Consider the following 72,089-nt stretch of genomic DNA (forward strand, 5'->3'; position numbering starts at 1 on the left):
GGAAGACAGTTTGCCAGGCAGAAACTCAAAGAATGGTGCGAGGGGTATGACATTCAGCAGGCCTTCACCTCCGTAGCATACCCTCAGAGCAACGGACAGGCTGAAGTTGCCAATCGAGAGATCTTGTGGATCCTACGAGTGCGGCTTGACCACATCGTAGGGAACTGGGTGGATGAGCTCCCCGGCGTGCTATGGGCAATCCGCACGACCCCTAAGGAAGGCACGGGGATAACGCCATTCCACTTGGTGTATGGAGGTGAGCGGTCGTCCCCATTGAGATCAGAGTCGAGTCCGACTGGATACAAAATTACAACGAGGACAACACCGAGCGGAACCTATTGGAGCTGGACATGGTGGATAAGGCGCGCGATAAGGCCGTCATTCGACTGATGGCCTACAGGCAAAGAATGCGACAAAACTACAATTGGAGGGTGATTCAAAGGTCGTTCCAGGTCGGGGACCTCGTATGGAAGAAGATAAAGCCAGTCGACGATGTCACCAAACTGGAAGCTCCTTGGGACGGGCCCTTCAAGGTCGTGGAAAAGCTCCGCTCGGGTGCCTACTACCTCGAGGATGAAGATGGGCGGCGACTAGAACGTCCTTGGAGCGCGAACCATCTCCAGCCGTACCAAGCTAGATGAAAGGTGCGCCAATGTAATGGAGGTCATGTATTTTCCATTTTTCCTATTTCCCTTGAGTGCAGGATTGAAATTAAAAATGAAGGGTTACCAAATTTCTCGTCGAGTGGCAACGATAAACCCAAGTCTCCACCGACGGTCGAGCAGCGACCTTAAACCCCTGCCTTAGAAGACCGTCGAGCGGTGATGTTAAACCCAGGTCTCCACCGACGGTCGAGCGGTGACCTTAAACCCCTACCTTTGAAGACCATCGAGCGGCGACATTAAATCCAGGTCTCCACCGATGATCGAGCGGAGACCTTAAACCCCTGCCTTAGAAGACCGTTGAGTGGCAACGTTAAACCCAGGTCTCCACCGACGGTCGAGTGGCGACCTTAAACCCCTGCCTTAGAAGACTGTCGAGCGGTGACGTTAAATCCAGGTCTCCACCGACGGTCGAGCGGCGACCTTAAACCCCTACCTTAGAAGAACGTCGAATGACGACGTTAAATCCTAGAGTCGAGCGGCGACTATAAAACCCAAAGTTAAGTGGTGACTATAATACCCAAGGTCGAGCGACGACCTTAACCCAAGAGATAACTTGCGAAAAGACAAGCAATCATACGAAGAAAACTCACAAAAGGACTTCGTTGATAATAAGTCAAACACGGTCGAGCGGCAGGGATACATTCAAGACTTGCAAAAATTCCCTCTACAAACTCCTCGCTCACTCAATGTAGTCAAAGGCCTTGTTAGGTATGGAGTCGAGGAGCTGGACGCAGTCGACAACGTTGGCAAGCAAGGCTTCAGGGAGATGGTCGTTCTCCTTCAGATGGTTGATCATCACGTTGATGGCCAGTTCAAATGACTGGACGATCTGTGTGGTCACCTTCGTGAGGAACTGGTCTGAGCGGAGGTATCCTTGCTTCATGACCGCGAAACGGCTCGGCTCGGCGTCCTGGTAAGCCTTCAGGGCCACGTGGGAGGCCTCCAAAGAATCCTCTAGGGCCTTCACTTGCCCTTGAAGATCATTCTCCCGAGCTAAACGACTCTCCCACTCGGCAGGCAGAAGGTTCTCCGCCTTCTTGAGCATCTCGGCAAAATTCTAAGCCTCCTGGTTCTTTAGCTCTAGGTCAGTTACGGCTCGGTTCTTCCTGTTGGTGGCTAGCTCAATCTTGTGGTCATAGGTTTTCACCTGAGTCTTGAGCCGACCTAGCATGATGGCCTGATCGGCCGACTTCTTTTGCTCGGCCTCCAGAAGCTTCTTGGTTTTGTCCAGATCAGTCTGCAGCTTGGCAAGCGAAGGCCCTTGGGAGGAGGAAGCTCCATTAGAAATCTTGAGCTTCTTAAGCTCTTCCTCCACCAGTGCCAGACGATTGCACACTGCCACGCTTTCCACTTAATACTGCATCCGAACGGAAGAGTGTTAGTGTCGAACAAAGGTAAATCATAAATAGATAAAAAAAAAAAAACTTACGTCAGTGGCCATTTGCATGTGGTTATTGCCGAGCAGCCCGGGAGGCATCGTCGTAGCACGTCCTCTAGCCTCCTCCCAAACCTTGACGAGCCGTCCGCGAAAGTAGACCTGATGCTCGGGGGTATTAGGTCGGTCGCTTGGCGCGAGCAAGTCATCGGTGGACAAGTGCAGAATGGCGGTGATGGACCGCCGCCCGCTTGGCGTCGATTAAGAAGAAGCCACAGGGCCGGAGGTTTGTGCAGGTGGGACGGGGAGAACCGCGGATCGCATGACGCATCGCCGAGCCAGAGGCAAAGTCGAGAGCGGCTGGGAAGCAATGGGATCCGGCGGGAGATCGTCCAAGGAAGGAGTCCGATCGGAAGAAATAGCTTCCATGGTCTCGGGTGCAGCTAGGAGGGGGATGCCTTCCCACTCAGTGCAGCGCACCACCGAGGCGGCAGAGCGGGAAGGGGAGGTCATGCGGCGCCTCTTAAGCCCGATCAGGGGAACATCGCCGGAAGACCCCGACCTTTCTTCCCGAGCGGCAAACTGGAGCTCAGAAGGAAGTGGATCCCTTGCTGGTTCTGAGTGGGGCATCTGACCGGCAGCACTCCCTCCGGTAGCAGCTTATGGATGTTGAATTTTTGACCGGCTAGTAGGTTGGCCGCATGGAGATAGTCAGAGTGGCTCCTATACTTTGGCAGCTCCGGTTGAGGTGGGACCCCGGCCTGCCACTTGGTACGGAAGCTCGGCCGCTCAAGGAGACGCATATAGAAAAAGTAATATTTCCAATGTTTATTGGAAGATGACATTTTATCAAAGAAGACCAAGTTGACCCGAGACTAGAAGAGATAGGTGTCCAGCTCGGACTGCTTGGGGTAATAAAAGTAATAGAATACTGATAACCATGATTTTGCTACATTATTTTGATTTATAATGCATGTTTTTAATGATCTTTTCATAGATTAAATTCATATATACATCATATTTCATAATTACATCTGATCTTAGACTTAATTGCAAATTAGTCAATTATCATGGTATTTGATGCTAATATTTGATTATTATGTTGTAGGCATCAAAAGGGTCATGGACCCGATCAGATCAGACCACATTTGCAATTAAATCTAGGGCGAAACGAGACGATCAAGCTCCAGAACAATCATAGTCGTTCATTCAAGATTGGAGCATATCTATGCCATCCATTGAAAATCTGGCTCATCCAACCTAAGGAGGAGTAGATTTGGACTGTAGATGAAGATCAGTACCTTTGGATCAGATTTTAGGCGATCTTCTACCGTTGATTGAGATCTGAGCACTCTCAGCCGTTGGATCAGATTGGGAGAGGTTTAAAAGCCGTGAGAAGCTACAGTGCTTCCTGGGCTCGGGCGATCGCGATTTCCACACTGTTCTTCTTCTTCTTCGTAGCGACGGCCAAGGTCCCGTTCTCCATTCCAGATCTGTGAGCTAGCGTTCTTCACCGGCAGTGATCCCTGAGCTCCGGCGTTCATCGTACGAGGATACAGAGAGTGGCAGAGGGAGTTACCCAGTCCACGAGCTTGATTTCTGATTCCAGTTCCGCGATCTAGATTCGAGAGGCGTTCCCCTTATCTGCGATTTTCATTAGCCACCGGAGATCGAGAGGCATTCCTAGTAGCTTCGGATTTCATTCCATCTTCATTCCATCTGCTGCACTCGAGTGATCTGATCAATCGGTTGAGTGAAGCAAATTCCATATTTCAATCTGTTTCTTTGTGCGTTGAGGACTCCACTCGATTGTGAGCCCGAAGGGCATTCTTAGAGGCTATGAATATTCGGATGGACTAGTTGAAAGTTCGAGATTCAAAGCCAATTGCTCGAAGGGCATTCCCAGAGGCAATCCTGTAGTGATAGCAGGGAGGAGAAGCTTGCGGCAAGGATCTGTGATGGTTGGACGTTTCTTAATTTATTTTTCTTGCAATTACTTTGGATTGTTCATCAATTTGCTCAAATCTAAAGATCTGATTTCTTTACCTTACTATTTCTTCTTTGTTTCAATTTTTCGCAAATCCCATTTATGAATTTCTTTTGCAATTTCAATTCTGTTTGAGTTTTTACAATCTAGATTTTGTTCAACTACTGGATTAGTTTGTAAGCCAATTTGTATTTGACAGTAGATGTTTTTATTATCATAAGTTCATTAGTTTGGTTAATTAGTTAGCAAAGTTTTTGTTCGGTTCATTGGATATGTTATGACTATGATCATGCTTAAATGTTGAATGCTTATTTTGATGTATTGATTGCTTCCTCTATTCAATGCTATTTTGACTGAATTTTTAAGCTTGATTGTTAAAGTTGATTGTGATTGAGAATTGGATGTAGTTCGAGTTCTACAAGGGAGTTTGAGTTTTTGAATTTACTTGTTATTGAGAATGGGAATTGAATTAGTTGTTTTAATGATGTTTTGAAATCCAAACTTTACTAATGTTAATTTTATGAAATGAAATTGTTCATGTCTAGATAAGCATATCTTTTCTTCGATTCTATTCTTGACCTTGGTGATGTAAGAATTAGATTTGAATCAATTCTAGAGTGCACACACATCTATTAGTTATCCTTGGAAAAATACAACTTGGGACTCTTTGCTACAACACTTGTCTTAATTTTAATTGAGTATCCAATCTTTACTAATTTGGTGCGCCTAGTGACATGTGAAAAAGGCACACGCCAAATTTTGGCATCGTTGCTGGGGAGCATACTAGTAGTGTGTGTTTATTTTAGATTGAGCATTGATTGATTTTCTTTATTAGTATCTTGATTGATTTGATTGCTATTCTTTTTGTATTTTCATGTTGACTTATTTTTGAATTGTTAAAGTCTTAAATGTTCATATTTTCATGTATTTGAAACTTTATGCTCTTGAGTCTTCTAATTTTGAGTGTTAGTGTTGTAGTGTAAGAATAGGAGATTTCAATAGCATGGATCCATATTTTCAGAATTTTGGACGTGAAATGGAGAGTCAGTATTTTCAGCTTGAGTATCAAATTTACCCAACAATGGATCGGCAAAATAGGTATGAATCATTTTCTAATGCTTATAATGTTAATTGGATGGATAATTCATGTTTCAAGTATGAAAGTGCACAAGGATAATTTATTGAGCCATATCCGACCTACCAGAATTCATATAGGTTTCAAGAGGTTTCAACATCTTTTATGTCAAATCCTTTTCACCAAAATAATCCTCAAATGGATGAGTCAACATGGAAATTACAGAAGATTATGCAATAAATGAGAGAGCATCAAGAGCAACAATTCTCAAGAATTTAAAATATACAGAATCAGTTGGATCAAATTGCATCATCCATCAACCAGTTACAAACACAAAACGCCAGTGAAGAGATGGATTGTGGAGATCTTGTCAGGCCTAACACTGCATCTACTTCTTCACTAGATTTTTTAAGTACTTTTTATTGTTGTGATGATGTAGTTGAACATACTTTTGATTTTACTAATAGTGTTGCTTTAGATGTTGAAAATGATGCAGGTATTGATGTTGAAAATGATTTAAGTGTAGGGGATTGCTTATTGGAAGCATTACCTCAAGAATCACCTGGATTTGATGATGATGATGAAGAGAGTGTAGGGGCTTGTGCTATGGAGCCAAGCATCCAAGAATCACTACCTTTGGTTGTACATTTTCCTGAACCAGAACATGAACCATTACTTGATGAGAAAGAGGTAACAAACACCACTCTAGGTATCTTTCAACATGATAAGGTTAGTATTTCTTGTGATTTTCTGAGAAACTTCTTTAAGGTTCTTATTTTTGACTTTATATCATGTGATACTCATTTTCATCCATTTGGTTTAGACACTAATTACATTTCATTTTCTCCTAATCATGTGAGTGCACAAGAGGTATTTTTCCTTGATCTTGCAGGTAGCCATAGGATTTTGAAATGGTTACTTGATCTGAATCGCCTCCGTCCTCCAGAAAGAATTTGCAATGGAAAAATGAAGAATAAAAATAATTTGAGTGGAACCACAATGACACCTCTACCGGCGTGGATTCTTTTGCTAAATCTTCTTCAACCACCGGGAATTAAAGGGGAGTTGGTTCCAATTTCGTTTTCTTATGCATTTTAATTTATGCTTGTTAATAAATTCTTTGTGGGCAATTTTCTTTAGTTTTATATTTTACATTTGCACTTTGTTTCCATACTTTGAATTTTGTTTAATATATAGCATGTCATTTAGAATAAAAGTCTCCATGGAATTGTTCTAGTAATATTTTTAAGATGGTAAAAGTCTCTTAAATTTGATCATCAATTTTAGGTCATATGACATGATTGGATGCTCTACTTACATGATGTTGGTTAGTTTGGTGGTGGATTCCAATTTTTATTAATTGAGTTAATTGCATATAAAAATTCCTAGAAGGACCACTTTAAGCCTAAACACTATTTTATCTTTGTGTGGCATGCACTCATAGTAAATTAAACGCTAGAACTTACTTTACTTCTTTTTAAAGTTACAATAGCATATGTATGTATGGAAATGAAGGATATTTGTCATTTTTGTTCTCTTATAATTTTCAATTTCTTTCCCCACAATTTTCTTTAAGCATTCTCATCTAGTATTCTAACTCTTGATCACTTTGCTTGTCAATCTTTAATAGAGAGTTTTGGATTAATTGCTTGATGAGTTAGCTTGACCAAGATGAGGACAGAGGATAAAGTGTGGGGGAGGTGTATGAATTCTGTACAATCCAGAAATGGATCAAGGTTTGGAAAATGTTTGAGCAAGGGCTAATTTTAGGAGGTGTTTATGGTGCAAAATTCTGAAAATTTGGTTGTGAATGAATGGCTCTAAATGTTCTGTGCTAAATGTATCCATATCTTGAGTTTTATCATGTCAAGAGTAAGCTCCAATTGCTTAGAATATTAAGACTTAATACTATGTTGATACATTCAAAACTATAAGAGACATATGTGGTAAGGAGGTTTTGGAAATGCTAAAATCTTAACTTACTGTTGGAGTTGCTGATTAGGAGCTTTGCTATAGCTTCTAGAGAATGTGGTTATTAGTAATCCTCAACTGAGATAGGAGAGTTGAAGCAAGGAAGCAGTTGATGTGCTGAATTCTACAGAAATCTATAGATTTTTGTGTCGAAAATCAGGAATAGTTTTAAAAACAATGTGAAACTCAAGTTAAGTTTAGTATTGTGCTAAAACAAATGGTATTCTTGCTTCCATGGCATCTGAAAATAAGAAAGGATGAAATTCAGCACAGAATCTGGACACAAAAATACAGAAAAGGGAGCTTTTGTAGCTACTGAAATTTGATTTAAATAGTCCAGAATTTGAAATTTAATTGGTGGGTGTAATTCCACTAATGAAGCACTTGAACATAGCATCATTTAGTCTGAAAAGTTGAAGAAAAGAGCGGTAATTGGTACTTAAAACAATGAGGTGAAAAGCTGGAAATAGAATTCCATTTTACATGTGTATCAAATGAGTACCAAAATTTTGTAGCAGCACTAAGTCATTGAAAAACTCAAGTTGAACTCTTGTACTTTCAGTAACAAATGGTATGATGTCTTACCGTGACCTCTATGAACTATATATCTGAATTTTTGAATTGCTGAAATAAGGAACAAGTGAAGAGAAAACTCAAAAACTGTGAATTACTAGAAACTGATTGTTATGGATCAACATTCAAAATTCAAGTGATAAGCACCCTTCAATTGATGGAATACTTCAATTCAGAACATTATTTTGTAAGAAATGAAGATAAAGTCAGCAACTAGAGACTCAAAACAGAAACAGAAAAAAAAATGTGTAAGATTGAAAAGTGAGCTGGAAATTTATTTGTTGGTATCAGTTCTGTGGGGATTTCAAATTACAAAGTGAAGGCAACTTTCACTAACCAAAAAATAGGAGTTAAATGCAATGAAGAAACAAGTTTTAGAGTTTGTAATTGGAAGTTAGGTTCATAAATGCAGTGAATTCAGTTTTAGATGTTGTATCAATTTTTTTATCACAAGCTCTCAAAATAGTGAGGAAAAATAGAGGAGCTCTGGCATTCACAGTAACAAATTGAGTTCATTTATTTCCATGTCTTCTACAATTTGGATGGTACTAATTTGTGATTTCTAAAACTCTGATATTGCTGGAATCTGTGACAGCTTCATTCACAAGAAGAATTTCATAAATGAAGGTTTTGATGCATATGTGCCAATTGGTGAAGATACTCGAAAATCAAGGGATGGTGAACTTTATATGTTTTTAATTTTGAAATTTGTCAAAATTGAATCTAATTTCTAGAGAACAAAATTGTGTCAACATAACTTGTCAAAACAGAATCTGTTAGTGCCAAATTAGATTTGTGTTCATGTCAACATAGTGCTATATGAAACCCTCTCCTAAGCTTAACTCTTCAGGATTCAAGGAAAAATTATTTTGAATTCCATTTTCTGAAACTAGAATCTGAGTAACCAGATATCCAGAATTTAGTGTTATTCATGTATTAAGAAATCAGTTCCATACTCAAACTAGGGAATTCTTCATTTAATAATTATCCAGTTGAAATTTTCTGATCAGTAAGAGTTCAAGGGAAGTTCTCTCTCTTTCATAGAAAATTAATTTTCCCTCTCCTTTTAAGATTACCATGATTTAAAGCATGCATGTCCAAAGGATGCAGAATCTGGAATTGGCTAGATGTACTTCAATGCTGCATTCAGTGAGTTGAAATGCTTAGAAAGAGATTCAAATGGATTGTGTTTCGAAGGAAGGATTGAATATGAGTGGATATAAAGAGTATTCTGAAATGCTGGGATTGTTGAAATTGAATTGAAGTGTTGTATTTCCATAATTCTGAATCTAGATTTACCAAAATCTGAACAAGTGCAGAATTTGAGATGTAATCTTTAAAATTGTTTTGTTGAGATACATTGTTGTGGGCCAGGGAATAGCTTCAGATTTTTGAAATCTTTGAATTTCAAGGAACAGAACAGAAGAAATATAGATTGCTGAAATGGCTGCAGCTTTGTGATGTATCAGTTATTATAGGTTGTGTGTCAAGCCCCTTATGCAGTTTCGTGATCAATGAAAAGACTTGGTAAAGTTCACGATTACTCTCTAACAAATGGTGTTTCCAATTTTCCAAGTGTTCTACAGATTGGAATTTGGATCAATTCAAATTCTGTAATCTGGAACCTGGAAACTGAGTTCACAGTTTTAAGAAATCAGTAAATCAGTCTTAATTCTGGAATCTCTTTGCAGCACCTAATGATATTTGTTGTAAGATGAAATCTTTAGAGCTTGAGTTGGTATTATTGTGAGTTTCAATTATGGACTGCAGTAGGAGCAAATCATGAGTGCTGAAACTGCAGTGATGTTTGAAATTTTGAAATTAGATTCCGGTCTGTTGGAATTGTAGTGCAGAATTCAGAATTGTGTTGTAATTTTGACATCAAAATTTTGTTTGCTCCTTTAACCATGTGACATTGTGCTACTGCTAAGGAAGAATACAAGATATTTGAATATCAGTTTTATTCTGAATTGGAATGTAGAGAACAAGAATGGATTGTAATTTCTAAGAATTGATTCTGAAATTGTTTGCTGAGATACATTGTTGATTCAATTTCTGAAATCTATTAGATCATATCTTTATAATGTGTGACCACTAAACACTTGAACTTTGCTGCTACAAAATAAATCTGCAGAATGAAAAGGAAAACAGTGGTTAAAAGAATATCAAGCAATTAGATAGCATGATGTGTTCTATTGTCTGAGACGGTCAATACTTTAAGTGTGGGGGAGGGAGCTCTTCTCCATAAGGGGATTTGAGATTTTTTTTTTATCTCTAAGTGATGGAATTAAAGTGAAAAAAAAAAGTGGCAAAATCAAAAGAATATCAAGAGTGAAGATAGAAGAATTTCGGTTAGCCATCAAATTGAAGGAGAGGTTAGCTTGATCTTTTGAATTGGTAATGGCAAATGGTATTCATCTCTTTTCATATCAAATTGGTCAACTCATCAAGTATATTCCTCCAATACTCTCATCTTGTCATTTTCTTCATTGAATTCTTTTCTTTTGTCTATTTTATCCACTTCACTTGTTCTTTTGCTTCCATTTCGATTCTTGATGATAAAATCCTTTTGATTCATGTATGCTATGTTTTATAGTGGTGGAGAATTAGAAAATAAGCAAGCTTATGGTAGTGAAATATTGTGAGTGATATTGAATGAGCTCCACTTATATGCAATTTTGAGTGTGAGAGTTAAAATAGGTGAATACCTTGTGAAATTGCAACTTGCTTAATTTTTCAATTGGATTGAAACTACCATACCTACTGATTATTGTTTGTATAGTATTCATGATTGTTTGTGATCTTTAGATGGCCTTAGTTAAATTCCTTTTACTATCTTCTAGGTAGCTAGGGAATTTGTGTGGAGATGATTTTTAGTTTTCTTTACTTTCACGGGACGTTCAAGTTTAAGTGTGGGGGATTTGATAACCATGATTTTGCTACATTATTTTGATTCATAATGCATGTTTTTAATGATCATTTCATAGATTGAATTCATATATACATCATATTTCATAATTGCATTTGATCTTGGACTTAATTATAAATTAGCCAATTATCATGGTATTTGATGCTAATATTTGATTATTATATTGTAGGCATCAAAAGGGTCATGGACCCGATCAGATCAGACCACATTTGCAATCAAATCTAGGGTGAAACGAGGCGATCAAGCTCCAGAACAATCATAGTCGTTCATTCAAGATTGGAGCAGATATATGTCATCCATTGAAGATCTGGCTCATCCAACCTAAGGAGGAGTAGATCTAGACCGTAGATGAAGATCAGTACCTTTAGATTAGATTTTAGGTGATCTTCTACCGTTGATTGAGATCCAAGCATTCTCAGTCGTTGGATTAGATTGGGAGAGGTTTTAAAAGCCGTGAGAAGCTATAGTGCTTCCTGGGCTCGGGCGATCGCGATTTCCACACTGTTCTTCTTCTTCTTCGCAGCAACGGCCTAGGTCTCGTTCTCCATTCCAGATCTGTGAGCTAGCGTTCTTCACCGGCGGCGATCCCTGAGCTCTGGCGTTCATCGTACGAGGATACAGAGAGTGCCAGAGGGCATTCCCCAATCCACGAGGTTGATTTATGATTCTAGTTCCGCGATCCAGATTCGAGAGGCGTTCCCTTTATCTACGATTTTCATTAGCCACCGGAGCTCGAGAGGCGTTCCCAGTAGCTTCGGATTTCATTCCATCTTCATTCCATTTGCTGCACTCGAGTGATCTGATCAATCGGTTGAGTGAAGCAAATTCCATATTTCAATCTGTTTCTTTGTGCATTGAGGACTCCACTCGATTGTGAGCCCGAAGGGAGTTCTCAGAGGCTATGAACATTCGGATGGACTAGTTGGAAGTTTGAGATTCAAAGCCAATTGCCCGAAGGGCGTTCCCAAAGGCAATCTTGTAGTGACAGCAGGGAGGAGAAGCTTGCGGCAAGGATCTGTGATGGTTGAACGTTTCTTAATTTGTTTTTCTTGCAATTACTTTGGATTGTTCATCAATTTGCTCAAATCTGAAGATTTGATTTTTTTACCTTACCATTTCTTCTTTGTTTCAATTTTTCACAAATCCCATTTATGAATTTCTTTTGCAATTTCAATTCTGTTTGAGTTTTTACAATCCAGATTTTGTTCAACTACTGGATTAGTTTGTAAGCCAGTTTGTATTTGACAGTAGATGTTTTTATTATCATAAGTTCATTAATTTGGTTAATTAGTTAGCAAAGTTTTTGTTCGGTTCATTGGATATGTTATGACTGTGATCATGCTTAAATGTTGAATGCTTATTTTGATGTATTGATTGCTTCCTCTATTCAATGCTATTTTGACTGAATTTTTGAGCTTGATTGTTAAAGTTGATTGTGATTGAGAATTGGATGTAGTTCGAGTTCTACAAGGGAGTTTGAGTTTTTGAATTTACTTGTTATTGAGAACGGGAATCGAATTAGTTGTTTTAATGATGTTTTGGAATCCAAACTTTACTAATGTTAATTTTATGAAATGAAATTGTTCATGTCTAGATAAGAATATCTTTTCTTCAATTCTATTCTTGACCTTGGTGATGTAAGAATTAGATTTGAATCAATTCTAGAGAACACACACATCTATTAGTTATTCTTGGAAAAATATGATTTGAGACTCTTTACTACAACACTTGTCTTGATTTTAATTGAGTATCCAATCTTTACTAATTTGGTGCGCCTAATGGCATGTGAAAAAGGCACATGCCAAATACCTGAGGTGTGAGGGGAATACCATGTACTTTGAATAGTACAACCACACCACACAGGAGGTGGAAAGAGTTAGGGACGAGCTACGCCAAAGGGACACAGAAATAATTGCAGACTTCGATTATGAAGGGATGGATTAGGAACCGCAGACCAGCCACGAATTGGTCACGGAAAAAATAGACAGTGTCGATCGGCGGGTCATTGGGTCGATCGAGCGGGGAGGCTAAGACTTCTTTATGATCAGAAGGAATGGCAAAGACATTGATGAGGCTCACAGCGTCGTCCGCGTCGAACCGAGTCTCCATGGTGTTGTACCAGAGATCGAGAGCAAGGTTGGACGGCTGCGATGAGCCAACCATCACCGGAAAAACCAGTGAACTAGATCGACGGGGAAAAAGTTTCAACAAGCAAAACAATGCGGAGTAGAAAAGCAATGAAGTGCCGAAAACCCGTTGGACAATGAGGGAAATCGAGAAGGATCGAGGAACGGAAGGGAAAAGGAAAGCTTACAAGGGAAAGGGATCACCGCTGAGAAGCACTGAGTCGCCGGAGCTCTGGTCGCAAGAGAACGTCAACAGCTATCGGAGAAGAGGACGCGAGGAGGGGGTGATGCGGCGCCTATGCTTTATAAAGGCGAGTTCGGCCATCCAGGGCCAGATCCAGGTCGCAGAGTCCAATGCACAGATCCCGCTGTTGAATTCGAATCGACGAATGTCGCATCAACCCTGTCGCTCCGATCGTGCGGTGACGGCGGCACCGCCACGTGGCGATCGTTTACAGGACGACATTTAATGAAGGCCATTACTGGGCTTGGACGCACGCGCGACCTTAATGGAGCTGATTCGCATGGAAGCCGAGGAGATTTGAGTGATGTCAGCCTTGACCATGCGGTTCGTGCCCCTCCAGGAACGCTAAGGGAGAAATCTCCCAAGTACAAATGCTTAAGGAGCCGACCGGTGCATGAAGAGCAGACCTACGCGGTCCGATCGGGACCCAACCAGCATATTGGCCGATCGGCTACCAGACTCCTTGTCCAGTCAGTCGGACTTGCAGCCTCCTTCGACTAGACTTGAGAGGGAGGCACGTGAACCGGTGGTAAGGGTGGGGCCTGCCTGGTAGAGGGTAATCGCCACATGGAGGATCACGGTCAAAGTGGTCAATGTCCTGGCTAGGCGTCTGATCGAGCGAACCACCTTCCCGGTCAGCATGAAGAGTAGCCGATCTGATACTTCGACAACTCGGCGCAGTTGTCACGCCCCCAGAGGAGTCCCTACCGAAAAATTTCGGTAGCATCTCCCCTGTACCGGTGACAATCTGAGACATATATACATACAAAGTACATCAGCCACATACGGCTGGAATATACACACAATAGAAACAAAATAACCACACAATTTAATATACTTAGCCTACCTGGCTGGACAACAATGAAATAAACACACAACCACGCAGTATAATAACAGCCCACATGGATGTAAGTAAACGCAGTGAAAAACACAAAATAATACAAACGTAAGACCAACAACGGCACTAACAAAAATACTTGCAATCACAGACTTGACTCCAAAATTCACATCGACTTAGTGAAAAGCAAAATACACAAAATCGACATACCACCCAAACGATAACAAAACCAAAAAGAAAACTATCCCCAAGTGTGACATGGGACTGGCAGCCGGGATCTCTCCAAGCATCCATGACTCTTCTACCTATTACCTGGCGAAAGAAAACCAATTTGCGAGGTGGTGAGTATTGGAACTCAGCGGGTAAAGGAAAGATAGTACATGAACATAACATATAAATAAAGAGTGAGTCAAAGATATACAATCTCATAAGGGAAATAGCAGATACTAAAATAAAATCATAATAAATGCGCATATCTGAAACCATATCCTAGGCTAGGTAATAGAAGGTCAAGAGTAGTACTAATCTACTACAGTACTGCTCATAACTACATAGGTAACATGTAAGATATATAACCATTTCTAATATATAAACCAATGTCTAAACACCTACAATGAGGGCATATCTCAACATAAGGAAACATATCAGCATAAGTGACAACAGCAGTATAAACTAGCAATAACAGCATAAGGTAATAATAGCAGCATAGATAAGCAACCATAATAGCAGGTAAAACAATAACAGCATATGCACGGATGGTCACTCCCGCCCACCTCTCCGCACCATGACCCTTGTATGGTCGAGAGGCTGGGTCAATGACAGACTGTACACCACTCCAGCTACCACTCTCTCGAGTGATCGAGGGGACAGTTGCATAGTAGCTAACTAGCTACATCTGCGACGGGGGTCTCTGCTGCTCGCAACTCCAACTATCACTACCTATGAGTGACCGAGTGGAAGCACGACAAGACAAGCGACATCAACTCCAGCTACCACTCTCTCGAGTGGCCGAGGATGCGGCCCTGGTCAACGACTCTCTCGACCGTAAGGGATTATTGGTCGTTGACATGCATGCCATAATATGATGCGCCAAATGCAACAGTGATCATACAAATATAAGCAGAAATTAGGTATGGTACATGAAGCCAGCATGCTCAATACGATACATAAATAAACAACAGTCATCATACCAATATAAGTAAAAATTAGGTATGTTACATGAAGCCAACATGCTCAATATAGTACATAAATAAATAACAGATAAAGCATACAACCATGGTATCTAGTATCTGCTACCTATCATGAACAACAACAAGAGACTGTATAGATTTGAAAACGAGTTTCTCAAAGATTGGGTGGAAGTATCAAGTGCAGGAAAATAAGAGTGGAGTCAAGGTAAAAATAATTTCTTATCCAAAATAGTTCATGCACCCAGGGTCAAAGTACTAAAAGAAACAAAACAAGAATTACCTGCCTTTACTCTTCGATCATGCTAGGCTGTCTCCACTTCAGAACACTTGGCTCGTAGCAGTGTCCTGCAACAAATCATATGATTACAACCAAATCCCCTCATACCTCAGCTAGCTACCTAAATCCAATCCAAATAGAAAACCCTAATTGAACCAATCCATTATACCATCTACAACACGCCATGAATCAACCCTACATAATTCATGCAAATGACCACTCATGACTAATCGTGTAACAGAACTAATCAACTACATGGATAACAAATTAATCAAGTAAATCTCCACATAAGTCCTCCATAAATCTACAAATCTATCCAATGAAACAAAGCAAAGCATTGATTCCATTTGATATCAATTCATTTCTACCCATACCTACCCCAATCCAGAATCTGAAAACTTCACCTTTTACATGCCATGTTAATTTACCAACAAAGGAGCAATGATCGGATGCCTATACCTCATCACTGATTTGGTAGAGCTGCTCCTTGTCAACCAAAACACCAAATCAGGCAAGGTCAAGCTCATGGCCAAGACAAAGGTAGGTGGCCGACAGGTATGCGATGGTGAGGTCATTGTTGGAGCTTGACCCTGGGTTGTTAAGGTATGGTGGAAGCTCCCACTGTCACGTCAGGGATATGCTTGGGTTGTTAAGGTATGGTGTCAGGAATTCTTTTCTGACACATCCTTTCCAAGTATGCTCTGAGAAGCGCGCATGCCTTGGGTAACGTGCACGTGCCTCTCGAAAATCCTATATAAGGACCCCCAAACTTCGACGGAGGTAAGTTCACTTCTACTGTGGCTACAGTTACGCTACTGCTCTTTTTCTCTACTTCATTTGCTTGTCGCCGGTGACTAACTTGAGCATCGGAGGGCTATCGCCGGGGAACTCCTCCCCGGCTCGGCACTAACAACTTGTGGTTGCAGGCTTAGCTCGTAGGAAGTCCATGTCATCTTCAGTCTACATCCAGTCAACATGAGCGTCATCTCCCAGCGTCCATCAACTCAACTCTCGGACAGGATCAGTCATAATTATTTTCATGCATTATTTTTAATTCTTTAAAATTAAGGACAATGGCATCAATTGACATCCTAGGTTGGATGATCAAAGTTTAAATGCCTAGTTAGAAATGCATGAGCTCTTAGTTAAGAAAAACCTAACTTACATCTTACAAAATCTATAAGGTTTGACTTGTATGTATTTTGAGGCATTATATACAAGTAAGATATTAGGAGGATGAATAAAACTCAAAATATTAATTTAGTGCATCTTTTTAGAGTTTTAGTATAATTAAAATAAATGATTATGTGAAGTCCAATCATTAGGAAAGCTAATATACAAGTCATGTGCAATTAGCCCAAAGAACATAGTTGAAAATTTAATTTTTAAAAACCCTTTTAAAATCATTTTAAAAAACCTTGGTGATGTCTATCTTTTGATAGGAATCATCATTGATTAGTTGGATACGAAGTACAGTGAAACAGTGAAGTTTTCAATAGTTTCTAATTTTATATCAATCTTTAAAAATGAGAGTTATTTTCATACAACACTATTTTTCCTTAATAGTATATAACATAATGTCTACGTAAAATTTATACTTTTTTGATAATCTTAGAATTATTTATGATTTTATGGAATTGAATATGAAATTACTTTTAGAAATTAGGAAATTCAGATACAGGTAATCGATTGGCCTAATGATTACCACACCCTAATCAATTCCAATGAACTTTGTGAGCATAGAGGCTCACAGAATTGATCAGGTGATTGATTAAGCATGTATAATCGATTAGGACAATTTATTAGCACTACGATAATCGATTAAAACCCAACTTCAATCGATTCAGAGAGACTATAATCGATCGATAGCTGAAACCAATTGATTAAGAATGCTGATTTTGGCTGAAATGCTATGATTTCAGTCCATTAGGTCTCGTTTAGTTGAGTTAACCAGCCTTAACTTTATAAAGTGCTTTGATAAGTATTTAAGGATAATTTTCTTGATGAAAACAAGAAAAGAATGGTTAAAGGAGACTAATTTCGAGTTTAGGAGGAGGTTTAGTTTTAATGTCGAATTTACAATCTCAAAACTTCAATTTTAGGTTTCCTAAAGATTTAGGAAGTTCGAATCATTGTTGGTATATGATAAAAGTTAGTCCATGCTTTGAGAGAGAGTTTCTTCCTTGAAGACATGATTTAAATTTTTTGTTGGAGACAATGGAAGATTGAAAATATTCATTCTAATGGATAAAATACTCTAGGGTGAGCATCTGATACAATGAGAGGTATGGGACTTTCATTGTGTTTCTTTGACCAAATTGAGTCTTAAGGTAAAGAGTCTTTAATGTGTTTCAAAGGGGGAGAAAATGTGGTTTAAGTTAGAAATCAACATTCATACTTTGGCATGAGATGAAGAATAGAGTTGGGCTAATATAGGTTAGACTAACTTAAACATATTGTCAAACATCAAAAAATGGGAGATTGTTGATGCAATCATCCTTAAGTTAAGGTTGACCAATTTGACTAAACTCGAGTAGATTTGAATTTGAGTTTCGATGTTTAGACAATATGTAAGATAATATGAGAGAAAAAGTCAAGTAGGTCATAGAGGACCATATACTTGACTAGGAAAGTCCTAACTAAAGGTTAGGTAAGGCAAGTCCTAACTAAAGGGTTAGGCAAGGTGAATTCTAACTTGAGGGTTAGGCAAAGGGAAGTCCAAGTGGATCAAGGAGGACCGCATATTGGCAAGGGAGAGTCCTAACTGAGGTTAGGCAAAGGAAAGTCCAAGTGGGTTAAGGAGGACCGCACATTGGCAAGGGAAAGTCCTAACTGAGATTAGACAAAGAAAAGTTCAAATGGGTTAAATATGACTGCACGTTAGTAAAGAAAAGTCTAAGTGGGTCAAGGAAGATCGCAGTTGGCAAGTAAAAGTCCTAATTGAGGTTAGACAAAGGAGAATCCAAGTGGGTCAATAAGAACTGCACTTAATGATCGAAAGTCAAAGGGAAGTTGGCACAAGAGAAAGTCTAAGTGGGTCAAAAATTGGTCAGACACTTGGTGAAGAAATCCTAATAGCTCACGATTGACCGGAGGTTAGGTAAGGAAACTCTATACTTGGATTAAGCAAGTTAGGGTTTGGTAATCAATTAAAGTAATCGATTGGGTCGAGCCTAATCGATTGGGCCAAGCCTAATCGATTGGGCTAATCGATTAGGATGGATTCCTAATTGATTAGGAGCTTCATGAAAAGAAATCATGAAAATAATGGCTGAATTGATTAGCCCAATCAATTCAGCCACTGCTAATCGATTGGGTCAATTGATTAGGCAGTGTTGTGTCGCGAGAAGAGAGACTCGATTGAGGCGGCTTAATTGATTGGGATAATTGATTAAGGCCTTTTTGTGAGTGAACAGAGAGTTATAGAATCGATTGTAGGATTCAAAAAAGAGTCATTTTTTAGGTGTGTGAATGGTCGGATGATATGCCAATCGATTAGGGAAAAGCTTAATCGATTGGGAGACGTCGAAGAACTCTAGTAAAGGGTTTTTGTAGACATTTTGAAACTATCTCTCACACACATCTTGGTCGTCGGTTCTTGCGATGTTGAGGAAGAAGTGCTGCTATATTTCCAACTGATCAAGAGGCATCTACAAGCTATAAGATATCAAGAAAGGTGTTTATTGTATTGTGTATTCTTTTCCTTGTTGTACTTTCTTATTGCAAGCTTGTACGAGATTTCTCTACTTTCGAAGTGTTTCCAAGAAGAAGGGTTTTTCATAGTAGAGTGTGTGCACTGTATGGATCCTTAGATTAGTCACCTCAAGGAGGTGAATACTAAGTAAAATCCAAATGTTAATATTGATGAGTTTTCACTTCAAGATATCCACTACAAATCATCATTGACAGAGCGATCGAAGTTATTCACCCTCCCCCCCCCCCCCAATTTCTAGCTCCTAAAATGTCCTAACACAAGGATCTAATATGGCAAAAAGGTGATTCACTCGCCCCCAGCGCCCTCGCCAACCCATCCCTAGACCAACACGGAGGAAATAAATCATGGGTGGCTAACACAAGGTTCTAAGCTCCTATATAAAAAGGTTGTGACCAAGAGCAATAAAGAGTCAATAGAAAAGATTTCCCTCCACCTTCATTCCCCAAATCTTCTCTCCCGCCATGCATTTCCACTTGATGGTTTGCCCATGATAGCAATCAGGTAGTTTCTCAGTTCACCACGAACAACCAGTGTTTAGTTGTGTATGTAGTTCTACTATTGTACTGTTAGTATAAGCCCTACGAGCCAATTATGAGTTGATTAATTTAGAATATATTATATTATATTTTTCGCATAAAAGATAATATTTTGGTTATTGTATTTATTTCATATTTGTGTTAACTGAATAGATATAATAATGTCTTAGAATAATAGGTTCTTGTCTATAGCATATTAATTATTTAATTGATTGTGGGAGGTTGTCGACATATATATAGATAATACTATTTTTAATTATTTTTAATCAAGTATTAATATACAAATGCAATATTAATACGCTAAGGCTAGCATATAGGTTAATTGATGACTTACTCTTACAAGTCATAGTCATGGAAATAATATCAAGTTGATACATGGATATATATTAGAGAATATATACTGAATTGACCCGCCATGAAAAGTTTTATGAATTGTTATATGAGTGTCATAAACATTCTCATAGTGACTATTAGTATAAATAGTCCTTAGACCTGAAGTCACTACGGTTCCTTACATAAGGAGTTGTGTACTTTGGTATCGACAAATATTCCTGTAACAAGGTGGACTATAAAGTTGATTACTAAGTATGTAATAATTTATGCGGAGTGATGTGAGTGATGTAGATGGAATCTATCCCTTCCATATGACGAAAGTGATATCTATGGGCCCCTTGATTAAGTAGGACAACTAATGCTCAAATAAGTCAATATGAGATATTGAGTTCATTTGGTTAAGTGAGTCTACTTGGAGATCAAAAAACATAAAGATTGATAAGAGAATGACACAGTCTATGCTTCATTAATTAATTTAGGTATCGAGGAAAGAAGGATTCAGTTATACAAGATAATAGACACAGATAGGTCAAGTTGGATCTCGACATTCTCGTGACTTAGGTGGCAATGATGTATTGTTAAATACTGCTCATTACTTATGTATCTAAAATAGTTTTAGGAACACTACCAATGTTATGAGAATCTATTCAGTCACACATGAAGAGCATGTTGACTTGGAGATTGATTAATTTTAGTTTGACTAAAATTGTATGGGTTTGAGCCTTAATTTTGAAAGTTGTTTCAAACCTTATTATGGCCCAATCTAACTATAGAGTCCATTAAGATAAACACTAATAGTCATCGGAGAAGATAAAGAGTCATTGAAGAAGATGAAGAGTTCATCGGAGAAGATAAAGAGTTCGTCGGATAAGATGAAGAGTTAATGTTTACTCTTCTTTTAATATCACCTTAAATAGCCATAAAAAGGCCAAGAAGGTGAAGAGACATATGTGTCTCTTGAATTGTCATGGTATATATCATTTCTAGTAAGATGATGATGGCATGTGACTATCCATTCTTGCTCTTTCATTTTCGTGAATGAAGAGAGAGCCCTCCAATTTTTGAAGTTCTTGGAGAAGAACCGAGGGACTTACTCATGTGGATATCATAGAGGCATGCACATTTTGATTGCAGTGAGATCTGCTGAAGCATCAGTGTTGTTGTTGCCAAGATTATTCCATTCACGCAACATAGGTAACAATTCAATCAAAGCATGTATTCTGCATTCGCCTAGATCTCTGGAGGAGTCCTTTTTCCGCTACGTATATATGTTGTTTGTCACAATAGATCCCTACGATATCTTGGGAAACGGATGCCCATTATATATAACCTCAAAGCAGAGCTGGAGGAGGACAAATCTGTTTTAAGGAAACTGTTTGAAAGAAGGCCTAGACATCTTCTTTCCTACTCTCAAAGTCAAGAGTCTGCACTCGGGCGCTGGGAGTTTGCACTCAGACTCGGGAGTCAGGAGTCTAACTCTATAGTCGAGAGTCTGCACTCTACAGTCGGGAGTCTATACTTGGACTCAAGAGTCGGGTATCTGCACTCTACAATCAGGGGTCTGCACTCTGCAGTCGGGAGTCTATACTCTGACTCGAGAGTTGGATGTCTGCACTCTACAGTCAGAAGTCTGTACTCTACAGTTAGGAGTTTGCACTCAAACTCTGCAGTCAGGAGTTTGCACTCGGACTCTGCACTTGAGAGTCTGCATAAGGGCATACAAGGCAGCTCAGTTTTCCAGCCAACTCAGCCTTCCCAAATAGCTCTTCCTTCCCTACTTGGCAGTATGAGATTATCAACTTATGTCAACTCAATAGATAAGTCTGATTTGATTTATAATTTTAATTGGGACTACTTCCTCTCTCTCCGATAAGATTGTCGGACATAAACTTCAACTTAAGTAACCATATTATTGCAACTTTTTATTACAATCTATCAATTAGATACAAAATAATAAGATCACAAATAGAAGAATAATTTTATGATTTATTTTATGATTTGATTGTCTAAATGAACCTTTTAAGTATACATTTTTCAACCATGCTTCACATTTTGAGAATATTTTGAAGACTTTATTTCTCCTCGAAATTATTTTTTGGGTAAATTTGCATGCAGCCCCCATTGGCAAACATAACTTTGTATGCACTCCCCATTGGAAAAAATCTTTGTTTTCACTCCCTAGTCTAATATACTTACTTAATTGTCCCTGATATTTTAAGTATAAAAAGTCTAAAAATGAGTATAAATCCTCTTAAATTCAGTACATTAAACTAGAATCTAGTATATTTTCTATCAAATTGAGTATGATTCTTTTTCCACCTCAATTGGATGAAAAATATACTAGATTTTCTTTAAATGGTACTCAATTGGATAAAAAATATACTAGAGTTTATTTAAATGATACTCAATTGGATGAAAAATATACTAGATTTTTTTCAAATGGTACTGAATTTACGAGGAATTATATTAAGTAGGAAAAACCTCGTACTCAATTTAATAGAAAATATACTCGATTATAGTTTAAAATGCTGAATTTAATAGGAATTATACTCATTTTTAGACTATTTATACCTAAAAAAAATATGAAGGGTAATTTTAATAGAAAATATACTCTAATATACTATATTTTCTTTAAATGATACTCAATTGGATAGAAAATACACTAGATTTTCTTTAAATGATATTTAATTGGATAGAAAATATACTAGATTTTCTTTTTACATGGTACTGAATTTAGGAGGAATTATATTAAAACAGGAAAAAAAAATATGCTCAATTTAATAGAAAATATACTCGATTCTAATGTAAAGTGTTGAATTTAAAAGGAATTATACTCATTTTTGGACTTTTGTACCTAAAAAATTTGAGGGGTAATTAGGTCACAATATTTGCATGAGTAAGTTAAAGCAAATAAAATTTTATATGCAAGGAGTGGAAATAAAATTTTTTATTAGTAGGGATTGCATGTAAAATTCAAATTATAATTAAAATTTTTTTTCTATTTTACCGGTATTTTTTTATCATTTACTTTTTCTATTTTGATCTTCAATAGAAAATATTAACCAATTCTTAGTGATCCTATCAATGTTATCTACTAAATATACTAAAACATCGTCACTTTGTAAGTCATCATCTACGAACTCTTAAAATATAATTAATTCTTTTAAGCAAACAATTGGTTTACTAAAAAAGAATATAAACTCAAAGTCATTGTTGAGATGTTAAATAGAGTAATTGTACTTTTTTTAAATAAGAAAATCTTATTGTAAATAAATTAAGTCGTAGTGGAATTATTCCATAAGGAATATGTTACAAATATTATATATTAACTATATTATATTATATTCTAGAAAGATGTGAGATATTAGAGGGCATTATAAATTTACTATAAAAGATTGGCCAGCAAGGACTGAAATAGACACTTTTGCAACTTTATTAAATTATTGAACGCTTAAACAAAAATATAGTGATGTGAATAATTGTCCTATCAAACATTTCTTTGCATTTTGCATGTACCATACAGCCATAGCATATTTATCCGACAATATTTTTTTTATTTATATGAACAACTAAACAGGATATTTAAATTCCTCACTTTGTTTTTACTCAAAATAAAAAATAAAATACAACAATTTGATGCACATAAAATTATGGGATCATGAAAAAGCACCTCTAATTTTTAGATTTCTCAAAAATACACTTATTTCTCATTTTATATCTTCCACTAATCATTATGGTGCTGTCGTATTTAAAAAATATGAATTTTAAAGAAATTGTATTTTAAATTTTAATACCACTGTAATATTGACTTCAAAATATAATATTAATACTAATTTTAGGATTTATATAATATCAAAATACGATGATTTCATAGTTATATTTTTTTTGAAATTTAATACTAGAGATAGATGAGATGAATAAAATGAGAAATATGTGGGTTCTTTAGAAAAAAAAATGTGTTTTTTTTAAAGTTTAATAACTGAGTTACAGTGCATCATCGATCCATTATCGAATAAAATAAAAAAATTTGCTTTATTTTTCTGACCCTCCCAGTCTGTCACCGGCACGAAGGGAGTGGGTGACCGAACCAACAAGTCATCGAAAGGCGATGCGCGAACGACATCGGTGAAGTCGTAAGGCCTTCTTCTCGTCTCTTAACCGGCGATCGAGCGGCTGGCGTGCGACGCCACCGGACGCCAACGGTCAAAATTTCAAACCCCAAAAATACCCTCAAATCCACCAATTTAAGCCTGCCGTCCATCGAGCGCCGAGAATCGTGCTGCGTCGGGCGAAGGCGAATCAGGGGCGTTTGGTGGCGAGTCGACGGTGGAGATTTGCGTTTCATGTCCCCCACCGAATCCCAACTAATAATACTTGGCGAGGGTGCCTCTGGCTCTCAGCCTCGTCATTGGCCTGTCGCCCAAGCGTTGAATTGCTTGAGGAGTTGGGAAGTGGGCGAGTTTGCAGGGGGGTGGCGCGCCGGCCGCAGACATGTCCACGACTCCTTCCTCTGGCGGAGGAAGCTTCAGGAAGTCGGGCCACCGGAGGATCGACGACATCAGGGCGGAGGACGAGGAGTCCAGTGATGAGTCCGTGGACTTTGGCCGCGCCTACGGCTACGACGGCGGAATGTTGCCCATTTTCCTCAACGACCAGAGCGATCTGGTCGAGGTGATGCTGGAGCTCGACGAGGATTCGATGGTTGTGCGGAGCGTCGCTGCGCCGACCTCTGCCGCCGCTGCCGCCTCAGCGGAGCGGGCATCGTCGGGAAGCCTGAGCCGGAGCTCGTCGACGGCGTCGAGGATCCGGCGCAAGTTGGCGTGGCTGTTTTCTCCTGTTCGACGGAGGAAGCCGGCGGACGCGACGACGGATGATGAGCATTCCTCTTCGCCCGGCCCGGCCGCCGCCGCCATGTCGTCGCGGGATGCCCGACGGATCCGGGCGCGGCTGGATCGGACGCGGGAGGGAGCGCGGCGGGCGCTTAAGGGCCTCCGCTTCATCAGCCAAACGACGACGGGGACGGCAGACGCGAACGAGCTCTGGCAAAGGGTGGAGGAGCGCTTCGCCGCCCTCGCCGACAACGGCCTCCTCGCCCGTGATGATTTCGCTGAATGCATCGGTCCATTTCTTATTTCTATCATGCTCTTTTCGCCTAATCTGTAACTTCATTGCCAATCTCGATCGCGTCACTTGCCATGCCGCCGCAATCTCACTCTATTTCCTCTTCCTCTGTTTGCAGGGATGGTGGATTCCAAGGAATTCGGTGTGGGCATCTTCGACGCCCTAGCGCGAAGGCGGCGCCAAAACTTCGAGAGGATAACCAAAGAAGAGCTCTACGATTTCTGGCTTCAAATCTCTGACCAAAGCTTCGATGCACGCCTCCAAATCTTCTTCGACATGTATGCTTTTATTTATCAGCAGCGATGGTGGTTATCAAGAACATCTGTGTGTAAATCTTTGCGATTATCTTCCTTATTTTGTTTAGTGTGGATACGAATGTGGATGGGAGGATAACAAGAGAGGAAGTACAAGAGGTGAGATGATCCTTCCTCTGCTGCCTTTTGCTGGTATTGTTATGGTTGGTAATTTTAGGAAATGGGAGAGTAATGTGTTGGTTGCAGTTGATAGTTTTGAGTGCTTCGGCCAACAAGCTGTCGAAGCTGAAGGAGCAGGCGGAGGAGTACGCCTCGCTCATCATGGAAGAACTGGACCCAGAAAACCTCGGCTACATTGAGGTGAACGCAAAACCCCTAATTTCTTTCATTCATTTTTGTCCCTTTGTCTTCTTCCACTTTTCGACTGCGTGTCGACTGATGCGCCGAAGCGATCGCTTTCGCCTTCTTGCCAGCTGTGGCAGTTGGAAGCGCTGCTGCTGCAGCGGGACACGTACATGAACTACAGCCGGCCACCGAGCACCGCGAGTGGAGCAGGGTGGAGCCAGAGCATCGCCGGCGGCGGGACGAAAACATCCTTCCGACGGCGGTGGTTCAACCCGCGGCGCGCGGCGACGCGGCTGAGGCTGGCAGCGTGGGAGAACTGGCAGCGGGCGTGGGTGGTGCAGCTGTGGGTGGCGGTCATGGCGGGGCTGTTCGCCTGGAAGTTCACGCAGTACCGCCACAGTGCGGCGTTCGCCGTGATGGGGTATTGCCTTCCCACCGCCAAGGGCGCCGCGGAGACGCTGAAGCTCAACATGGCCCTCGTCCTCCTCCCCGTCTGCCGCAACACCCTCACTTGGCTCCGCGCGACCCGGGCCCGGCACTTCTTCCCCTTTGACGACAGCATTACCTTCCACAAGGTTAGCGCAACTCATTGAATTCTTCGTTGCGTGCGTGCCCCATCACCCTGTTCAATCAATCCTTTTTCAAATTACTCAGTTGTTATGCTGTCAATGTCCAAGAAACTAGTTGAGAGTGGTACCCCTCCATCCAACTCCCATCTTAACACTCCATGTGCAGAGTTTGCATTTATGCCTTAAACATTACCCGGCAGATTAACCATATTACTAAGCGGATCCCATGCTTGCAGAGCTCCAGGTCCGGTCGTCCTCTTTCCCTGCCTCCTCTCTGAGTTTTCTACTTCAGTAGGTGAGGAAGCCATGACTAACATCCCCTTAGAACACCTCGATGTTTTATCCTCTTTGCCGAATCATCAGAACCAAAATATTTGCGTATATATAAACGATGCTTATGCAAACTCTAGAAATATATCTATGTGCTAGTCAACTGCCGCACATTGTTTTCATATTGTTACAGAGAAAAATGTTCTTTTTCAGATGATTGCGACAGCAATAGTGGCAGGAATCCTGCTCCACGCCGGGAACCACTTGACGTGCGACTTCCCGCGGCTGATCAACTCTTCCCCGTTGGAGTACGAGACGGTGGCGCAGTACTTCGGATCGGAGAAGCCGACGTACTGGAGCCTGTTAAAGGGGGTGGTAGGTCTGACGGGAATTGCCATGGTGGTGCTGATAACCGTCTCGTTCACGCTGGCAATGCACCGGTTCAGGAAGAACAGCGCGCGGCTGCCGTACCCCCTGAACCGTCTCACTGGATTCAACGCCTTCTGGTACTCCCACCACCTGCTCGCCCTCGTCTACCTGCTCCTGCTCATCCACGGCTACTTTCTCTTCCTCGTGCACAGTTGGTATAATCGGACGGTAAGTTTTCTCCTTTCCTCCGTTCTTCTCTGCTTAAACTCGCAAATATGGTTTATTAATTGTTGTGGCGTGGGAATCACGCTACTTGGCCTCAAGTTCGTGGAACAGAGAAAGCCTTGCTCCTTGAGACTAGAAATGATTCTTATTTATCATCGCGATCTAGTTTATTTCTGATTTTCGAGCTGACCGGTCAAGGGATTAATACGATGATCATGACCTCTCTTATTTCTACTATTAAATAGCATATTTGTTCTTGGTCTGTCACATTGAATATGGAGTTTTCACTTCATTCATACGTGCAGTATGGGCTGTTAAGAATAAGACGTTACTTTTTTTTCTCAGCTTATTTATTTAGAATTTGCATGCGCCATAACTTTAGGATAGATCGACTCTTCATTTCTGCAATCTTGTCTTGGGGCCGTCAAATATCATGTCTCTATGGCTCCATCATACTAGATGTGTCCGGCTTACACCCAGTCATCCAGAAATTTTCCATCGTACCAATCGAAAAGCATTCACAACCATTCATCAATCAAGCATTTTTAATACTAACTACACTTTCAATCTATTTAGTACTAGTTTCTCTCCTAGATTATTGCAAGTTTGGATTTTTTACAATGGAATTTTCTCTAAAAAAAAAGTCTAACAATGTTGAAGATGTTATCTAGTTCTTTTTGTTTTTTTTAGTTCAGGTATTCAGCTCCTTAGTTAATGACTTTGAAAGTTGTTGCCAAGGTTTTTAGGCACGAATTGCATGGCTTGATGCCTTTTCTACTTGGATTATTGCATGGCTTGATGCCTTTTCTACTTGGATTAGAACATCTCCAATAGTTAAATTTTTCAATAAATTTTTTTTAGTTCTCAATGTCACATCATAAGTAAAATAAATTACTATTCTCTTCACGGTAAAAAAAAACTTCCATATAACTTTTTTATGAGCACAGATCTCTTGGACCACTTTTTTTTTATCTAGGGGATGTGTCACTCGCATTTACGGTCAGATCACGATCGCGATACGGCCGCAAATGGTTGCAATCCCTTTCTGGGTTCACTGTCCCCACTAGGTTATAGTTGTTGTTCGAAGCGGGCGGTCGAAGGCCGCCCGAAAGCCTCCGATGGTGGATAAGTAGCCAGGTTACTGGGCGCTGAGCAAGGGTGTCCTCCGAGCGGTCTCCGGCCACCCGCTTCGAACAAAAACTATAACCTGGTGGGGGCGGTAAATCCAAGAAGGGATCGCAACTATTTACGGTCGAATTGTGGCTATGATCCAGTCGTAAATGCGAGTGGCATATCCCCTGGACCATAAAAAGTTGTTCAGGAGATCCTACCTCCTTTTTTATGGGTCATATGTTACACATCACATATCTTTATTTAATATTCTAATTAATTATGATCTTTAATTTAATTTTTTTAATAATTTTTAATTAATTAACTTATGATTTTAAATTTATATTTTTCATTTAATATTAAAAAAATGCTAAAAGATCCACTGGAATTTTCATCCATTTCAAATAAAAATTACAATGAGAGCTACTAAGTAGTTTAGATAAGAAATAACAAGAGATGGATAATTGTAGTTTGAATGGAAAAAAAAAAAAAGTACCTATTTATGCTATTTATGGTGAAAATTAAAGACTAAAATAAATATATTGATGTAAATATATTAGCAACTCTTAATAAGCTGCAACACTAAAATAATTAAAGTCCACCCACATTAATGTTGCAAATTTAAGCCCATCCACAAATAATTAAAATAATTCATTTTTTAATTATTTTAAATGATCAAATATGCAATATTTATTGGCTCCACCTGGATTTAAAAAACCAAACCTACTCTTGAACTAAAAACCCTAAATCTCATTGTCACAATCATTAAACTTTTTCATTAAGCTTTTTGATATTACAAACCTTGTAAAAAGTTTGCATTGGAAAGGCTCTTAGGAATCAAATGGGAGGGGGGATTTCCGATACATATTGAGTTGAATATAAATTACTTTTCTAACTTGAAACCATTGTCTAAGAGGAAATGGCACTTTACCTAGCCATCGGTGGTGAAAGGGTTAATGGTCCAAAAAGAAATAGGAAGAATCAACTAGCTATAGTCAGTTGCACTGTTCTATTAGAATATAAATATAAATTATTCTTGCTAATTTGTGTTCCGATGAACAGACTTGGATGTACATCTCTGTCCCATTGCTGCTCTATATAGGTGAAAGAAATCTGAGAGCTTTCCGTTCCAAGGCTTATTCTGTCAAGATCTTGAAGGTACATGTTCCCTTTCTCTATGTGACATTTGGTTACTATTTTATGATTCTATGAAGCAAGATTCATGAATGTTCTATCTGTATTCTATACTACCAGATTCTGTATCTATGTAGGTCTCGTTGCTACCTGGTGGTGTTTTGACTGTAACAATGTCCAAGCCACAAGGGTTTCGCTACAGAAGTGGACAGTACATATTTTTGCAATGCCCTACAATCTCACCATTTGAATGGTTCATGATCACACTCTTATTACCATCTCTTATGTTGATTGGGCTCAACACTTACAACTCAGCATCATCCATCTCTTCCCTAACAGGCATCCTTTTTCAATTACATCGGCTCCTGGTGATGAATACCTGAGCGTTCACATACGAACCAATGGCGACTGGACCGAGGAGCTCAAACGTGTTTTCATAGAGAACTACTTCTCACCACATTCATTAAGGATAGCATCATTAAATGATTTAGGTTCTGCACAGAACAGGTTTCATGAGTTTTGAAAAAAAAAAAAGTCCTAGATATCTTGATAAAGAATAAGTTCCGACTGAATTCAATTCTTGTGCAGCATGGTTAGATTGTTTGTGGACGGTCCTTATGGTGCACCAGCACAGGACTTCAGAAACTATGATGTTCTACTGCTTGTGGGTCTAGGCATAGGGGCAACACCTTTCATCAGCATTCTCAGGGACCTTCTTAACAATATTAAAGTGTCAGATGAACTAATGGTAAAACGATGGTTTACATTTCCTTTCTTCATTGAATTTGTCATATTTTCAGTCTATCTTAGTGGATTGGTTCTGCTGAGTCAATACAGGAGTTGGCGATGGACACGAGCCGATCAGAAGTCAGTAATAGCAGCCTCAGCTTCTCAACAACCAGCAGCAGTACCAAGAAGAGGTCATATAGAACTAGCAGTGCTCACTTCTACTGGGTCACAAGAGAGGCAGCATCTTTCGAGTGGTTCAAAGGAGTAATGAATGATGTAGCTGAAATGGACAAAAAGGTAAAGCAAGCTATGTTTTACCTCCTTCAACCCCCTATATCGTTATCCTTAATTTCGATGCTGATTCAAGGATGTTACATTATGGCTGTGAAACAGGGTATTATAGAGATGCATAATTATTTAACAAGTGTTTATGAGGAGCGTGATGCAAGGACTACTCTCCTTGCAATGGTGCAAGCTCTGAATCATGCTAAGAATGGAGTTGATATTGTCTCAGGAACACAGGTTAGCATCTATTTTACAGTGACAGTGGTGGACACACTGTTTGTTCCCTTTGGAAATGTCTACTCTCCTAGATTCTGAATCTTAGATCACCACTTAGTATTAAGTATACTGATGAGTGAGATTATTAACTTGTCAGGTGAGGACTCACTTTGCAAGACCAAATTGGAAAGAAGTATTCACCAAATTAGCTGCCAAACATCCTGGAGCAACAGTAGGTAGTACACAAACTTCTAACTTCTCAAATATTCCAATTGCTAGTTTTTGTGGAAATGTGAGGTATGCCACTCAAGAAAGATAACTGCTAGCTGCAATGTTAGTTTTTTTCTATCTGGGAGGTGAGAATCTGACATGTCGCTCCTGTTGAATTGGAGAGTCTGATACCACAAGCTTTGGCATCATCAACTAATCAACTAGCAATTTGTCTACAGAAATCTGTAGTAAACTGGTTATTTCTACCGCAAGTACATCGATGCATCAAAATGTTAACGTTATTAGCTAGACAGGTTTGCTTCTGGTTTCGCTTAAGCGTTAACTTGATTACTATACATCATTGGCAGGCGTCTTCTACTGTGGAACACCAACTCTAGCAAAAGAACTAAGAAAGCTATCGCTTGAGATGAGTCACAGAACATCAACAAGATTCCATTTCCACAAAGAGTACTTCTAATCAAACAGATTCGGCTGGGGAAGAACACCAAACTTTTGTTTTGAGGTAAATAAATGCAACCCTACATAAATGTACATAGTGTGCATTAAAGTGGTTACAAATTGACAGGTAGAGAATGAAGAGATGAACTCAGGCATCATCAGTTATAAAGTTGCATATATGTACAGACAAAAGCATTAATTACAATAACATTACACCTCATTCCTTGATTCTGTATATGTTGTAATGAAAGTTGATGAAATTTACTATTTTATCAAGGACCTTATTGTATTTTATTCTCTCATTATTTAGGGTCTTTTATTCAAAGCCCTTATTTAATTGATTGAATTTCACCATTTAACTAATGCAGCATAGATTTATAAGATCATCAGCTCCTTCACTGACCTCAAAGGCCTAATCTGCACTACTATACTGAATTATCCTTTGGCCAAAAGAAATTAGAGCTACCTTGTTTTCCAGAGGAAGAGATAAAAGACATTCTAGAACTACAATAGGATAACAATACAAATGACAAGTTGAAACTTCATCAATGACCAGATTAGCTAACGGTCATGTAGAAATAATTTCCAACCGACTTAGATAGATATCATGATTAGAAAGTCAGTCGCATAATTTGCAAATATCTTCCAAGCTCGACCATGACAGACATTAGCTAACAAGCCAAGATGAGAAAATTGGTCCATACTAGTTCAAAGCTCTCCAAGGTAGATTTGCTTGTCACTTCCACAGGAGCCGATGATAGGTTCAGTTGGATGGAATGCAGTCTCATTCACAGAACCATTATGCCCAGGGAGTTTGTACAGAATCCGACGGGATGTAGTGTCCCAGATATAGACCATCCTATCTGCACTCCCTGCAGTAACCTTGCTCCCATCCGGTGACCAGGCACACTTGAGCAAATTCTTCTCAAAGTTGTGTTGGTGCCCAGTAAATATCTTAATGCAACGGTTTTGAGGAGCATAGGGACGCATATCCCAAACTCGAAGAGTGGAATCCATGCCATTTGTCAAGAGGTAAGAACCGTCAGGACTTAGCTGCATACCTGTTATCATGTCTCCATGACCTTGTAGCATCATTATTACCTCATTTCGACGAAGATCCCACACTTTCACATCATTGTCCAATCCTCCAGTAAAGATCTTATCTGCTGCATCAGAGAAACTTACTGCAGTAATCTGGTACTTGTCCGGAAATGTCTGGATTGCACCTCTTTGCCGCAAATCCCAGAGTTTGGCTGTTCCATCATCTGAACCACTGACAACGAGAGGTGGACCTCTTCGTGAGGGACAACATGAGTTAACAAATGATGAATGCTCGGCCATTTTCTTGATCTGTTTGCCAGTTTCAACATCCCACGCCCTCAGAGTCTTGTCAGGGCTAGCTGAGATTATCTGAGTTCCATCAGTGGTCCATTGGAGGTCTAAAATAGCATTCTTATGCCCTCTGAAGACCATGAAATTTTTGCAGTCTCCATGAACATACCACAAGAATATATCTCTGTCATGGGAGCCAGATGCTACTACTGTTCCTGCTGGGTTAAACTTCATGGTATATATTGCACTTTGGTGACCTGTGAGCAGCATTATTGGTGACTCCAGACTCGAAGTGCGTTGTTTTCCACCAGAACCCGGGCCTTGACCTTGAAAAGAACCATGTGGAACAGTTGCCCATTCTGTTCCTGGCCTATGGCCTGAAATTACCAATGCATTCTCACCGAGCGGAGCAAACATATTGGAGCTACAATGCAAGAAAACCAAAAGGCGAGATCTTTTTCACCTGATAGTAAAAGTTGCACGAGGCAAGAATGCAAGCAAATCAGTTGCGAGTAGAGAACCATAAACATAAGAGATAATCAGTTCTAGTGGAACGCAGAAAATCAAACAAAACGACTTGACAACTAATGATACAATGAGATTGTTCTAAATTGATTTCTATCGTAGAAATGAGAAATTTAAAATCCTCTAGAATTATCCAAGATGTTTATTTAGTAAGAAAATGAGAATTAGATAGTTAAAAGGGCATGCTCCATTTTACAAATATTATGATTCACCTATACAGCACCACATGGTGTAAAACTCTGCTACACAAACTGGACAGAACTGACAAAGTGTCCAAAATATAGCAATTTTTATATATACAAAATGCTAAGGGAGTTTATCAAACATAAATAAATGGAATGGAATATATTTAATTTAATATTAATTATTATTAATTAAAATTTTAATATGATATGAGCTAGTAATAAGGATCTAAATGAACCAAACAGCTCATGAGCTATTCGAAATTCGATTCGATAAAAGCTCATTTGAGTTCGTTTAATGAGGCTTGTTAAGATAAACAAATCAAGATCAAGTTTCACAATATTCGGCTCGTTAGCTCATAAACATACTTGTTATCAACTTTGTTTTGATATTGAATTTATAGATTTTGCCTCTACTTATGAAACATATAACAAATATATTAAATTTATTTATTAGAATAAAATATTATATTTTAATAAATATATTATAATTTTCTCTAAATATATAATTTATTGTTAATGAATATTTAAATTTATAATTTATATTTATTAAGCTCGTTTAGGCTCGATAAAAGCTCGAATAAGCTCGTGAGCCATGAATATATTCGTTAAATAAAACTCGAGCTCGGCTCAATTATAAATGAATCAAACTCAAGCATTCAAGAATTCGGCTCGGCTCGATTAGACCCCTAACTAGCAATGAAGTTCTTACTAGTAATTATAAACCAAATAGGCAGCAAATTATTATTAAAGTATTAATAAAGGCTTACTCTGTAGAAATTTAATTTGTACAATAAAACATCTCAGAACCTATATATAAACTTAAATATAAAAAAACATAATTAATTCAGAATAAACTATTATGATAAAAAGGTTGTCATCCCAGTGGTTTTGCCAAGGGGTCACTTCGCCTAGTGGCTAAGCGGTCAAATAGCCTAGCCAAACCAACTAGGAAAAATTATTTTTATAATCAAAATATTTAATTGACAATAAACTACTATTATTAAAAGGTAGTCACCCAAGACGTTTCTCCAAGGCTCGCTGCGCCTAGTGGCTAGGAGGTTAGATAACCCAAGCAGACTGCCTAAATGGATATAAAATGTAGTTAGTTCATTTGACTTAGTTATGTTATCTATATTTTTGATATTATAACAAAACTATAAATTATTGAATTGTTTATTGTGAGTTTTTTATTTATTCGTTTCCATGTCAAATAAAATATGTTTTATTATTTTTATCTCTTTACTGTTTATTTATCAATTATCACTTATTTATATATGATTGTAACCTTGTTTAAATCGTCTAATCTTCCAGCTGATATTATATTATATTAGTCTTTATTTATAAATTAACTTATTTATTAGTGATTAAGAAGTTATTCTGACAGTTATCCACTAATATTAATCATTCCTAATTTAATTTGCTTCATTATTATTTTAATAGTGGCAGTGGTCAACTAGCGAGGCCCCCACCTAGCGCCTAGTGGATTGATTGTACCTAGCTTTAATACCTTACTATTAATTAAAAATTAAATATGCTAATAATGGTACAAAAGGCCCTTAATAGTAATTAATAAGCTAAAGAGGCTGACATATACTATTAATGTATTAATTGGGAATTAGGTCGTAATGAGATTTCAGCCAACTGGTCCAGACAGCAGCATGGCTTTAAAAACATTTTCAGAAGGCATTTTACGTTATTGTGTTAATAAATAAAGGAAAACCTTGGAGGCCTAAGAATTGCAAGCAAGAACTGTCTAAGCTAGTATAGCACCACCATTTTCACACATTCATAGAAATGAGGTTGGCAGATTGGACAACATGGCAACACCACTTCGGCTCAATACGACAACAAGATGCAGGCCCTGCTTATTTGGGATTAGTTATAGAACCTTTATTCCTCCATTGAAGTTTAAGCTTATATAGCTAATATTAACTAAATAATTCAAATCACCACTAATTATATTATATTATATTTACATGTAGTAAATATTAAGAAGCTTTAGTTTCATACTGATGAAGCTAACTATGGATCATACAACGAAAGATCAGTGCATATGATGCCTAACAATCAATGCTTGATCATCTCAATTGGGCTAGTTCGTTCCCAATTCTGTCATCAAAAATTAATCCCCCCTTAAAAAAATCCAAACTCCATCATACAGTTACTCAAGGTTAGAAGATGTTGGAATCTCCCTTCCCTATTGAAATTCTCAAAATTGCATAAAATAGGGGTGTAAATGAGCCAAGCCGCTCATGAGCTATTCGAAGCTCAATTCGATAAAAGCTCGTTTGAGCTCGTTTAATGAGGCTCGTTAAGATAAACAAATCAAACTCAAGCTTCACAATATTCGGCTCATTAGCTCATGAACATGTTCGTTAAGCTCATAAATCAACTTTTAAATAAAAATAATAATAATTTTGATATTGAATTTATAGATTTTACACTTTACTTATGAAAAACATAGACAAATATATTAAATTTATTTATTAGAATAAAATTATAAATTTTAACAAAAATATTATAATTTTTTTAAAATATATAATTTAGTTTTTAATGAATATTTAAATTTATAATTTATATTTATTAAGTTCGTTTAGGCTCGATAAAAGCTCGAATAAGCTCGTGAGCCATGAATATATTCGTTAAATAAAGCTCGAGCTCGGCTCGATTATAAACGAGCCAAACTCAAACATCCAAGAGTTCGGCTCGGCTCGGCTCGATTACACCCCTATAAAAAACCAATTCGTGCTAACAACACTTTACCTAGTAAGAACAAGAACACAAAATGGCTAATAACACCGAAAATCTCCAACGTTAAGAAATTAAACTAACATTGACAGTGACTTTTTGTGTGATTATGCTAAATCCATCATTCTTGTTTTAAGAAAGACAACAACCCTCAATCATCATCCAAAGAATGAGGACCAATAAACAAAATTCTATAAAATGCCTAAATATTTCACAACATGAAGAAGTGTGCACTAAGTCCCAAAGTCAACAACAAAGACAAGTAAGTCTTATCCCATTAGGTGAGGTCGGCTATATGGATGCTCCTATGTCATTGGGCTCTATCCCCTACTAGTGACTTTTCGTGTGATTGTGCTGAATCCATTGTTCTTGTTTTAAGAAAGACAGCAACAAGCATTCATAGCCCAATCCCTCCAGCATCATCCAAAGAATGAGGAACAATAAACAAAATTCTATAAAATGCCTAAAAATTTCACAACTGGAAAAAGTATGCACTAGTCCCAAAGGTACAACAATGACTGCCAAGTTTTATCCCATTAGGTGATCGGCTATATGGATCCTCCTATATCATTGAATTCTATCTCCTACTATATCATTACCTATATTTAAATAAATTATATCTTGTTTTATTATTCCTAATCAAAACTTCTTTGATCTTCACTGGTCCCAAAGGTAGAAGGAGAAAAAAGGTCATCATCGCTGCCAAATAAATATGCACAAAACTGAAAAGAAAAGATGTTGAAGATGAGATTATGAACAATTTTAGGCTAAAGCTAGACATTGATTATTTTCTAGCCCAATATCCATGCAAAACACTGTTTTTCAATCATCACTAGTCATCACTTTGAACCAGTTGTTTACCATTTGCTATTCGACCATTTCAACAAAGATTCAACTAAAGAAAGCCTTCGGACCAAATTCGACTAATTTAATATGACTAAGAAGACAATCATAAAGATGGGAGCACCAATGTTCAATGCAAATTTTTCTAAAGACACGTCAATTGATAAACAAATATCAGAATTTAAGTTCATAAGATACCTTTGTTAAGTTCACTGAAGCAGAAACAAAACAACACCTCTTGAATTTCTCAAAGCTAACAGCTGAGTGAAGTGCTATCTCCTGCATTCAAAAAAAAGACCCATTAATTTCACCATATATCGACTTTCCTTTAATCATTTATCTTACCCTGTAGCAAACAAAAGGGTCTATGCGAAGAAGATAAGGCCAAAACTCTAGCAACTTCTCATTCAAGACACACGACAAAATCATCAAAAAAGTTAATTGTAATTAAATTTGTGTATATATGTTCAGATAGGCAAAAACAGAGTAAAACACTGCATCAAAATAAACTTCAATCAAGCATATTGATACAACATATAGTAATATTAACCTAAAAAGGACCTAACTGCACATGTAGAGAATCCAAACAGAAGATCGACAAATGAAACGACCAATTTGGTGGGAAGTTAAAATTTTATTAGTAGTTCCTTTTAACATTAATCTGTGTTCTAGATAAACTATGCTCGGCACATAAGCTAATATACGTTTTATCAATATGTGAATTCCAGCAAGATTCCTTGGACATTAGAGATTGCTTCATCTAGCTTTAAAGAGACGAAAGATGGTGAAATCAACCAAACGATAGGTGTTGGTAGACTGATCGCAAAAAGCATGGATGCATATCAGAATCGATAATTGACATTACAGAAGGACTAGCTACGAGTGTGATCGCCTTGTCCACTCTCATAAGTAGAAACCTCTCTATGACATATTGCATAAATCTGAACGAAGTGGTTGAAAACATTCTCATGTTTGGTGTCGTCAAAGGAAGTCAGGTGGAGTGATGTCGATAGTGGAGAAGGGGAAGGAGAAGGCGATGGTGGGATCGGAATGGAGACTAAAGGGTCGAAATTGTAGGCAGCAGAGGAGGTGACGCGTGATGCTGAAGGATGCAGAGGAGCTGTCGGATAGGACCTCACTGCAACGTAGAGGAGCACGGGCAAGGCGTCGGAGGGAGCAGGGCGCCTCTACCAGGATCAGGTATAGTGGAGGCCGATGCGGAAGATGGAGGGGAGGAGGCGTTGGATGAGGACTCACCGAGACGGGTAGGATGCGTCGATCTGGTGGAGAGCGAGTAGCCCTGGCTGATATGAAGGCAGCTGAGATGTCCTCACACCGGCGGAACTGAGCGGCTTCTCCGTCTCGCGGCGGTGAAATGGGGTGGGACTTCGCGTGCCCTAGCCGATATGATCCGACGTTCTCGTCCGTCAACTTGTGCCTGGTAGACGTGATCCAACGGTTGGCGTAGGGCTGAGCTCTGCCATGTTGGGCCGGCCTAGCGGAAGGTCAGGTCCAGCATGATCTGACAATAGATTGAACTTGATTCGATACAAATTTGGATTGGGCACGGCCAGCATGTTGGGCCAAGCACGGCCCGCATGTTGGGTCGAAGCCCGCATGCCAAGTTGGCTCGATTTTGGTCCGAGAGTGTTTGGATCAGTTGTAAAGTCTAAAAATATTAAAATACCCCTAATAATTTGGAATATTTTGATCAACTTCAGTTTAAAATTATCAAACTGAATTTAGAAATTTTTTAAAATTTCAAAAAGAATTCCTGTAAATATCCCCAATCTCGCCTCTTATTTATTTATTTCCTTATCTCTTATTCTCTCTAAACTATTATTCTCTATTTTTCTCACTAATCTTTATAATTTAATATTTTATTATTTATTTTATAATAATCACTCCTTAATGCCCATAATTTCTCATGGACAGCTAACAAAGTCATAATCATACTATTGTTGGAAAAAATAATCTACCGGAGATTTAGAAAATTAGTTAAATTTAAATTATAATAAATTTAATTTAATTTATTTATTAAGATGATCTGAATAGATAATCTCATGCTACAAGTGGAGATGGTTTCTATCAAGTGCTGAGTGCAGACTTATTGAGCAGGCAGAGAAATTGAGCGGGCAGATCAACCGAGTGGACAAAGAAGTTGAGTAGTCCGAGAGTCTAAGCTAATGTGCAACCAAGTTGCTGAGCAAGCAAGTGACCAAGCGAGTGAGCGGTTGGGCGAGCGTGCGGCCGGACAAACGAAGCAGACAAATGGTCGGTCGGGCAGAGCAGCAGAACAACCGAACAAGTGGACGACTGGAGAGCTGAGTGGAGGAAGAGGGCGAGCGAGTGATCGACCGGTCAGGCAGAGCAGCACAATGACCGAACGAGAGAACGAGCAGGCAAAGATGCCTAGTGACTGAGCAACCGAATGGATCGAGGTCGCGATGGTCATAGTTTCCTTAAAACATATTCACCCACCTCCGACTATGCTTCGATGTTTACTCTAGTCGTCTGTTTCCTAGGATATAATGGTTAACCATGATTCCCACCAAGTACTGGTGGTCACGGTGAACTGAGTGGTACCCGACTGCTATCACGGTCACTCCGTCGAACAAGAGTTACACAACAGAGGAGGAGGGGAACTCTTTTCCAACCGATCTGGTATTCGACGTGCGCATGTCATGCTTGCACACAAGTCAACTTGGTTCAGTGAAATCCAGTCCCTAGATTTGCACACCCCCCATGCGCACCCACGCATGAGAGGGAGTCTCTCTCCATACAGTTGTTCATATCATCAATGCATGTGAATCAATTTAAACCAACCATATGCCTTGAAACTTCCAATGTGAGACTAAAGTCTCATTCACAATAGAACATCTTTACTCTTCCACCTCTTCTTCATTCACATATATCCAACAATCCCCCCATATGAATAGAAATAGGGTATGTGATAATATTCAATAGTTGAATCTAGTATAAGATAGGTAGGTTTTACCCTTTAAACCTTCTCTTGTGAAGATCTGTTTGCTTACTAGCTGACAATAGACGCGATGTTCTTGAACTACTCAATCGTCTATGCAAGCATTGACATATCTCACTCAAGACTCTCCCTGATAAAACTCAGTTCTTATGAGTGTGTTCGTTCTTGACCATGAACACGCCTAGTTCTGTGAGAAGTTCTAAAAATTATGTCTCTAATTATCTTTAAAGCAACCGCACTTCTTTCTTACATAGGTGATCTTTTAAGAGTATTCCTCATTACTCTACCTGGATCATTAAAAGGCGTATGCTCAACCTCCATCCTTCACTAATCTATTGGGTCATTCCTCACAGTAAGCAGCTTTGTCGGTACAATTAGGTTGTCCCTTTGAACCTAGCTCTTGGGATCTCCAGTTTACATAGGTTGGGTTTCATTTGCACCAACATTTCTCACCGGCATCAAGCTCATCTCTCGCGATGAGCTTGCAACTAACTCTCTGTTTAACCCCCTTGGTTAACGGATTTGATAAGTTATCTTTTGACTTCACATAGTCAGCAACAATAACTCCCGTTGAGAGTAGCTATCTAATGATATTATGTCTACAATGTATATGTCTAGACTTACCATTATATAGATGGCTATGTGTCTGACTGATTGCTGATTAACTATCGCAATGTATGCAAATTACCGATACAGGTTTCAGCCATCTCAAAATATATTCTAAGAATTATCGTAGTCATTCAGCCTCTACACCACATTTGTCAAGAGCTATAAACTCATATTCCATCGTGGATTTTGTTATTACGATTTGCTTAAAAGATTTCTAGGAAATGACTACACCTCTCAAAGTGAATACATATCCACTCGTAGACTTAGAGTCTTTTATGTTAGATATCCAACTCACATCGTTGTATCCTTTGATCATAGCAGGATATCTCGTATAATGTAGTTCATATTCACAAGTATGCCTCAAGTACTCTTGTTATCCCTTTCTAGTGCTCAACACTAGAATTACTCATGTATCTACTCAGTTTGCTTACTACGTAGGCCAAGTCTGATCGTGTACAACTCATTAGGTATATCAGACTTTCAATCACTCGAGAGTACTCTATTTGAGAGATACTTTTACCTCAAATTTTTTATAGACACTACAACAAAAACCCTCATAGACATCAGTTTTCCACCGGTGTCTATTACATTTTCGACGGATGTCTATGAAGGTGATGTAAAAGGTCTATCACTTTAGACATCGGGTTAAAACCGGTGTAGTAGCACTTAACGACATCGGGTGTAAAACCGATGTAATATTATATGTTAATAACACCAGTTTTGACAGCGGTATACGACCGATGTAATATAAGTTAATGACACCGATTTTGCAGTAGTGGAAAACTGATGTAATATCAGTATTGTTTAATGACACAAATTCGATTTCCGAAACAGTGAAAAACCGATATTATACAGACAAGTCAATATCCATGTAACCAACACATAAATATTATACACATCAAGTCCGTATCCACATAAATATTATACACATCAAGTCCGTATCCACCAATTGACTAGTTGAGGTACCAATTAGCCTACTACTTAAGTAAGAAGCCCTTTTATTCAACTGTTCGGCATCCCTCTCTTTGCTTGATTTCTTCTACCTCATGGAGGCCACCTTCTTTATCCTTTCCTTTATGTCAACTGCAGATGCATCTGCCACTTCAGCTTCAATGTCTCCTTTCTCCTGATTCTGATCATGCTCCTCCTGTTCCTTTGATGATTTTTCTTTCTTGGATTTCTTCTTCTTTAAGATTCTGTTCTCTGAAGGAGCACCAACACTTTCTTTCTTCTCCCCTTCACTACTTTGCTCCAATTGCTTCTTGTCTGCATAACAAGGATAAACAAATTCAACACACATTAAACAGTCGCTTCATATGTATGAAGCAACTCAAGTGAATTAAAATTTACTATCTATCAAAAATAAACTAATTAAAATTTGCAATGCCCATTTCATATAGAAGTGCATCCAGCTCTGCCATTTCCTTTTTCTTAAGCTCCTTCTTTGACAGTTGCCTTTCAGCATCTTTGGGTGGTGCTGAAACAGGAGCAGGTTTCTCAATGGTTGGTTCTTTCCTAACAGCCTCTGGTTCATTTTCAGGTTCCTCAACATCATCATCATCACCCATGTCAAGACCATCATCCTCACTTTCACTTTCCTAAACACAAGAAAAAAAAGAGAGTACTTGTTATAAATAAAATAAACTTAAATATCTGATATAAACAAACATGTAAGAAAAGAACTGACTCTCACATGTGAGAGTAAAGCAAATAGTAGATAAGCATAATCACTAGCAAGCAACAAAATTAGCTAATAGGAAGAGAAGATTTTTATTTAAACAGATAACCTTAGAAACTCAAAAAGATTCTACGTGTATTGACATAATAAATTTCAATAACCTCAGACAATCACCATTAAAATAATATTACAATAGAGGAGAATATTAAATTAATAATTACTAATATCACCTTTTAGAGCAATGTTGAAACACCATCTTCTTCAAAATGCTGCTAAATCTTGAATTGTGATTGAGCTTAAAGATTATTCTCATATTTCAAGTTGATACTACAGCAAAGGAATAAGCAAAGAGTGATACAACATGCTAGTATGAAAAACAATCTAAAACATAGATTTAAATAATGGTTTAACTGACCACGATATCAATAGCACATAGATAACTGGATATTGGTGTATTAGTTAGCTTGACTATGGAAACAATGTTAGATGCCTAACACAATTGAATTAGACTACACAAATTTCTGCAATTATCTCATGTGAGAATAAAATCCCAGATAATGCATTTCAATTTCAATTAAGTTTAAAGTTAGACTAAAATCATACGATTGTTTAAAATGATTGTTAGGTAACTACAGGAGGGGAAGTGATTGCTTCTTGGAGAAAAATTACGTAACTCTACTCACAAAATCTTTTGAAAGATTCCAATGAGTACAATTTTTAATTAAACTATACTGTCACGGATAACAAAAAGCATAATATAAGTATCCCTGTGTGCAAGGGTTTATTAAGTGTATCCCTAGACAAGTATCAGGATGTTGAGTTTGCAGCCTAACAGAATGGATAGTATTAATTTGAAATTTTGAGAGAAAGCACACATTTAGTATAAATCACAAAGGTATTTATACGGATCAATTTGAATACTCGATGGTTTATAGAATGCTGGCAGTTTCTCCACCTCATAACCATATCAAGTATAAACCTTTGTAGCCAAAAGAAAGCATAATATAAGGATTGAAGGTAAACAAGTGAAGAAGAAGAATGAGAAGGGAACAAAGGAATGATACTTTTAAACTTTGGTATTAATACAACTCAAAGTTGCTAACAAAATTGATACGAATCCCATCATTTAAGGGGAAAAAGTAACTTTTCCTAAAATATACATGGAAAAGAAAAGAAACTACAAATTAGAGAGGAACTATGTTTCGGAGAAACTACCCAACACACAAAAACCATTGTTTCTTAGTTGCATTTTTCATAACAAAGAAAAAGGAACAATTCATACCATTTTGTCTGGTTACGAGCGACTATGTGTAATGCTTTGTCATTCCACTCAAGATCACACCAACCCTCCGTATTTCCATCATAGTGGAAGAGTATTATGGAGCAATTTCTAGGTAAAAACTGAGAAATAAAACATTCAAAAATAATACTAGAGTTGTATCAATCAAAAAACAAAGCATTCTATTACATTCCTCTTTTAGATTAAACAAAAAGGTCTTGCATTGGATGCTTACTCTACGAACAGTGTCATCCACATTTTTTTTCTGTGAAATGCCAACAACCATTGCTAAGAGTGTTGAATAGCTGTGATTAGTGTTCTCCACTGCTATCTAATGCAATCCACTTGGTTAAAATAGTGAGTATAAGAACAAGAAAGTATTTGAAAGAAAAATAACATCATTGAAATGAGCAACATGAAGAAAAACAATCTTCATTTAAATAATAACATATTCATGATTAAAATATAAAGTATAGTTGCTTCTAGTTATCAAATAAGCTAGGCATATCTAGAAGCCAACAGGGATGTCAGAGTAAAAGAGACTAAATCACAATAATCTACTGATAAAATTGGCTTAGAATCCCATACACAAAAATCAAAATATCTTTAATAGGAAAGTCAATGTGTCAAATAACATATTTCCAAGAGCCAACTAAACAGTAGATGGATTATGAACAATTTACATGGTAGAAACAGAGGTAGTGGTTAGTAATTTTTACAGGTCCATGACTCATGGACGATACTTGATGCAAATATATACGGACCAAAATTCCAAAGTCACGTGTCGCAACCAAATAGGGAAGTGCATATCCAGATGGTTTCACTACAAACTGTTTATATACTCATGCCGGCAGTCCTGCTTACTATGAGGCACAACAACTCTTACAAATATAGATCATTCATTGTGTGCCCCCATCAATACAAGACAAACTCAACTGAGTGCAACCAAAATCTCATAATCACCTACTAGCCATCGAACTGTTCGTAGAATTAATGGAAGGTTCTTTAATATGAAAAATAAAGAAAAGAGGTAAAGACTTAGATCTAAAAGTCAAAAACAAAAACAAAACAAAACAAAAAAAAACTCTAACAACCATAAAAGAGATACAGTGAAATTACTTTAGAATCAGAAGAGGAACTCTGCCACAGAGATTTGAACTCCAAATCAGAGGAGGATTCGACGATGCCGTGGGGCAAGCCCTGGAGCACGCTCCACCACGAACTCTGCCACCCATACCAACACCATCAAGAGGCTGAAACGCCAAAACACACGAAACAAAAGAGGGCGCATGACGCTCATACCTTGGAGACCACGACAGGCTAGGCACGCTGCGCATTCACCTGAGAAGTGAAGAGAAGAGAAAGAAACGGCACCATCAACGTGATGTTGAGGTATTGGCCGACGGAGTGGAGGGTTCCTCTGATGGCGAGATCGTTCTTCAACTCCACCGTCACTTCTTTACCTACCAACTCCTTGAAGTACGAGAAGAAGAGCTGCAACGAAACGAAAACCAAATCGAGATAAGGAGAGAAAAAAACTTCAACCGCAGGGAGTCGAGGATGACAGAGAATGCTGTAGTCGAAAGCAAAGGTACCATCTTTGCGGCAAAGATCGAGAGGGAGAGAGGAAAGAGGGCAGCGGTGAGGTTCCTGCAAACTTAGAATTTAGAAATAAAAGGCATGATTTGATCATCTTCATCGGATCGGTGGAACTTAGTATCACCTTTCCCCCTGGTCGTCTTCATCTTGCCTCCCTCCACCGCTACTACTCTGAAACCCTAGAAAACAAGACCAACTCGCCACCTCTCCTTTCTCGAAATGCGAAGAAAGGCTCCTCTTCTTACCCAAAGGGAGGAGGTGGAGGAGATGTGTAGTGAGTCAATCCTGATCGGGAGAGGAACAGGCGAGGAGGAAAGTGGTGGTGGCGTCGCGACGGTATACGGTGGATGGTGGACGACACGATATAGGTTTAGGTTTGGAGGGAAGAGTGAAGTGTTGCAAATTTTGGCTAAGTATTGTGGAAAAATTAAATTATTTTTTTTGGTTCATTAACACCGGATTTTAAAAACCGCTGTTAAAACTGGTGTCTATTAACAAAAAAAAGGCGCTCATAGACATCGACTAAAAAACCGATGTCTATGAGCGAAAATCTGCGCTCATAGACACCGGTTTTTGAAAAAACCGGTGTAAAAACTCAAAGACATCGGTTTTTGCTTAAAACCGTTGTTGTTCCACCGATGTCTATGAGGATTTTTCTTGTAGTGAGATGTTGACTTTTATCTATCGACGTTCGTGCCAACACGGTATCACCCTTGGTAAATTTTCTAAGAATTTTGTCCACGTAATGTGACTGCCTAAGAATAAGTATTTCTATTTTCTAAGAATTTTGATTTCTAAAATCGCATCAGCTAGGCTCATGTCTTTCATGTCAAATCTTGAGTTCAACATATCTTTAGTGGATTTGATTATCTTATCATTACTCCCAATGATAAATATATCATCTACATATAGGCACAAGATGATGAAGTCATTCTCTGTAACTTTCATGCAGACACATTTATCACACTCATTGATCTTGAATTCACATTCTTTATTGGCATTATCAAATTTCTCATGTCATTGTTTTGGTGATTGTTTTAAGTCATATAATGACTTCACTAATCTACAAATCTTGTTTTCCTTTCTTAACACAGAAAACTCTTCAGATTGCTTCATGTAGATCTTCTCTTCTAAATCTCCATTTAGAAAGGATGTCTTTACATCCATTTGATGTATTTCGTGATTCCATAGAGTAATCATTGCTAACAATACTCTAATGGAAATTATTCTCGACACGGAAGAATACATATCAAAGTAATCAAGGTCTTCTCATTGTTGGTGTCCTTTGATTACCAATCTGGAATTATACTTATCAATTGTGTCATCGACTTCACTTTCTTCTTGAAAATCAACTTTCAACCTAGTGGTTTACTTCTGGGAGGAAGATCCACAAGTTCCTAAGTGTGATTTTGTAAGATAGATTCTATCTCAGATGCAATTGCCTCTCTCCAGTGAGGTCCATCAGAAGAACTTACTGTTTCTAAGTAATGTCAGGGCTCATTTCCAACATGAAAGTGATAAAATTTGATCCGTAGGATTTTTCTACCCGAGCTCTTATACTCTGTCTAAGCTCAACCTCGACTGGTTCATTATCATCTTCTTCGCCTTATGTTTCATATGCCCATTTTGAGGAGTTAACATCCTCTCGGGTCTTATACGAAAACACATATTTGAAGAATGAGATAGTTTTCGATTCTATTATCATGTTCTTATGTATATCTAGTATTTGTGAGTTATATACAAAATCGATACGCACTGCTATTATGTATATATCCAATAAATATACAGTCAACAATTTTTTGTCCTATCTTAATCATTTTCGGATCAAGCACCAAAACTTTGGTAAGACACTCCCACATTCATAAATATTTATAGGACGATTATCTTCCATTCTACAACTCATAAGGCCTCTTATCTATTTTCTTATGAGACACCTTATTTAAAAGTTAATTAGCTGTTAACACAGCTTCCCCCCCCCTCCACCCCACATGAACTCTAGCAGTCCAAAGCTTAATAGAAGATCATTCATCATCTCCTTTAGAGTTCGATTCTTACGCTCAGCAACTCCATTTTGCTGAGTATAAGGAGTTGTTATTTCATGTCTGATCCCATGTTTAGCACACAACTCAGCGAACAGTGATACATATTCACCGCCTCGGTCACTTTGAATCATCTTAATTTTTTATTAAGTTGGTTTTCAACCTTATTCTTATAGAGAGCAAATTTTTCTATAGCTTTATCCTTACTTTTAAGAAGATACACATAACAATCATTTGTATTATCATCTACAAAAGTGATAAAGTATTTATTATCATCACGTGTCGGTGTACCTTTTAGGTTGCACATGTCAGTGTGGATTAGGTCAAGCGTGTATGACTAGAAAGACACTAGAAGGGGGGTGAATAGTGTTCGTCGAAAAATAGCGACTAAAAATAGGTACGCACAGAAAGAATAAAAGACAATACTAACAAAGCCAAGTTTTACTTGGTTCGGAGCCTTCGATGACTCCTACTCCAAGGCCTGCACTGTCGAGTACTTTCGTTGGGCAATCTACTAATAGCTCGAATGATTTCAAAAGTTAAGTACAAGAATTAACAAACAATATTACTAACAACGGAGAAAGTAAGAAAATCTTGATCACTGATTGTCGAAGGAGCGTCACAACATCGAAGAAGGTTTTTCGGAGCACCGAGTAAGAGTGAAAGTCATAGCGGTTGTTGTTCTAAAGCTCCTAGTCGAAGGCCTTTATATAGGCCCATTCCGAGTGCTTGGAATCCCTCTGGGTACTTGGACCATGTGGCTCGGCTAGTCAACGCACTCCACATCAACTTTTGGATGAATTTTTGGGTCCGAGCACCTAGACCGACTCCGGGCACCCAGACTGCCCGAGTGCCCACGGCACTTGCCCGGGTGAGCCTAGTTCGGGCGCCAAGACCAGCTCCGGGTGCCCGGACTCTTCTTTTCTTCTGCAGCTTCTTCCTTATAAAAAAGGTTAGTCAAGGCAATAGAAAATATATTACCCTACAAAACAGAGTTAACACAACATAATAAAACAGTAGTAGTAATTAGATCATATATCCTTGAGACTAGGATCTAGTCAAGGTCTCAACTTAAGTTTCCCAAATTGATCTAAGCTAGATCGACGCCTACAGTTCCCTTTGTTAGAGTGTATACTAAAAGCCTAGCTTTTAGTATAAACATTTATCTAGTTATAAGAATCACATTGGTCAAGTGTCTACATTTATATATACCAAATGTAGATGTTCAATTAATTTATATTGTAGATAACATAGTGTGTGGTGTCACACACAAAAGATGGTGTTATCGGTTCTTTATAAATTATAAACAGTGGCTCACGACCAAGATGGAAAGGAACAAACCATTGGAAGGTCGTAGTATAATTAGGTATTAGTTTATCTTAACTATATAATTACACTAGTACACTTAGAGTGTATTGAGTAGGACCATTAGAGGTCGTTTCTTTTTATACTGACTTTATAAAAGAACAAAGACCTCAGTTATTATGGAAGTATGTGCTCTTAATCCTAATATAATAACAAGCACATATATTTGACATTTATTTCTTTAATTTATCAATGGGTGAGATTTAGTTCGATAAATCAATAAGCCCGATAAGTTGGGAAATGATATCACTTATAGTGTGTGTTGTTGATTATAGAAGGAAACTGTGTCCTAGTAATCTAGGTTGATAATATCCCCAAGAGGAGCTCATAAAGATTGTCATGTTAAACCCTACAGGTGGACTTAGTCCGACATGACGATAAGGTTGGGTGGTACTACTCTTGGACTAAGATATTAATTAAATGAGTTGTCAGTAACTCACTTGATTAGTGGGCATTCGACATCTTAAACACAGGGAGACTAACACACTCATAATAAGAAGGAGCCCAAAAATGTAATTTGGGATTGGTGCGGTAGTTCAATAATAGTTCTTTAGTGGAATGAATTATTATTGATGAAATTAAGTTATGTGTTCGGGGCGAACACGGGATGCTTAATTTCATAGGGAGACCAAAACTAATTCCTCCTCTCGGTCCCTATCGTAGCCTCTTGTATATAGAGATTTATACCCACCACATACCCACCTTCTTACCCACTCTTTAGTGGTCGGCCAAGCTAGCTTGGAACCCAAGCTAGGGTCGGCCAAGACCCAAAGGTTGAGTCAAGTTAATTGGCCGGCCATAGCTTGGAGCCCAACCTTGATTGGTCGGCCATATTAAAAGGGAATTTATTTTTAATTAAAATTATTTCTTATATGGATATCATGGTTTTAAAAGAGAGTTTAAAATTTAAATATTTCCTTTTATAGCTTTCTACAAAAGATTAAGAAAAGATTTGAAATCTTTCCTTATTTGTAAATTGAAAGGTAGATTTTAATTTTGAGAAAACCTTCCTTTTTATCCATGTTCATGATTTAAAAAAAAGTTTAAAAAAATTAAATATTCTCTTTTATTAGTTTCTACAAAAGATTAAGAAAAGATTTGATATCTTTCCTTATTTGTAGATTGAAAAGAGATTTTAATTTTTAGAGATAACTTTCCTTTTTGGAAATTATCCACATGTTTAAAAGAAAGATTTTAATTTTAAAAATTTCCTTTTTACTAACCAATCATGAAGGTAAAAAATTTTGGAGAAATTTTTTATAAATTTCCGGAAACAAATTAGGAAGTTTTAATTTTTGTTTTAACTAAAATTCTCCTTGTTTTGGGGAGAAAAGTGTCCGGCCAAATAATTTGGAGAAGAGAAAATTATTTTTAATTAAATAAATTTTCCTTTTCATGGCAAAAGAATTAAGAAAGTTTTTATTAAAATTTCCTTATTTGCCAAGACCAAGGAATATAAAAGAGGGGGTAGAGGTGCCTTCATGGTGAACAACTCTATTCTTTTCTTCCTCTCTTTTTCTCTTTGGTGTGGTCGGCCCTTAGAGGTTCTCCCTCTTCTCTTCTCTTCTTCTCTAGTGGCCGGTTTTATCCCCTCTTGGAGCTCTTGATGGTGGCCGGTTCAAGCTAGGAGAAGAAGGAGAGAAAGGAGGTTTTGTTTCTTGCATCCCTTGAAGCTTGGTGGTGGTGGCCGGACCTCTACTTCTCATGGAGAATTCTTGGTGGCCGAATCTAGCTTGGAGAAGAAGGAGCATGGTGGTTCTCGTCTCGGAAGATTGTTGTCCACACAACGTCCGAGATAAGAAGAGGAATACGGTAGAAGATCAAGAGGTTATTTTGCTTACAAATAAAGGTATAACTAGTAATTGTTTTCGCATCATACTAGTTTTCTTTGTATAGTTATTTATGGAAATATCAAACACAAGAGGCATATGATTCTAGAGTTTTTGAAATAGTTTTTTTTTTAGTTTGTGTTTTCTTCTTTTTCGAATTTGTGATTCGATTGTTCTTTTTGGTTAACCTAGAGTTATTTAAGGAAATAAATATTAGCTTTCCTTAAAAGGCTTTGCCTAGGCGGTGGTGGTTGCTCCCATATCCAAGAAGGTCATGTGCCTCGCCATGCAGTCCTGGAAGCCAATTTTGGAAATTAATATTTATGGAATTAATAACTTAGGTAGATTTGAATCAATAGTGTTAAGTTCCGCTTGCGATTCAAATCTAAACCATTAAGAATAGATAAGTTAAATTTAGAATCAATGATGTTAAGTTTCATCTGCGATTCCTAATTTAACTTCTAAAGAACACAATAGCTTATTTAAGGAAAGGTTCGACACTTGTACAAAAAACTTTGTACAGTGGAACCGGTACGATTTTCTTAGGACTAACCAACAATTGGTATCAGAGCTAGGGTTTGCCTCTATGTGTTTGGCTTTCAAATTAGGTTATGCACATGTCATACATAATTTAGGCAGGATAATAGTAGGATGTGCTAACTTTGTGGTTGCAGGCTCCAACTATTATGGCATATTTTTATTGTGTGTGATTGGACTCTTGGACACGTCAAGGGCATTTAATTGTGTGTGCATGATTGTAAAATTAAATACAGCAGGAGCTGTATTAGTTATTAGGATTTTACATTTTTTGTTCGATCTAGAATATATGTACATTCCTTTATGGAATATAGGATCGATGTATGTAAAATTTTATATTTGTCGCGGATCGTATCCTTGCGAGGCGTGGTGCTATCGGAGGACCAGAGGTGCAGCGGAACAAGAAGCAAGATAGATGCGACAATTCGACCCGATGGCGGTGGCTAAAGAAGGCAGCAGCTAGGGTTGGAGCACACAGAGGACAGTGATGAAAATGTCATAATAGTTGGAAAATTAATTTCCATGTTTATTGCTTTTATTTACTGTGATGTGTGTGCATGTGTTATATGCTAACATAGGTTAAAATTCCTCACCTTAAATAACTAAGTGGGAGAGGGATTAGTATATTAATCCCACGGTCTCCATTACTGGTTTGTAAGTGATGCAACAAGCTTGCGTGTTGGCTCTGAGTGCCTCCCTCCACAACGGATGAGTTTGTTTGCGGATCACTAGATTAAACTTCTTTAATGGATGGTTATAGGAAGTTATTTAGGATGTGTGTGATCTTCTCCAACTGAAGGGGCACAATTCTATTTAATGGACTTAGTATCAAGTAATGGTATACACTTAGACACATTTAATAGTATCCTCCCCAACGGAGTCACTACTATCACTTGTGTGACCAAAGGGAAACCAACTATTGATTTGTCATAAAACTATATTGGCAAGATAATAAAATTAATAAACCCCTCTTACAAATGTTTGAATTTGTATATGCCCACACTAACGTGGCATACAAGATTCATGCTGTTTGAGGTAATTTTATTTGTCAAAAAGTTATATTGACAAGATAGTCAATGGGTAAAACCCTTCTCTTACAAATGTTGATTTTGTATACGTCCACACTAACGTGACATGCAAAACTCACGGTGTTTTGAGGTGTTGGTAAATTTAAATAGTATTGTTTGAGGAATCAATATTATTTTAAATTTAGAGTCTTGACTAAATATTTGATCAAAGACAGACCAACTATTAATTTTATTTGTCATAGGTTGACAAGATAATAAAATTAATGGATGAAATCTTTTTTTAGAATTTGTATACGCCCACACTAACGTGACGTACAAAATTCACAGGGATTTTGAGATGTTGATTTTGACCAAATATTTTTGTGATTCTTAGAATGTTAGTCAATCCCCTAGTTGTTATACTATAGAATAGACTTAGTTGTCCCAATTGTAATGATTGGAAAACTTGGACATTAAGGTAGACTGTCCTCTCAGAACTGAGAACAATAACGGTGTATTTTATTAGTTGTTGAAACATATTTAGTGGTATTATCTATCGGTACTTGGTGTGTAGATACAGGAACCACTGATTATGTCTGCAATTCATTGCAGGGGTTCCAGAAAATCCGACAACTATATAAATCACCGTCCACATGGGCACTGCTGTAAAAGTACTAGCTATTGCCGTGGGAGATGTTTATCCTCTGATAGGAATAAAATATGGATTTTTGAGAAATTGTCTTTACATATCAAGTTTAGAAAGAACTAGTTTTCAGTTTCTAAACTATTCAAAGAACTTGATATTCTGCCTCTTTTAATAACAAAGTTGTTATCAAGATAAAGAGGGAAGTGATCTGTTCTGGTATGTTGGTAGACAATTTATAATCCAATAACTCCCATGATGCAATAAATGGAAATTATAACACATCTTCTAACTTTAAGAGATAGCAACCTTCGGAAATGAACCAATCATATTTTTGACGTCTAAGGCTAGGTTATAACCAATGAACTCTTGGGTTCATTGGTAGTGGAAATCTTTCCAACCTGCGAATCTTATTTGGAAGGAAAATAAACCAAGAAGCTTTTAAGGTCAAAGGGGTATGGAGCCAAAGATATGTTGGAATTGGTTCATTCTGATTTGTGTAGACCTTTGACTATCCAGACAAGAGGTTGTTTTGAATATTTTGTAGACAATTATTCAAGATAAGGATACATTTACTTGATATGCTGTAAGTCTAAGTACTTTGATTAGTTCAAAGAGTACAAGGCTGATGCAGTAAAACGTCAAAAGTAAAAGTATCAAGACACTACGGTGAGATCGTAGTGGCAAGTACCTCTTAGGATAGTTTAGGAGTCACTTATCAGAAGTCGAGATTTAATCCCAACTAACTACACCTGGTACACCCCAACAGAATGGTGTAGTAGAAGGTATAAGACTCTTAAGGAAATAAGTAGATTGATGATGAGTTATTCAGAAAATGACCAAATTCATTTTAAGGATATACTCTGGGAACGGAAGTGAACATTGTACCTTCCAAAGTCAGAACTCTCTACTCATATAGAATTGCTGAATAGGCGTAAGCCTATTTTGAAGCATATTCGGATTCGGGTAGTCCAGCACATATGCTGAAGAGAGACAATGATAAGTTGGATAGGAATTCACTTGTTTGTAGGTTATCCTAGAGAAATGAAAGTAGGTTTATAGTCTTAAAAATTAGAAGGTCATTGTTAGCATCAATGACCGATTTTTAGAAAAGGACTATGTAATAAACCACGAGCCCATAAGTAAATTTGTTCTTAAGAAAATAATAAAGGGCATGTCTAATCTAGTACCAACTGTACAAAATGAAATATCACAAGAAACTGCAACATGTATCACAAATGATACACAATTACAGAAAGTGTCTCGTCATAGTGGCACTATGTGAAAATCAATGATAGACTTCGGATATTATCCGAAGTAATAGGGAGATATTTACCGAAGTAGACGCACGTGAAGTAAAAGGGTTATTTTTTTACTTCGGCACATGATTACTGAAGTCTATCACCGGTTCAAAACCGGTTCAAAATCGGACCGGTTTCGAAGTAAAAAACCGTTATTACTTCATCAAGACCAGTAAAATTACCGAAGTAGTTGATGATATATTACTGCAGAGGTAACATTATCTAACGAAGTTTAAAGAAGTTATGACTTCACAATTGTTTATATTATGGTGTAGTAAATAGTTAATATTACTTCTGCATATTTTAGCTTGATCGAAGTAATTGTCATTGTAATACTTCATCATAGTATAGAAGTAGGAAAGCATATTTTACTACACTTCAACAATTTACGTTAACGTAGTAATACATACGAACGACTTCAACAATTTTAATCAGTGACAAAGTAAATAGTTTCTTTAACTACGACAATATTTAAATATACCGAAGTCATATGTATTGTATTACTTCATCATTTTTATTTATAGTATCGAAGTAGTTGACTATATTTTACTACAATACAAATTTAATTAACAAAAGTGTATATCGTAATATTTTGCTATAACACAATAATTTTCATCACCAAAATTGAACAAATATATCACAAATATCTGTTAAATACAATTCAAAAGTGTATTCATAAAAGAAATGTTTAAACATAATCCAAAAACTTTTGTATCCATAAATCTCTAAATACAATCTAAACTTTATCTCATAGCCTACACTTAGGCATCCACATAGAAATAGACAAATTCGCTCCATTCACTTCTGACTTCATCATACTGAGATTGATTGTAATACTGTTTGTTTTTTGATGCTGCAAACTGAATCATTAACAAAAATTTGAGGATCAATGAAAAATAACTTAATATTTTAGAAAGAAAATATTTCATAAAGAAGAAATTCACCTTTCTCTCCAATTGTGGATATTCATCTAAGACTATCTCTTTCATGTACCGCATCACACAATATCCACATTCAACACCACCATTTTGTTTAAGATTACCCTAATGAAATTGAAAATGTCATGCAAGAAGTCACAATCCAAATAATAAGAATTATTAATTGATGTCTAAATACATAGTCACAATACATACTATCAATTGTTTAAAACCTGGTCCTTTTGAAATACCCCTTGATGCATTGTATATCTTGACCCCACTACATTGTAAAAATAGAAAATTAGTTTTTCAACCTATAATGAATTGAATGCATTCAAAATTAGCATAAGTTACGACTTACTTGGTCACAATAGTTTGCCAAGCATGATCTCGGTTCCTGTTACTCAAAGAGTCCAATAAATATATCATATTCTTATCTTCATTAATTATAGTCAAGATCCAATGGTACCTGCACAAAAAAAATATAACATTGACTAGCATGTAGTAGGAAAAAATAAATAATTAAAATCTTACCCAGTGTTATATGGGATGAAGCATATGCTATCTCTGTTCGATGCTCCCAACTGAGCAGCAATATGTTGTGATAATTTACTACCTTCTTCACCCACACCGCATGTAGGTATGTGACCAGGATCCACAAATGACACATACTCAGCTCTATTTTCTTTCTTCATGTATTTGTAAAGGTAACTGCATGGTATTAATTGCAAGGTAATGGCAAAGTAATGAAAAATCTAAATATACCCCATGTAAACTAAAGCAAAAGCATGTGAACAAAAATTGTGAACAAAGCAAAACATGTGAACAAATATTGTATTTAACACATAACATACCCCATGTAAACCAAAATGTGTCTGGCACCTATCTCTTTCATCTCCATAAAGCGTAAGATATCTTCTCTTAGCAACCATACACTTTTAGGACGTCCAAACATAGCTTCATCAAATTATATGTGTATGCTCTCATCTTTAGGCATCAATCTAATAACATAGGAGTAGATATACTTGCATGCCATCGGTAAAGTTTTCTCAATTTCCTTGTACTTGTCTTGATCACCATGAACATCCGAAGGAGCAAATGATTGATGTTGTACATTCTTCTACAATATGTTAAAATATTCATATGAGTATTCAAATGATTGAGGCTTTTTCAAATACAACTTTTCAAGATAAATTGAAAGTACCTTCTTTGTTGGTAAAATTACCAACTCTTTAGGCCAAGCAACAATTGTTCCAATAGCATCATTGATGATTGTTGGTCCAGACGGAATTGGAATTGGAAGCTTTGCTCCTTCATCTAAAACAACATCAATAGATACCTTGAAATTCCCTTCTCCAAGTGGAACATGATGAATCAGTATATTTGGGCCTCCTTCTGATAGTATTGTGTCGTACGCCACCACATTTTCACGTTGCTTCACAGCCAGGTTACATTTTTTTCCCTTTAACAAAAAAGAATAAATTGTATATAAATACCTTAATTTGAAAGAAAAAAACAATTTGACATAAAATTGAGAAATATAAAACCTCCAAGCTTGAAGTGCCGCATTCATAAATCTCCACATCATCTCTCCATTTTGGGTCGTTCATGTTTGAGGACTTGTTCGATATAACAGCCTCACAAGTCTGATTATCAATGACCTGAGCAAGTTGAGCCTTCAATTTCTCTACTTCAGCCTTCAAGCTCTTATTCTCCTCCGATTGTTCTTTGAAATTATCGATCAAATCCTTTGGGACTGATTCTCTACTCTTTCTTGCAGTTTTAAAGTAGAGTTGGGGTTTTACACATCCTCCCACTCCTCTAACCCGTCCATAGTGTTCTTGATTTCCTAAAGCAGTAGTTAACACATCATTCATCCCAGAAGTTTTGAACTCTCCTTTGACTTTCTTTTCCATTAAGTCATCCTATAATATGAGATGTAACAAATCAATCCAAAAATTCCAATAATATTTAGCTAAGCAATATGAAAAGTAGATAAAAAAAATAATTACAATTTTTGCAACGACTTCTGCTATCTCCATATTTGTTATGTTGCCAGATTTATCCTCACGGGCTTTACGCCAAAGCATCGATCTATCAACTTCCTCATTTTCAGCAATTATTTTTTTTTCCCTCTGCAATTCCAAAAATGATCAGCTACATAATATTAAATACTTGCTTGAAAATGATAAGTATAATTGCATGGTAGCTCACCAATTCAGCCTCTAAGTCGATGTAACCTTTGCGAGACAATCTGTGATGATATTTATAATGCATCGTTCATTCTTTTTGCTTTTCATGAATAGCCTACATAGAAGATACATTCATAAACACCCGTATGCATTAGTATGCATTATATTTAGCAGACATGCAAACAATTATAAGTGTATAAGCAAACAATTATACTGTAAACAATTAAACTGCAAAATATGAATGATGTTACGAAACCATAATCCTAACTATATATAAACTGCAAACAATTAAACCTGCAACCATAATCCTAACTATATATAAATTGCTCTACCCAATGAAGTCTACCCAATAAACCTGCAAACAATTAAACGTGATTTGTGCATTGATGTTACGGAATCTATATATGAATGATGCATTCAAGACAAAGTAGCAAGGCTTCAATTTGTATCAGACAAGAATTATTCTTTTGGTTTGGTGGTCAAAAGTGCTTGAGTAATTCTTTTCAATCCCCCCACGTGGCTGGGTGGTTGCAATTCCTCCTACACATAGATTTTAAGTGTATATAAAATATGTTATACACTAAACCCTATGTAGGAAATTCAACGTCTAAATGTAGGAAATTGCAAATATAAAAGTACAAATAACACCATACTTTAAAAGACAATAAATTTTATAATCAAAATTTGCAAATAAGATATTTTAAAGATTTTCAGCTAACACCATATGAGTGTATACCTCCTATGATGGATGAAGTTTCTCATCTACAAATGCTTTCCAAATTACTTTTGGGATTTGATATTGGCTAGGTGGAGAACTCAATTTTTCAGGATTGTTTTTATTTGGCCAAACAAATCTGCTAGTGAGTTTATTTTTAAAATCTCGTCACTTTTGAGATGCTGAATTCATCACAGCAGTCTCGCTTTGTGGTGTTAATTCGAACACATTCTGCAACACAAAAAATTAGTTAATACTATTAATAGAGAAGTTGAATAGAAATAAAACAATAATAGACATACAAGCTGGATAATTATACAACTAATATGACAAGAATTGATTAAATAAAACAATGATAGCTATATGACAAGAATGGATTAAATAAAACATTGGCAGTAGAGAGTTGGAAGTTAACTTGATTTGAGATTGTATGTATTTATTAATCTTACCTAAATCTCTTCCCACTCTTATTAATGCCTAGAAAATTCATAAATTATGCACAGTAGAAAAGCATAATGAATCAACATATATCAATCACTAACACAACCATGTATGTGAATCAGAACTCTCATTCATACTTCACACCCTATAACTCATTAGTGAGTCACTCTTGAGAGTTCACTAGCTTTCTCTTGCTTGAATAAGAAACTTCTTACGACAATCTTCTCATACAAAGATTTACAGCAAGCAAAAAACTCTAAGTTATTAGGTAAAAGAGAAAGGATTTAAATATCATACCAGTGTGGTATGAAAAAGCGAGGTATGAAAAAAAGTAAGAGAGATTTTATCTTTCTTACTAGTGCGGTATGAAAAAGTGAATGAGATTTTATCTTTGCAATTGGGATAAAGTAAGAGAGACTACTCGTTAAGGAGAAACAAAGGAAGAATGCTGTCATACAAAGGGTTCTTACCACTTCTTTTTACATGCAGGTTCTTTATTTCAATTCTATTAATCTTATGTTAAAGTCATCATATAATTCATTCATGCTTATATTGGAACTCAACCCCTAATCTATGTTTTAGAATGAGTTATGAGAGGTTAAATAACAACTTTTGCTAAAAAAGGCATATATTAGTGAGGTATAAGGGATACAGATTGTTTCTCAATCTTTTAAACTGGCAGCCTATCAAGTGATCTATTTGTCAAGAATGTATATTAGGCGCAGTTCATGCATCATGTGGTTTAAGGAGTAGTACAAGAGAGAGGCTAGCTTTAGGTTGTTATTATATATGTGGCTACAAGATTTTGAGAAAAATCTCAAGCTCGACTCTTGGGTAGTTGGGTTGCAGGTCATGCATCTTATGCATACTATTTTAGGTCAAGAATCTCTACCTATAAGCCATGTGTAGCACTAACTAACGTGAATTGCTACTACAGCACAAACCCATGAGTGTTGTAATTTCTCTGACATACTTCACAAGGTGAAAAATCTCAACTACATCAACATGCACATGGTTCTACACTCTTTGTAAACTTGGAAATTAGGTAGCACAACTACATCAACATGCACATGGTTCATGCAATAGTATTAACTAAAATTAGTTAATACTATTAATAGAGAAGTTGAATAGAATTAAAACAATAATAGACTACAACTAATATGACAAGAATTGATTAAATAAAACAATGATAGCTATATGACAAGAATGGATTAAATAAAACATTGGCAGCAGAGAGTTGAAAGCTAACTTGATTTGAGATTGTATGTATTTATTAATCTTACCGAAATCTCTTCCCACAATTTTTGTTTTATATTTTCTGGGACAGTAGGCCAAGACTTTATGTTGATTGGCACCATGGTTCTAGCAACACAGCCAATGTACGATTGCAATGCCTTTCCATTTGCATTGTATAATGGTCGGCCCATGTCATCATAATCAATCTTCGCTTTTTTCCCCCATCTTGCAGCTGCAGTAAGTTTACACATTGATGTAGGACCTCGTTTGTTCTTCTGCACATCGACAGAACGTTCTTCTCTATCAGTACCTTCATGTACCTCTGTATCAGCTACACCATGTAGCTCAGCATCAACTACTCCATGTATCTCCTCAACTGCTACTACTTATTTTTTACGACCCATCGAGTATTGTCTGCATAAGAACATCAATGAAACCGCTATTAAAATTGGTACAATAACAAAAACATGACATATATAATCATAATAGCAAAAATATAAATAAATAGCAACACAAGTACAAGCATAACATGCAATTACATAACATAATTTTTTAAAGTGCATAAAACATTCCTTTATGTTCATAACATAAACATTACACAAAAATTTAAAACATCATTTTTTCTTTTTTGTGACCCAAACACCCTCAATTTCTGATCTAATATATCTTTCATGTGCAGGAATGCAATGAGTATCAACATCATCAATTGGTCTAGAATCAGGAATACTGCTCCAATTGTCATCAGCATCTCCCTCATAACATCTATTTGGAACTGGAAGCACAATTGACCACCCCTTTGTTAATGGGTCATCAATATAAAAGACTTGGTTGACTTGACTTGCAAGCACAAATTCATCATTCTTGTGTCCACGTTTGTTCAAGTTGACTAAGGTGAAGCCACATTCATCATTGTTGATTATTCCTTTGTCATTTGCAACCCACGCACATTTGAAAAGAGGAACTTGAAATTGATGATAGTCTAATTCCCATATTTCTTCAATCACTCCATAGAAAGACACATCAGCTAGCAAGGGATTCTTATCTTTAGCACTACAAACAAGCATAGTGTTGGCAACTAAAGAGACCCCACTGTTTTGGCAAACTCTGTCATCATCTCGCGCCTTTGTTTGGTATAAATTACCATTTATCACATAACTATTATACTTAATGATTTGTGCACGCGGTCCATGGGCCAACCATGTTAATGTCGATGTTGTTCCACCATTGCAACTGTCAATTTCAGCAGCCACCTAACATGTATTCAATTTGAATATGGTGATTAAAAATAGTAGATATAAGTTGTTTAGCACAAATGATATTAAAAATTTGATGAATCTAATACCCACCTTTGCACGAAACCAATCAATAAACCTCTTGTTGTGAGCATCTTGTATCCACCTTTCATCTTTCTCTTTTTTGGGAAACATTGATTTCAAAAAAGTTTTATGTTCACTGTAGAAGTATTAATATGTAAATTTAAGTGAGACATTAGATAATCTCATTTATGTGTGCAGAATTATAAATAATACAACACACTTACATTATATAGCGAGATACTTCTTCCATATTTTCTAGCACAGTCAAATGTGCTTGTTGCAGATCAACTTGTTGCACTATAATTGGTGTGATGCATGCTTGCAAGCCAGAACCATTTGCTTTCGGGTCTCGAATTGATTGAGGAACTCCAATAGGATCAACGTCACTGAGGTATTCTGAACAAAATTCAATTGCTTCTTCTGCTAAATATCTCTGAACAATGCAACCTTCAGGATGTTTTCGACTGCCTACATAACTCTTAAGCACCTTCATGCATCTTTCAAATGGATACATCCATCTAAAGTAAACTGGTCCACATAATCGGACTTCTCGAACAAGATGGACAGTTAAGTGAAGCATGATATCGAAGAAAGATGGGGGAAAATATTGCTCCAATAAGCATAGTGTAACAACCAAGTCAGATTGCAACTTATCTAACTTGGCTACATCTATAACTTTGCAACAAATATCTTTGAAGAAAAAACATAATCTTATGATGGCATATCTAACATGTTTTGGCAGCGCATCACGTATAACTATTGGCAAGAAATGCTGCATTAAAACATGGCAATCATGGGATTTCAAGCAAGTCAACCTCAGCTGATCCATGCACACAATATTATTCATGTTTGAAGAGAAACCTTATGGAACTTTTATATCCTTTAATGACTTGCACACTTGTAACTTTTCTTTTTTTGTAAATGAGCATGCAGCAAAAGGAAGATATGTTCTCTTCTCCCCAACTATAGGTGTTAATTCAGGTCTAATTCCCATCTCAACCATGTCCAACCTAGCTGCCACATTATCCTTGGTTTTTCCTTTAATATTCATCAAAGTATTAATGAGGGATTCAAATATATTTTTCTCGATGTGCATAACATCAAGACAATGTCTTACATGCAAGTGTTTCCAGTAAGGAATATTAAAAAAGATTGACTTCTTCTTCCAACATTTTCTGAAATTTATTGCTTCTAAATCTTTTTCTTCTATATTGACTTCCAACTTATTAGCCTTTGCATGCTTTTTTTTCCCTCTCACACTTATCTTCTTTCCAAACTCACACCTTATGTCAGAAAGTTTCTCAAACAACTTAATCCCAGATAATGGTCTAGCTACTTCTCCAAGTTCTTCCTGTTGGTGCAACCTTAGGTCAAGGTTGACCTGGTTGACCCGACTCGAGGTGACGTGACTCGAGTTGTATTTTGATGTTTGACTTGGGAAGATTGTCGGTGCAACCTTAGGTCAAGGTTGACCTAGTTGAGTTGCATGTTGATGTTTGACACTCGTGAGAGAGTTCTATTCTTGATATGAGACAAGAATAGATGTTTGGGAGATTATTGGTGCAACCGTAGGTCAAGGTTGACCTGGTTGACCTGATTCGGGAAAAAGTCCAAGTATGGAGACTTGGCACGGAGAAGTCCAAGCAGGGAGCTTGGCACGCGAAAAGTCCAAGTGTGGAGACTTGGCACGGGAAAAGTCCAAGTATGGAGACTTGGCACTGGAAAAGTCCAAGTATGGAGACTTGGCACGGAGAAGTCCAAGCAGGGAGCTTGGCACGTGGGAAAGTCCTAACTGGGATGTTAGGCAGTGTGGAAAGTCCTGGTGAGAGAAGTCAGGCAAGGGAAAATCCAGATGGATCAAGGATGATCGGACATCTAGTGTTGGAAAGACCAAGTGGGTCAAAGGGATTGACCGGACACTTGGTAGGGAGTCTTAGCAGGTCAAGAGAGTGACCAGATGCTAAGCATGAGATGCCAATAGGTCAAGGTTGACCGGATATTGGTGTGGAAGGCGTGGGAATTGGTTTGGACAAAAACCAAGAGCTGGATCGATCAGTGGATCGATCCAGGTCATCTGATCGGTCTGGAGACCGATCAGAAAGCGATCAGTGTGCCTCTGTGAGCTTACTGATCGGTCTGGGGACCGATCAGCATGAATCCTGATCGGTCCCCGGGACCGATCAGGGTACGCACAGAAAGTTGGGCGCTTTTCTGTAGAACAGCTGGATCGGTCTGGAGACCGATCAGCACCATGCTGATCGGTCTCCACGACCGATCAGAGACGCAGCCACCTCTCTGTAAGAGAGGTGGGATCGGTCCGGGGACCGATCAGACTGGGGCCTGATCGGTCTCTCGGACCGATCAGGATAGCTCCAGACCGATCAGGGCGATGCCTGATCGGTCTGGCCCTAGCCGTTGAGAGACAACGGCTAGGCTATTTTTGGCTCCTGTGTTTCTGGCCTTTTGGCTTGCAGGTTCGCAGGTTATATAAGGGTTCGAGCGACTCTACAGACCATTTCTCTCCGAACCTTCTTCTTCTTTCTGCTGCTGAGCTCTGCTGAGTTCTTGAAGCGTTGAAGCTTCGCGTGAGCTTCCCTTTGGCTGGGTCACCTGCTGTTGTAGGCGCTTGGAGCTGCTGCTTCTTCCAGTCGAAGAGAAGGCAAGCAAGAGTTTTCTTACTGTTGTATTTCTTGCTGTCTTTCCTTGTATTTCTGTACTCTCCTTACTTGCTGTTGCAAGAGTGTGTTGTGGCGAGGTTTCTCCACCCAGAAGGAGCTTGTATTAGCCGGTTCTCCGGGGACTCATCCACCGACGGATTGACTGGACTCGTCCACCTTACGGACACGCCGAGGAGTAGGAGCCCTAATCTTCGAACCTCGTTACATCCTTGTGTTAAGGTTTGGTTTTCTTCTCTTTCGTTTCTTTGTATTTTCCGCTGCGCTAACACGTTTTGTAGAAAGATACGACAATTTGGGGCGGCTATTCACACCCCCCTCTCTAGCCGAGTACGAACGATCCTAACAAGTGGTATCAGAGCGAGGCCGCTCTTCGACGGATCAACACCCGGGGGAGCACAAGCTAGAGATGGATCGATTCGGAGAAGACATCACCATTCCACCCTTCTACAACGACAACTTCGCATATTGGAAGGTAAGGATGATGCATTTTCTTAGGACTAATATGTGGAACTGGTTTTGTGTACAAGAAGGGTTTACTCCTCCAATGGATAAAGAAGGAGAGCCTCTAGAGAAGAACAAGTGGACGAAGGAACAAGTCCACCAATCCACGATCAACAATGAGGTAACTAAAACAATTGAATTTTCATTACCTACTAATGTTTTGTGTAAGATAGGTAAATACAACAATGTCAAGGAGTTGTGGGATAACTTGGCCAAGTACCATGAGGAGAGCTCCACTTCAAGCCATGAAGAGGAGCCTAGTGTGCCAAGTAGCTCACATCATGGAGGAAGCGAATTGGGAGTTGAGGGCTACTCAACATCCAAGGAAGAAGAGGAGGAGAGCTCTTGTTCAAGATCGGAGCAAGAAGAGGCATCTACCTCCGGAAGGGATGAAGAAGAAAGCTCATCTACATCCACAACCCTAGGTAACTCAAACATTGTGATTTCAAGCAAATTACACATAATGTGTTTTGAGTGTAGGAAGTTTGGGCACTACAAGAGTAAGTGTCCAAAGAGGGTTAGAAAGACTCCACCGGCACCAAAAGTCAAGGAAGCCGGAGTCTCGACATGCAAGAGCAAGAAGCACGTGGTGTGCTTCCAATGCAAGCAACGGGGACACTATAGGAGTCAATGTCCAAGGGGGAGGCAACCTCACAAGGACAAGAGGCCAAACACATGTAAAGGGGGAGCTAAGGCAAACCCTAAGGTAACATTTAAAGCTCATTCTTGCAATTCTAGTAGGATGCATGCTAGTAGTCTTATTGCCATTGTCAATAATGATAAGCATGTTAACACTAGAAATCGATACATGTGCTTAGGAGCTACATGTTAGCCTAGATAAGAACAATTCTAGAAATGCTAACCCTAGAATTAACTCATCTAAGGCTAAGGAAAATCTAGATAGAAATCCCAAATCATCTAGACACATGCCTAGGAATACCTCAAAGAAAAATGATAAATCAAAACTTGAGGTATTAGAGAAAGAAAATCAAGTCTTGAGGTCAAGACTTGACTCTCTAGAAAAGGCTCTTAAGGATTTGACTCTAGGGTCTAGGGGTCAAAAACCCAAGTCCAAGGACAAGAAAGGTTTGGGTCACAAACCTAAGTCCCAATTGGTCAAGCCCACTTATCATAATGTTTCATTCGATTATGGAACAAAACCTAGGGCTAGGAAGACCATTACCAAGGTCACAAGGGAAGTCACCCCTATAGTTGACCTTGATGAGACCCAAATGACCAAGGCTTTAAAGCCTAAGAGGGTCATTAGGAGGGTTGCTAGGGAAGTTATCCCTAGTGAATATTTAGTGAACCCAATGAGCTCTAATAGGTATTGGGTTCCTAGGAGCATCTTCTCTACCCCATAGATGAGTTAGAGAGTGTCAACTCCGATTAGAAGGGTAGTTAACCCAACTTTGAGGAAATTGACACTCAAGGAGCATTTTCAAGGTTTTGAGAACTTTTAAAAATGAAATGGAATTATCATTTACTCCTTTGAAGAGTTAAATGTGCCTAAAGATTGGAAATTTTATTTTTAATCTCAATTGGCACAATTTGGGAAAATCTAGAGAACTCTCGAGGAAAAATGAAACATGTCAAGTTTTGAGGATAAATTTGATCTTTAAGTGGCATGAATTAATCTAGAGTTCAAGAAGTGTCAAAATTAGGATTTTGGCATTTTGGGGCAATCTAGAATTAAATTTGAAGTTAGCCAAGTGGTTAAGGATACTTAGATAGGTAATCTAGATATATTTATGTATGCTAAATCTTGCCATGATTGTTTGCCCTCACATGTCATGACATCATGTTTAGTTTTATTATCATTTGAAATGTCATGATAATGCTTAGGCTAGTTTTTATGTCATGTTTATTTAAGTTTCAAACTTTATGCCATGACATCATGACATTGGCACATGTTTTCATTTATGATACCATTTTATGTCATGTCATCATCTCTTGCATTAATAATCAATTGAATTGATTTAAGGATGAAAAACACATTTTGATATTGAGATCAAATTTGTGTTTAGAAAATGCATGAGACCTTAGTCTAAGATACCTAAACCCATATCTCACATCAAAATTGCCATGGATGTGTTTGATACACTTTAGATGTGTGTGAGATATTATGATCATGAATTAGGATCAAGGTGCATAGTTCTTGTACCTAGATGAGCCTAATTCAAGAAATGGAGGATCATAGGGAAAGCTTGTGTACAAGTCATATACATTTAGCCCTAAGATTATGGTCCTAAATTAAAAGGTTTAAAATCATTTTGAAATTGATTTGGAAAACCTTGATGAAGCCATCTTAGTGATTGCATTCATCATTGAACATTGTGATACAAAGTTGAGTTAAACTTGAACTATTTCAAAGTTTTTGAACTTTGTATCAAGATTGAAAAATGGAAGTTATTTTCATAGAAAACTATTTTTCCATGATAGTATATGCTATGAGGAATGTATCCTCAAAATTTCACAATTTTTCGAATTTTCTGGAATTTGTTGTGAGTTTCTGAATTTCGGGAGAGAAGAAATCGAAACCGTCTGATCTGGATCAGTGACCGATCCAGAAAGCTGGATCGGTCTGGGGACCGATCCAGGGGTTTCTGATCGGTCCGGTGACCGATCAGAGCGTGCCAATTTTTGAATTTCAGCCGTTGGTCTGAAATTTCAGCTGGGAGTTGAGTTTCGGGTTTCTAAAGGTTTGAAACTCTCCAAGACATTGTTGGTGCAATGGTCAAGGGGGAGTTGACCTTTAGGGGGAGTTTTTAACTAATTGTCAAGGGGGAGTTGACTTTGAGAAGGAGTTTTTTACTCCTTAAAGACTTTTGAGGATTAGTGACATAGGATTGTCACTAAGTTGATTGTTGAGTTTAGTATCAAGGGGGAAATTAAGAGTTTCAATGAAAGGTATGAGACTTTCATTAGGAGGAAACTCTTGACCTTGATTCTCTCTTTTTGATGTGTGTCAAAAAGGGGAGAGTGTTCATTGGAGAATTATTGGAGAACCCAAGTTAGGTTATCGGGTTAACCTAAGCTAGGGGAAGAATGTCAAGGAATGTTCGAGGAAGAACATTGGAATTCTTTTTGATGTGTGTCAAAAAGGGGGAGAATTATTGGAGAACCCAAGTTAGGTTATCGGGTTAACCTAAGGGGAGAATGTCCAGAGAATGTTCAAGGAAAGAACATTGGACATTGGAAAATGGTTGGAAAACCTAAGTTAGGTTATCGGGTTAACCTAAGGGGAGAATGTCCAGAGAATGTTCAAGGAAAGAACATTGGACATTGGAAGATGGTTGGAAAACCTAAGTTAGGTTATCGGGTTAACCTAACTTGATTATGGGTTTTGTCAAACATCAAAAAGGGGGAGATTGTTGGTGCAACCTTAGGTCAAGGTTGACCTGGTTGACCCGACTCGAGGTGACGTGACTCGAGTTGTATTTTGATGTTTGACTTGGGAAGATTGTCGGTGCAACCTTAGGTCAAGGTTGACCTAGTTGAGTTGCATGTTGATATTTGACACTCGTGAGAGAGTTCTATTCTTGATATGAGACAAGAATAGATGTTTGGGAGATTATTGGTGCAACCGTAGGTCAAGGTTGACCTGGTTGATCTGATTCGGGAAAAAGTCCAAGTATGGAGACTTGGCACGGAGAAGTCCAAGCAGGAGTTTGGCACGCGAAAAGTCCAAGTGTGGAGACTTGGCACGGGAAAAGTCCAAGTATGGAGACTTGGCACTGGAAAAGTCCAAGTATGGAGACTTGGCACGGAGAAGTCCAAGCAGGGAGCTTGGCACGTGGGAAAGTCCTAACTGGGATGTTAGGCAGTGTGGAAAGTCCTGGTGAGAGAAGTCAGGCAAGGGAAAATCCAGATGGATCAAGGATGATCGGACATCTAGTGTTGGAAAGACCAAGTGGGTCAAAGGGATTGACCGGACACTTGGTAGGGAGTCTTAGCAGGTCAAGAGAGTGACCAGATGCTAAGCATGAGATACCAATAGGTCAAGGTTGACCGGATATTGGTGTGGAAGGCGTGGGAATTGGTTTGGACAAAAACCAAGAGCTGGATCGATCAGTGGATCGATCCAGGTCATCTGATCGGTCTGGAGACCGATCAGAAAGCGATCAGTGTGCCTCTGTGAGCTTACTGATCGGTCTGGGGACCGATCAGCATGAATCCTGATCGGTCCCCGGGACCGATCAGGGTACGCACAGAAAGTTGGGCGCTTTTCTGTAGAACAGCTGGATCGGTCTGGAGACCGATCAGCACCATGCTGATCGGTCTCCACGACCGATCAGAGACGCAGCCACCTCTCTGTAAGAGAGGTGGGATCGGTCCGGGGACCGATCAGACTGGGGCCTGATCGGTCTCTCGGACCGATCAGGATAGCTCCAGACCGATCAGGGCGATGCCTGATCGGTCTGGCCCTAGCCGTTGAGAGACAACGGCTAGGCTATTTTTGGCTCCTGTGTTTCTGACTTTTTGGCTTGCAGGTTCGCAGGTTATATAAGGGTTCGAGCAACTCTACAGACAACACTTCTCCGAACCTTCTTCTTCTTTCTGCTGCTGAGCTCTACTGAGTTCTTGAAGCGTTGAAGCTTCGCATGAGCTTCCCTTTGGCTGGGTCACCTGCTGTTGTAGGCGCTTGGAGCTGCTGCTTCTTCCAGTCGAAGAGAAGGCAAGCAAGAGTTCTCTTACTGTTGTATTTCTTGCTGTCTTTCCTTGTATTTCTGTACTCTCCTTACTTGCTGTTGCAAGAGTGTGTTGTGGCGAGGTTTCTCCACCCAGAAGGAGTTTGTATTAGCCGGTTCTCTGGGGACTCATCCACCGACGGATTGACTGGACTCGTCCACCTTACGGACACGCCGAGGAGTAGGAGCCCTAATCTCCGAACCTCGTTACATCCTTGTGTTAAGGTTTGGTTTTCTTCTCTTTCGTTTCTTTGTATTTTCCACTGCGCTAACACGTTTTGTAGAAAGATACGACAATTTGGGGCGGCTATTCACACCCCCCTCTCTAGCCGAGTACGAACGATCCTAACACTTCCATGCCATTAAACTCCTTCATTTGCCTACGATAGGGATGAAACCGTGATAGGAATCGTCTATGGCCCGTAAATGACATTTTCTTCCCATTTTCCAAGTGTCTCTTGCATAAGTATCTTCTCCACATAATGGGCATGCATAATAACCATGTGTAGTACATCCACTAAGGTTACCGTAGGCAGGAAAATCATTGATGGTCCATAATAAGACTCCTTTAAGAGTGAAGAACTCCCTTCGATAAGCATCATAGACTCCATCAACTCCTGCCCACAATTGTTGCAAATCTTCAACTAACACCTCCAGATAGATATCAATATCGTTTCCAGGCTGCTTAGGCCCTGAAATGAGCATAGTTAGCATAATGTATTTCCTCTTCATGCACATATTTGGAGGTAAATTATAGTTAACCAACATAATTGGCCAACAGCTGTACCGACTACTAAGGTTGCTATGAGGATTAATGTCATCAGCTGCAAGTGCTAGACGAAGATTTCTTGGCTCACTTTCAAAGTCGGGCCACATATGATCCACCAACTTCCACGATGGTGAATCAACTGGATGACGTAACTGACCAACAACTCTTGTAGAATCTGCATGCCATGTTAAATTTCTTGAGGTCTCTAAAGATTTAAACATGCGCTTAAATCTTGGTATGGGAGGGAAATACCAAACCACCTTAGCAGGAATACCTTTCTTCTCAACCTTGTTTTTGGTTAACTTCCACCGTGACAAGCCACATTTAGGGCAACTTACGCAGTTTTTATATTGCTTCCTATAAAGAATGCAATCATTGGAACAAGCATGAATCTTTTCATGAGTCAACGACAAACAACTCAACGTCTTTTTTACATCATACATTGAGGACGGTAAATTGTGATTATTTGGCAACATATCCCCAAAATCCAATAGTAAATCTGAAAACAGAGCATCACTCATTCCATGCCTTGCTTTGGTATTGTACAGTTTCACAAGTGCACTCAATTTTGTGTAACGTTGACATCCCTTGTACAGCGACTTCTCTGATTCCTCTAAAAATTTCATAAATTCTTCAGGGTTTTCTGTATAGTTATCATACGCTGCCTCACACATATGAGCGGTTTCAAAGTTGTCATAATCATTATTAATTGGCTCCTGGTTGACACTCCATTTTACTTTATCATCTTTGGCGGGCTCACCATGCCAAATCTAATTCACATAATTTTGACTAAAACCATGGAAATAAAGATGCTCTGAAATGGACTTCACCGATCCTTTTTTAAGATTGATACATTTGCAACAAGGACAATGAATATCATTGGGGTCAATATTGGGATTCTGTAAACAATATCTAATGAACTGTTCCACACCCTCCTCATACTGTTTGGACCTTCTATCCAAGTATATCCAAGATTTATCCATTTAAATCAAGCAAAATCTACAAACAAATAGGTCAACATTAAAAGATATTAAAGTGAATAAACAAAAGTTAAAACTAAATATAGTTCAAAATGTAAATCCTATGGAACTTTAATTTATAAATCCTAATGCAAGAATTAAGAAGAGACAATATCCACTAAGTCAATAGATGGAATGCTTGTGAAGCAGCAAAGCACACCAGAGTAAACAAATGCTTTCTTAAGATATCAATAGAGAGTCAATCCTATTGTGACACATGTTAAACAAAAATAAAGCAATATAACATAGTTGAATCTGTGAACGGACAAGCAACATCTAATATCACAGCATTAATCAAGCCATTTACCCTAAGCAACCATCCACCTTAATCCTTCATCTTATGCAAACTGTCATCTCTGAGACACTCTGTTTGAACCATGATGAACTCAGGAAAATTAACAGACAGTCCTACATCCATATTCATTGACTTGGACCTAACTAGTACCAACTCAATTGAACCCCGTCTCATCTAAATTTCATTCTACTTGACTTTCTGTAGCCATATTTTCTAGCCACATCCTTTTATGCAATTCAATATAAAAATTAGTTTTCATATCATTATGGGCAATGTGAAGAATTGTTTCTGATTCATGCAATAAACTTGGGATCACAGGATTTAACCATCAAGATAAGACTATCTTTTAAGTCCTAACACTTCTAGAGAAAAACATCACAATAGAATAACAAGCTTTCAATTATTTTTTTTTTGCCACGAATATAGGGAAAAGCACAAGATCAGAAAAATCGGGAAGATTGACAAGAGGATCTCACCAACAAATTGCTAAGATCTTGAAGATTAACAAAAGAAGAGTTTCAATCTAGAAGAAAATAAATACAACACTAGTAAGAAAGAGGATCTTACAGTGGAATCGAGCGGCGAGCACAACCCTAGCACTGTCGTGACAACCCTAGCACTGTCGCGTCGCTGAAGAACACAACCCTAGCCGATGGTTGATGAAGAAGAAGGAAACCTAGCAGGTCGTGTTGATGAAGAAGGAAATCGTCGAACCTTGATGAAGAAGAGGAAATCGCCGCGTTAAACCCTAAACTTGTATGTCGCGTCGGGAAGAAAAAAGTCGGGAAGAAAAAAGTCGGGAAGAACGGGAAGTGAGTAACATAATAAAACTAATTAAGGGTTTAGTACCGTGGAGATTAATTGGGTTGAAAAAATTAACCGATTTAACTCATGTTTCAATTGGTTCAAACTTATTACTTCATCATTTAAAATTATAAATTTTATTTTGACACTTATTACTTCATCGAATACATATTACGAAGTAAATCCTCGCTTAAAATTATATGTGAAACCCATTTTTTTTTAATTTATGAAGTCTAAAATAATATTTACTATCCTAATTTTATTAACGAAGTATATTAGCATATATTACTTCATAATTAACAATTGCAGAAGTAACCAGTGGCGAAGTATATCATCAAAATTCACATAGTGTGGGAGGGTTGTTAGGCAACCTAAGAGATTCATGTTTTGGGAGAGTCTTTGGACTTGATCCTTGGTGGACATGAACCTGATCCCCGAACATATGACAAAGCACTCCAAGATAAAGATGCAGCATCTTTGCAAAGAGCAATGAATATAGAATTAGAATATATGTATTCTAATAGAGTCTGGGAGCTTGTAGAACCACCAAATGGTGTAAAAGCCATTGGGTGAAAATAAGACTATAATAGGAAAAGAGGGATAGACAGGAAAGTGAAAACTTTCAAAGCAAGACTTGTTGAAAAAGGGAAACCTTTTATCGGTAGTCATGCTTAAGTCTATTCGGATTCTTTTATCTATTTAGCAAGTGGATGTCAAGACAACTTTCCTTAATGGAAGTCTTGAAGAAAACATCCATATAAAGCAACCAGAAGAGTTCATTGCAAAGAGCAAAGAGCATCTTGTGTGTAAGCTCAATCAGTCTATGGACTGAAGTAAAGCTTCAAGGTCTTGGAACATCCGGTTTAATAAAGTAATCCAGACC

The 72,089-nt window shown here is 38.1% G+C and overlaps 2 protein-coding genes and 1 long non-coding RNA gene across 4 annotated transcripts; 1 reads left to right on the forward strand and 2 right to left on the reverse strand.

The window, feature by feature from the left end:
* The first annotated feature begins 24,118 nt into the window (after positions 1 to 24,118).
* Positions 24,119 to 31,432, forward strand: LOC122026282 (respiratory burst oxidase homolog protein E-like). 2 transcript variants are annotated; one of them, XM_042584950.1, is made up of 15 exons: positions 24,119 to 24,953; positions 25,074 to 25,233; positions 25,320 to 25,368; positions 25,456 to 25,569; positions 25,683 to 26,129; positions 26,607 to 26,990; positions 29,160 to 29,255; positions 29,369 to 29,484; positions 29,571 to 29,738; positions 29,820 to 29,979; positions 30,069 to 30,257; positions 30,354 to 30,482; positions 30,619 to 30,697; positions 31,040 to 31,194; positions 31,258 to 31,432. In XM_042584950.1, exons 1-14 carry the CDS (start codon positions 24,326 to 24,328, stop codon positions 31,147 to 31,149), a joined length of 2,829 nt encoding a protein of 942 aa, XP_042440884.1. In that variant the 5' UTR covers positions 24,119 to 24,325; the 3' UTR covers positions 31,150 to 31,194; positions 31,258 to 31,432. The 2 variants fall into 2 exon arrangements, with proteins under 2 accessions (XP_042440884.1, XP_042440883.1); XM_042584949.1 differs by having other exon boundaries at positions 24,120 to 24,953; positions 31,040 to 31,432.
* Positions 31,433 to 31,600: 168 nt separating this feature from the next.
* Positions 31,601 to 38,186, reverse strand: LOC122026284 (U5 small nuclear ribonucleoprotein 40 kDa protein-like). The gene is made up of 3 exons (XM_042584951.1): positions 38,021 to 38,186; positions 36,962 to 37,042; positions 31,601 to 32,925 (listed from the first exon to the last, which is right to left on the reverse strand). The coding sequence occupies exon 3, from the start codon at positions 32,877 to 32,879 to the stop codon at positions 31,839 to 31,841; it is 1,041 nt and encodes a 346-aa protein (XP_042440885.1). The 5' UTR covers positions 32,880 to 32,925; positions 36,962 to 37,042; positions 38,021 to 38,186; the 3' UTR covers positions 31,601 to 31,838.
* Positions 38,187 to 41,433: 3,247 nt separating this feature from the next.
* Positions 41,434 to 42,568, reverse strand: LOC122027492. Its single transcript, XR_006124427.1, has 2 exons — positions 42,264 to 42,568; positions 41,434 to 41,953 (listed from the first exon to the last, which is right to left on the reverse strand). It is a non-coding gene; the product is annotated as an uncharacterized LOC122027492 (long non-coding RNA).
* Between the last annotated feature and the right edge of the window lie 29,521 nt (positions 42,569 to 72,089).

The sequence above is a fragment of the Zingiber officinale genome, chromosome 10A (genome assembly GCF_018446385.1).
Source record: "Zingiber officinale cultivar Zhangliang chromosome 10A, Zo_v1.1, whole genome shotgun sequence".
Lineage (NCBI taxonomy): Eukaryota > Viridiplantae > Streptophyta > Magnoliopsida > Zingiberales > Zingiberaceae > Zingiber > Zingiber officinale.

What these genes read in the sequence shown, in the direction of transcription:
- LOC122026282 (XM_042584950.1), top strand. Translation starts at nt 24,326, where the DNA reads ATGTCCACGACTCCTTCCTCTGGCGGAGGAAGCTTCAGGAAGTCGGGC. An exon ending in CAAGAGAGGAAGTACAAGAG is followed by an intron (nt 25,369 to 25,455) that starts GTGAGATGATCC and finishes TGTTGGTTGCAG; the next exon opens with TTGATAGTTTTGAGTGCTTC. An exon ending in AAGTGTCAGATGAACTAATG is followed by an intron (nt 29,980 to 30,068) that starts GTAAAACGATGG and finishes GAGTCAATACAG; the next exon opens with GAGTTGGCGATGGACACGAG.
- LOC122026284 (XM_042584951.1), bottom strand. Translation starts at nt 32,879, where the DNA reads ATGTTTGCTCCGCTCGGTGAGAATGCATTGGTAATTTCAGGCCATAGG.